At 41.6% G+C, this 72,089-nt stretch overlaps 1 protein-coding gene and 1 pseudogene across 1 annotated transcript; one reads left to right on the forward strand and one right to left on the reverse strand.

Moving 5' to 3' along the window:
- Positions 1 to 5,294: 5,294 nt before the first annotated feature.
- Positions 5,295 to 45,028, forward strand: Rad23b (RAD23 homolog B, nucleotide excision repair protein). The gene is made up of 10 exons (XM_027942985.2): positions 5,295 to 5,736; positions 17,140 to 17,221; positions 18,860 to 18,939; positions 22,098 to 22,366; positions 27,402 to 27,457; positions 32,105 to 32,232; positions 37,437 to 37,572; positions 38,838 to 38,965; positions 39,700 to 39,870; positions 43,351 to 45,028. Exons 1-10 carry the CDS (start codon positions 5,671 to 5,673, stop codon positions 43,462 to 43,464), a joined length of 1,230 nt encoding a protein of 409 aa, XP_027798786.1. The 5' UTR covers positions 5,295 to 5,670; the 3' UTR covers positions 43,465 to 45,028.
- LOC139701570 (60 kDa heat shock protein, mitochondrial pseudogene) lies at positions 35,532 to 36,073 on the reverse strand (annotated as a pseudogene).
- Positions 45,029 to 72,089: the final 27,061 nt, after the last annotated feature.

A 72,089-nucleotide genomic window follows, 5' to 3' on the forward strand; every position in this document is an offset into this window, starting at 1 on the left:
AATACACCCAGCATTATCTAGATCAGTAGCTGCGACCTATCCTCTTGCTCATCCTCTCCCCTGAAACCATTTGATTGATTTCTAAAACATACAAGCAAAATTCTTAGGAATCAATGACTCCTTCCATCGTTTTATCTACTGTAGAAGGTGTAAGATCAGGCGAGGCGGGCAGCAACCAAAGGAGGCAGATATAAAAAGGCTACCTAAAGAGGCATTATTTGAGATATCACTCCTGGGCAGAACTCGATCAGACTGACAGAGTGGACAGGAGAAGGGTCTGAGGAGAAACCGCATGGGAGCTCGACCGGACTGGACTTTTATGGGGCTTACAGCAGGAAGGGAAGGGCTTGGGACAGGAAAAATGTTTTTGGAGTCCCTTGTCCCACTTGAGTTGGTCAGGGGAAGCTTGGCTGAACTTCAGATTGGCCAGGGTGTCCTGATGATTGACAGGCGTTAGTCAGGAGATCCTACTGATTAAAAGGCCGTTTCTATTGGTGCCTGATCGCCTCCCCCTCCCGCCTGCTTTGTTCTAAGTCACCGCCACCAACCTGACAGAAGGGAGACTGGAGATTTTGTTGACAAGCCTTTGTACTGTGGCACAGGGGGTAAGGCCTTATCTAGCATGTGAACTATGGAACTATGGGCTGAGGCATTCCAGGAGGGCCCATATAGCCTATCCAACTGGTTTTACTGGGTCAAAATGACTATGTCTGGCATGCAGTTTTTCTAGAAATAGTTAAAAAAAAAAAAACACAGCAATTTTATCTTAACACTGTGCTTTAGAAAATATTATGGGTGAACCTTTTAACTAACTGACACTTAAAATCTACTGTTGCCACAGCTAATGGCAGAATATATTCTTGTATATATCTAGTAAGTTTCTAAAAACACTCAAAATAATGCTTACTTCTAAGGAGAGGGAAGTAAGATTTTTCAATCAATCTTTTTCTATGTTGCTGTTTTTCTTTGATTTTTTTTTTACCATGAGAAGAATAATTTTTTTAACATACATTAATATATGAAATCTCCCTTCCCTTTTCTTTTGTAGATAGACAGTAGTATTTGGAGAGGAAGAATTTGCTATTATAACTTTGTACAGCATATACTAGTTTTTAAAATATTTTCACATTTTCTTAGCCATTTTTCAACCAATAGATATTGAAGCATCTACATTGTTCCAGACTCTGAAGATAACATGATGAATAAGACTGACACAACACCTGGCCATATGGAGCCTTTAACTGATCTGGGAGTCAGCTGACATATGCTACTGAGAACCTATTGTGCTCCAGGCACTGTTGTAGGTGCTAGAACAACAGCCAAGAATGACAGTGAGTTCACCTCCCCAAGAAGCAAGTGCCTTGCCAAGACAAAAGGTTTAATGTAGGTTGAGCACCCTATCAATGCTCCAAAAGCTTTGGATTTTGGAGAGTTTGAATTTCAGATTTTTGGATAAGGGATCCTCAACCAGTAAAATATATACAAATATTCTAAAATCTGAAACAGTTGAAATTTGAAACATTTTTCATCCTAAACTTATTAGATGAGGGACACTTACTTGTATGTGTTTTTTACTTGTATCTGTTGGAGAGGTCCTCTCTGAGAAAGTAAAATTTGACTTGGAGCCTGTAGCAGTCCATTTTCTGCTGCTTTAAAAGAATATTACATATTGGGTAATTTATAAATGATAGAAGTTTATTTGGCTCATGGTTCTGCAGTCTGGGAAGTCCAAGTACAGGCACTAGCATCTGGTGAGGGAGGCACTTTATGCTGCATCATAACATGGTGGAAAGGCAAGTGAACACACACCAGACAAAGGGAACCAAGCTCACTTTTATCAGACAGCCATTCCTGAGATAATTAACTCACTCCTGTGCTAATAACTTACTCCATTCATCAGGGAAGAACCTAATCACCTCTTAAAGTTTTCATCTCTTAATACTGTGAACATGACAGTAAAATTTCACATGACTCTGGGTGCAGGAGGTTGAAGCAAGAGGATGGCAAGCTTGATGCCAACCTCAGCAACTTAGCAAGACCATACCTCAAAATTAAATTTAAAAAAGGGCTGGGAAGCCAGGCACAGTGGCACCCACCTGTAATCACAGAAGTTCAAGAGGCTGAGGCAGGAGGATTGCAAATTCTCTGTCTCATAAAATAGAAAATAGGGCTGTGGGATGTGGCTCAGTGGCTGAGTGCCCCTGAGTTCAATCCCCGGTACCAAAAAAAAAAAAAAGGAAAAAAAAAACAAGGGCTGGGGATGTAGCTCAGTAGTAGAACACTCCTGAGTTCAATCCCCTGTGCTGTGGGGGGGGGGGGGGGAATTCAACCTGAGTTTGAAAGGAGACATTCAAATCATAAAGAACCATCTGACAATGAAAAAGAGTCATTCAACTATTTAGAAAGAAAGAGTTTAAGCTGAAGGAACCTCAAATGCAAAGCCCCTGAGGACAGAACCACCTCAGCCAAGCCCTAGGAATATAGCTCAGTGGTAAAGTGTTTTAGCATGCTCTGGCATGGTAAAACCTCAGCAGTACAAAAACAGAATGCAATTTAGCCTGTCTGAGGAATAAAAGAAAAAAAAAAAAAGGTAAATGAAAGAAAGATAGTACAGAAGGATGACTGCATGAGAGGGAGAGAGAAGGAAAGAGGTGAATCTGGAGAATTTGACAGTAGTCCAATCGTATGGGCTCTCCAAGGCCAAGAGTTTGAACTTTAACATGTAATTAAGTGTTGTCATGGTAATTTTAAAGGACATTTGGATAGTAAATGTCCATATGCTTAAAGGCCAATATGCTAAAGGCTTAGTTATCAGCCATTAGCACTACCTTTAGGAGGTGGAGCCTAAATGAAAAAAGGTCATTGGGGGCAGCCTAAATGAAAAAAGGTCATTGGGGGCTTACCCTTGAAGGGGATATGGGGGCTCCACCCATTTCTGTCCCTTTCTTTGCTTCCTGGCTGTCAGTGGGTGAGCAATTGCACCTCTACACTCTCTTGTGATGATGTACTGTGCTCCACAGGTCCAAAGCAATGTGTCCAAGGTACTATGAACTGAAATTGTGAGGTAAGATAAATCTTTTCTCCTTGTAAGTTGATTATCTTGGGTATTTTGTCACAGTGACAGAAATCTGACTAACAGATATAATATGATTTATCATTTAAAAAGACCATGTTGGCTGTTGGGGAGGCAGCTAGGAGAAGAAGAGCAAAAGTGGAGAGACCAGTTGGGGGCAGGTGAAGGATGATGGAATCACCTATAATTATAGAAGTAGAAATGGTGAAAAAAGACTGAGTTGGGATATAGATTGGAGAATAAAATTGACAGGACTCCCTAATGGATTGGATGGAAGTAGGAGAGGGAAAGATAGGGAAGAAAGGGACTTAGGAATGAGGACTAGGTTTTGGTCTGAATACCCAGGTAAATGGTGATACCCTGAACCAATATAGGGAAAACTGAGAATGGTGGGGGCAGGGGTGATGTGAACAGTTTGCAGGGGCAAGAAAGGTCCATAAGAAAGTCAACTGTTCTGTTCAGCCATGCTATTTTTTTCTGAAAATATTGCTTAAGTGGTAGACTGACTCTATAGCTAAGAGTCCAGATTTAGTCCAGGCTGGAGGTACTTCAAAACAAGGACCAAGATGAGATCACCTGGTGACTAAGACACAGAGGAAGACAGAGGATAGATAATTAGATATTGAATCACAGTATAGGTAAATAGGTGCTGTGAGAGGAGAAATACCATGTAGGAGGAGAGGAAGATTGCTCAGGAAAGTTTCATGAAAGACTTATATCTTATGTAGTAACGTATGTAGTAACTTATGTAATTCATGAAAAACTACAGTGACATTATATCTATGAAGCTGCTGGCTCAGAGTGGTGATTTGCTATTGGTCATATAGCTAATGGTGGTCTGACTGTAACTGTGTTTGATACTTGAGTAATTTAAGTCAAATGTCATGGAGGGAGGGACTATTAAAGAGGCAGTCAGGCAGGTACCCAGGAACACCAGTTCTAAAGTCACCTGCCTGAGTTCACCATCTGGATCTGCCACTCACCAGTTTGGTAACTCTAAACATATTACTCAACATCTCAGTATTTTAGTCATCTCTTCAGTAAATGGGCATAGCACTAACAGTTAAGCACTTAAGGACTGTCATGTTCCTTGTACTAAGATTTTACATGCATTAGTCCACACACCCCAGCCCCAACAATCAATGAGCTGATTATCTCCAAATTACTGCTAATGAAATGGGAGCACATTCCTCCATTCCACTAAATATTTACTGTGTGTCTGCAATGTTTCTGGATGGGACTATCAGCAAACTAAACAAAACTTGCTTTTGTGCAGTTTCAGCTTGGGTTTCAAAGGGGAAGGAATGATAAATTTAATAAATATGTACATTATATGGTAATCAGAAGATGATAAATGCTATAGAATAAATGGACAGGATAATGGAGCTAGAGAAGTTGTGATTTTTAGTAACGTAACCTCAGTAGACTTCACTGAGGCAATGAAATTTGAGCAAAGCTTTAGCAGGTGGGGAGACAGAATGGCAAGTGCAAATAAGGCACTTGGGGGCATATTTGCCTACTGTCCACCAACAATTCCATGTAGGGGTAGAGCAAGGGATGCGGTGATGCACTCAATTTTAAGAACTTTTTGACTTTTCCTCTGGATGAGATGGGGCACAAGAAACCTGTTCTGTCCAAATGAATAACATAACTTGACCTCCGTTTTAAATCCATCCTTCTGTTTAAGTTCAAGGTACCAAGGTTAGAGAGTGAATACAAAATCTGCAGCCAGGCAGTCTGGAGTTGGAAGTCTACTCTGGGATTTAAAAGTGAGTCGACACCACAAAAGCTCGCACAGCTGCCAGCGCCTCACAGTGCTGACCCACCACTGTGGTTACCGCGATCCTTTCATTTATACTCCGCCCCGACTACCGCCCTCTGGGTCCTTGGCTTCAGGCTCAGCATCCACTCTCAGCTGTGCCTCCACGTAGCGCTTCCCCGGCGACGGATTGCGCAATTCGTGCAGCGGGGCGGAGTCTGAACGTAGGCGGGGCGGCGACCTGAGGCGGGTAGCCTGCGCGCCCGGTAGCAGACGCGACAAGGAAACCCCGAGGGCCACCGACGCCCGCGGTGTACGCCTGCGCACACCCGATCCCGGCCTCCAACATTCCAGAGCCACCAGCGGCCCCACCCCCAGTTCCGGGGCGGAGTTTCTGGTTGCGCCTGCGCACAAGCTCGCCGCACCCTACGCCTGCGCACTGGGACAGCCCGGCCCCATCCCCCAGGTTTTTCTGGTGGGGGAGGGGGCACGTCTCGGCGAGTCACGATGATGGCGGCCACCATCCTGTGGTGAGGTAGCGGGTTCTCAGCTGCTCTCGCGGGTCCCCTCGCTCCTCCTGTGGACTCAGCGGCCGGCGCGTGAAGAAGCACGCGGCCCGAGCTCGCAGGGAAGGCCGCAGTCGCGGGAGCAGCGGCGCGGCCCCAGGCACGGGCTGGGGGAGAGGCCGCTCCGCAGGGCGAATGTGACAAGCCCCCACCCCCACCGCCTTCCTCCTGAGAGCGCGAGGAGCGCGGGCGACCCCGGGGCGGCCAGGCCACAGACCCCGCCCAGAGGCCCCCACCCGGCGTAGGCCCGGCAGCGGAGCTGCGGCGGCACCATGCAGGTCACCCTGAAGACCCTCCAGCAGCAGACCTTCAAGATCGACATAGACCCGGAGGAGACGGTACGTGCGGCGGGGCCGCGGGCCCAGTGGGGGCGGCCGCGTGCGGGAGCTCCAGGCGCCCGCCAGGCCTGGGCGGGGGGCGGCGCGCGGGCCCGCAGCCGGGACCTCGGGAGAGCGCAGCTGGGCCCCGGCGGGGTGCGGCGGGCCGACCCTCCCGATGCTCCGCGGGCTTTGTGGCCCGAGAAAGGGGAGACGGGGGCCGGACGCCTGGAGGCAGATGGCGTGGAGCACACGCCCGCGGGCACGGGAGGCCTGGGCTCGAGCGCGTGGTGTGAGGCGGGAGGGGGAGGGGAGGGGAGGGGAGGACGGGGCCGCCTGGGCTGAGGAGCTTGGCCTGCTGGTGTGGTGCACAGGTGGGGGAGGGCGATGTAGGCGTCGTCACCACCCCTGCAGGGACCTGGTTAGGCACCAAGGTCTAGGCGTTGGTAACCTGAGATGATGAGCCTTGAAAAAGTATCAGGTTCTGTCTGCAGCCTGCTAGAGGTGAGTGGTGAGAGGTGGGGAAGAGGAATTCTTTGCCCCTTCTCCTTAGAATTGTTAGACCTTTGATTTGTGTTATCGCAGGTTATTTTACCACCGCTGTGCGGCCACTCAAATCCACACCCACATAAATTGTGCTCTGAGGCCTGTTAGTGAAGATTTTTTTTTTTTTTTTTTTTTTTGCCTGAGAGCCCTTCAAATCCAGGCTCAAGACTCAGCTTCAGATTTAACGGGTTCTGTCTCAGAAGTTCTATGACCGATCCCCGAATAGTAGCTTTCAAGGGGAGAAAAATATAAAAACTGCAAATGGCTTCAGCTGTTGAAGTTTTAAATACTAAAGAAGTTCACGTGATAAATTCTGATGCTCTCTTCTGTATTTCTGACTGCAAAAAGTGACACGGTTAAAGTTAATTAAACTTTTTACCAAGAATCTTAATGTCATGAATGTAAATTCGCTTGTATGTTCTGGGATTGGGCTGCTGTACACCATCAAGATGGTTACAGTACGAGATTTAAACTAGCAATTTACAGCTTCCCCCCTCCATGTAATTTTTTTTTTTTTTTTTTTGAGATGAGGCCTTGGTGTTAAATAGAACTCCGTTCCTTTTGTGGCCCTGTAACTCATTTGCTAGAGAAAATTACTTAGTGTTATCGTCTAAACAGGAATACCTGTAGAGATGTATGGATTAAGTGGTATTTTGTTCTCAGTAAATGAAATCAATCGATTATTTAATCAACATCTTTGAGTGAAGGTGCAGTGTTACATTTCTTATAAAGTTTTCTATGTCTTTACTTTCTTAAACGGAGAGTTCCTAACCTTTTTACAGTTGTGGAACAAAATGACTTGGTATCAAGATATTTCATTGTTGTGAAACATGTAGCGTGTATAGTAAATTCTTAAAGTTTCTGAAGATTTATATATGAGAGACTTCAGTGTCCTCAGAAGTAATTGTCAACATCGAATGGACTGATATTACGAATAGAACAGAATTATTTTTGAACATTCCCTTACTACTTGTGTATTAGTAAATTGGAGGATGAAAGTTAAAATACAATTGACTATTGAATAATTTTTATAAACAAAACTACATAAAATAAAATACCTCTTTGCCTTTGATTCTTTGTGGTGATAAATGTTAGTGCCCTTTTGCCACTATAACTATCAGCATCATATTCAGAATTAATGTCAGAATTACCAAAACCTAAGATTTGATTTTGTTTTTAAATGTGTGGTGTATTGAAGTTCTGCAGTGACTCCATACTCCACTGAAATCAGAGTCTGTAACATTTGTATAAATTCTCAACTACATTTATCTTCCAGTAATTTACAGGGAATGTATTAGTATATTATCCAACTATATTTTCAGTAAGCTCATTGTTACAGTGGCTTCCTCAACTTTTTGTTATTATTTACATAAATTGTTGCTATTAATTTAAATGTAAAAGCTAATAGTTCAAAAAAAGTTTTTCAAAACAACTGTTCTAATTCCATCTTTTTTTGGTTTGTAGTGGGAATCAATTCAGGGACCTCAGACATACTGGGCAAGTACTCTGCCAGTGTGCCATACCCCCTGCTCTTATTTTTACTTCATAGGGCGTTGTAATTAATGTTTATTTTTGATACAGTGCTTTGGAATTCCTATAAAAAGGAAACACTGAAAATCATTTTCAGTGTCATGTTTCTAGTTTGTGAAACTATGCAACCAGAGGTTTTAGAAATAGATCTAAAATTTAAGAAACGATAGAATTCTTAGTGAGATCTGTAGGTATACCTACAATTAATAGATTTGGGCTTCTCAGATCTGTATTTTGGTAGCTTAAAATTTGGTTCAATTTTTACCTGGAACGAACCAGGGAAATTAAATAACTTAAGGTTGCTAGTATAGAAACTTCCTGGGTTCTAGATGAGCATGAAGAGGAAGAGAAGATTGAGAGATGGTGGGTATTAAAGATTCATTTGTTGAATAACTAAATGTTTAGTGAGCTATGCTGGCTGGACTGGAGGAGTTACAGGGACTTATAGGAAGGTCATGATTTTGGTCTAATGGGAGCTTTATTGACCTAACTGCTCTGGCTAAAAAGGGTAGTAGAAAATGGAAAAGGCAAGATAATTTGTTTTTAAGGTGTTTTTATTCGCTCTATTTTTGAAAGTTTTAAGTCTTTCCCTTATTATTTTGTACCAGTGCATGACCATTATGATGCACTGCCTTTATTGGTAACCTTTGCAAAGCTCTTTTTGTTTTTACTGTAGTAGTACATCTCCTCTTTAAGAACATACAAGCAATAAGAAACAGAGTGAAATGTGTTACAAGTGAGATGGGGAGACTTTTTTTTCATTATGTGATATTCTATTTTTAATAGATTGACTTACTATAAAATATAGAAGATATTTAAATAACCTACGTACTAAAGCATTGTGAGATGGCTGATATACTGCTATTCTTAAAAGATAAAAATTCAACAGTTTGATGTGATGGACATTTAGGAGAAAATGGAATGCATATAGTTTTTAAGCTCAGATCCAAAGTCACTTAGTTTTTTGTTGGTGGTGCTTACAGCCATTAATGAAGAACAGGCAGATTCAAGAATAAAAATTTTGAAATCATTGCAACAGGAATATGTGGTATATAGAATTATCCTATATGTGCTAACCCCTGACACTGGTTATGTGCTTTAAATAATGGGAGTGGGAAGCCAGTAAACTTTAAATGCAGGACCTGAAATGAAGTTACATTACTATATAAGTGACATTAAAACTGTACATTGGATGATTTTGATAAGAGAATTATGAAGTTTTTACTTCTATAAACAGCATATTTAGTGTGTTGTACAGGAATCTACAGTTACCTCATTTGTGGTTTATTTTTGTGATGATGGTGATTGTTATAAAGTATTTCTTTAGTATTAGTTCTGTGTGTAGTATTTGTTAGCCATTATTTACCAACAGATTGTTTCTGTTGTGATTTATTGTATTTTCAATATAGTCATGCTAGATACAGTGCCTTAAACATTGAGTAGTAGTACATAAAGTACCATATTGTAGAGGTGAAATGAACAGTTCTTGGCACATTGGTAGAACAGATATGTGAAGAAACTGGAGTCTTGTGTGGTTTCTACCAGAGCTGTTTTTTCAGAGCCTGGCACATTGTAGGCATATAATGAAATCTTTTTAATGAATTAAATACATTCTTTTGGTGAAATGTCAAATCAGTGCTCCCTCAGTGTAGTGTGTTTGCATGTTGATTCATTTATTTAACAAATATTTATTAAGTACTTACTAGATGCCAGGCTGGACTCTCATGTTGTGTATGTATATTCTAGAGGGATAAGATACTGAAAAACAAATATAAAGAAGTAGGCAATGATAAGTGCTGTGTAGAAAACTGAATAGTGTGAGGTGATGGTGTAGTGCTTGACTTTTAAATAGACTAGTCACAGGTCTTTCTGGGTAAGGTAACATTTAGTCTGAGATCTGAATAATGAGCCATTCAGAGATGAGGGGAGTGTTTTCTGTAGGGGACTGCTAGGGCACAGACCTTTAAAGAGTTTAAGAGTGTATTTTGGAAATCAAAAAAGACCTGTATTGCTGAGGTAAAGGGGAGATTAGAGTTAGGCAAAGGGCCAAAGGATGTGTTGTAGGCTAGGGTTTTTTGAGGTAAAATGGGAAGCCTTCATCAGCAGTGGGGAATTTCGTTTATAATTTTAGAAAGTTACCTTGATGCTGTAGGGAGAGTGGATGTAGGGTGGGCAAGAAGGAAAACAGTGAGACCTGTTAGGAGGCTTGCACAATATTTTTAAGCAATCGCAGTTTGGATTTGGGTGGGAGTGGAGGATGGAATTGAGGTATGTTTTGGAAGGGGAGAGTTGAATTTTTTGATGGATTGGAATGATACAAATTGAGAAATCAAAGATTACACCTAAATTTTGGTTATACAGATTGTGTGAGTACTTGTGTTCTTTCCTGAAATGTAGAAGGCTGAGAGAGTAGCAGGATTGGAAGGTAGGGTAGGAACTCAAATTGAACGTGCTTGTTAAATATTAAATGTTTGTGTGGAGATATTTGTTATGAGGGTGGATTAGAGAAAAGTTTGGTCTGGAGATAGAGACATGAAAATAGCCAGCATATGTGGTAAACTTGAAGCCATGGGACTGGATGAGATCTCCAGCAGTCGTTCTCAGTGCCTATTCCTTGAGAAAATTGATCTCTAATACCTAAGTTTTGTATGTAATTAACTTTTGTGCTTTTTATAATTGTGGGACTTTGGTGAGAATGTTGCTAGGAGGATGGATTTAGTTAGGGTTGAATCCTGAGCTGGTCTGATATGTGGAGATGAACAGAGATCAGTTAAGGAGTAACATTTGAGATAGTAAGAATTTAAAAAAAAGTTTGTAGGAGGAAAAAGGGTCAAATGTATCTAATGCTTGAGCAGTTAATAGTAAGATGAGAACAGAAATGAGAGCTCTGATTTTGGCAACTTGGAGGTCATTTGTGACCTGCTTTCTTTTAGTAGAGATATTGCCAGAAGCTAGATGGAAGTGAATTGAGCAAGGAGCAGTATGTGAGGAAGTGGAAATAGTAGCCTTGGACTTAGAGTGTTACTTATCTTTGACATTATATCCCCTGCCTCGCTGCCCTCCACCACCACCCCACCCCGTACTGGGGATTAAACTTGGGGGCACTTGACCATTGAGCCACATTGCCAGCCCTATTTTATTTAGAGACAGGGTCTCACTGAGTTGATTAGCACCTTGTTGCTGAGGCTGGCTTTGAACTCCCGAGCAGCTGGGATTACAGGCCTGCTGCACAGGGCCCAGTTCTTTTTCTTGATGTCCCTGCTTTTATTTGTGACTTAAAGTAAATATAAGATTGAACACAGTAATTCTAAGCTTGATAACATATAGTAGATATTGTTTTAAAAGAAAAAAACCCATACAACATTGTGAAAAGTATATAGTAGTGTATTTTTTTTTTAAAGGAAATTAAAATCAACAGTAAATGGTTTTGGTTGTTTCATTTTCTACAAAAGATAGTCTTGCCTAGATCTCTGTCCTTCTGTTCTTTAATCTCATTATCTAGTGATCTTCCTTTTATTCTGCTTCAACTATTCAGTCTCAGGACATGTAACTATCCCTCACTATTTCTAGTAAATATTATCTCTTCCTCCATTACCAGTAAACTTAGTGTTTCACACTACATTCCCTCTGATTCCAAATCTAATGAGATTTATAATCCATTTTATCCCATTACCTTTTCATTGGCCCTTACACCTCATGTTAACACTTCAATTTTTGTCCAGCTAAGATAGAGGCAGTGAATATACTCATTCCTTGGAGGAGTTGGCGTAGCATGCCTGTAACCATGCTGCCTGTGTTTAAGTCTTCCCTGAACCAATTGATTTGTGACCTTGGTCAAGTTACCCAATCAGTGCCCATTTCCTCATCTGTAAAATGAGGACAGTAGCTCTAATAATAAATAAGGTTTTGAAGGTTCTGTGAGTTTGGGATAATATGTATATAATGCTTAGGACAGTTATAGTGCTTGGCAACATGGTCCACTCTTACACCATTGTTCTGATTTGGGAAACCCCAATGTAATTCAGCTGCATTTTGTGTTTACATCAGTGCAGCCAAAGAAAAATGTATAGCTACATGGACTTGTCTCACTTGAATTCATGAACATAAAAATTAATTGGACCTATAGTGTGCTCCCGACAGTCCACATTTCATTAATCCTTTCGTTCTTCACTGCCATATGGACATTTTTTATTTTCTCTTTCTTATTTTCAACTATTAATAGTCCTAGTTTTTATTTTATCAAGAATTCCAAACAATTGGGATAGAACCTCTACAAGGTCCTATCATAGTGTATATACCTGCTGGTATCTTAATTGTGGATGATACTTACCTAAGGCCAATCCCTCTACTTTTCTTTAATATCTGTATCATATCTTCTTTTCTCTTTTGCATCTTTTGTTTTTCCACTTCTAGAGTGCATAAACATCTTTTCCCATCTTAATAAAGCCCTTGTCGCCACATCTCTTTAGCTACTGCTCTATTTTCTTGCCCCTCACAAAACTGTTTAAATTTTTTCCACATCTTTCTCTCTTTCAAATGCACCATAATGCTCCTAGAGGGGTTGCCACCACTTCGTATTTATATTTTGTTCTTGAGCACGATACTTTAAAAATCTCTTTCCTCATTTGTGAAATGGGATAATAATGATTGATCTGTTTTCCTTAAAGTTGATGTGAAAATCAGTTGAAATAAGGAGTCTAAAAAGTTATATAGTGAATTGTGAAATTAGAAATAAATTGTGATATTTTTATGCAAATTCTGCTTTTATCAGTTTTTCTTTATTTTGATCACTCTTTTCACTGTCATTTTTTTTAAAGGTTTGTGTGAATGAGATATTTTCATTTTCTCAACTTGACACATCAGTAGTTTAGAACAGTGAACAAAGTCCTGCTGTTTTGACTTGAAAATAGAGAAATTTTTTTGGATAAGTGACATGTAAAATTTCCATTTCTATTTTGAAAGAAATGTGCTAAATTTAAGTCTGCTATAGCAGAGTGGATCCTGCCAAAGGTCGCTATACCATCTATTCCCTATAAGATCAGATAAATTTCTTTGTGTGATATGATAAGTTGGCATGGGTAGGTTATTTAGGAACCTAAATGCCAGTTTACATGGTTTCTGCTGGGAAAATATATTCTGGACTTTAAAAAAAAAAAAGTGAGTTTTACAGCCAAATGAACTTTATAATCTCTTTAGAAATTATGTAAACCTATTCCAGCAGAGGAAGTAGATCAGGTACAAATGATTGATGCACAAGTCGTAGATACAATCCTCAGCCTCTTTCCCCCTCACACTTCTGGTTGAATTAGGTAGGCAGCTTTTTTATTTATTTTTTCTTCTTCCTTTCTTCCTTTTTTTTGCACTAGATTCATTCTTTGCTTGTATAGAAATTTTATTATCATTACCATTATTATTAGAACTGGGGATGGAAGCCATGGGCAGTGGACTGCAAATTCACCTCCCACTCCCCAGTTTATTATTTTGAAAGAGTGTCTCACTGAGTATTTGAGGCTGACCTTGAACTTGTGATCTTTGTGCTTCAGTCTCCCTAGTGGCTAAGATTTCAGGTGTGCATCACCAAGACCAGCTTATTTCTCTAGAAACATTAAAATCTGTGGGTATCTTGGAGTTCTGCTTTTTCAGTTTTCAATTGTTGTGTCTGTTTTGATCTTGTTGAAATTGTGCGGTCAGTAACATATTTTAGATGTGATTAAGTGGACATGTGTAGGTCCTGAATTCCATTTTACATGGTTTCTGTTGGGAAAATAGATTCTGGATTTCAAATAGCTTTTTGGATGATAACTCCAGTTTGAGGATTATCTTTGTTACTCTCTTCTTCTCATATAATACTATAATATCAGTTATTGTTTTAATGAAAAGAAAATGTCCTTTCATGTTTTACATTTTATTATTATTATTATTCCTTGGATCCAGAAGGAACATTTTCTCATTTCTATTGAAGTCAGCAGTCATCTTTATATAATCAATTCTGTGTTTTAAAATTATCCCAAACCTACTTTTGAGAAGAAATTTAGGAGCTTCTTCTTGGTGCCTGTGCCAGTTTTTCAAATGGAAACCAAAAAGGAAAGTTTTGTCTATAGTGTAAATGTCTGAAATCCTTTTGTAAGCATATTTTGCTTTGGGAATCTTTTTCTCTTTTGCTGATAGGTAATCACCAAAATTTGATTGGTGTTATTTTTGATTAATTAGATTATGTGGTAGTAGAACTACCCCTCCCTGTATAATCTCTCAAAATTTCAGCATAATGTATATCGTGATGGGGGATATGTTTTCTCTAAAAATGGTTAAATTATCTAGGCTTGTTGTAGTAAATGAAGTAAAAAGTATAAGACCTTGACCTGTTAGTAACAACCATTGTGTACTTTGTTTTCTTTCAGTCCTTTAAAAATTATTTCTACAGGTAATACATAAGCACTACACTTAAAAAAAAAAATTGTTTTTGCTTATCCATTGACTTCCCTTTAAAGATAACTGTAGATATTTCATTCATTAATATTGCATAGTATTTGTGAATGTTTGTGCAATGATACCATTTCACCTCAGTTGATGTTTAACAAATGTTTTCAGTTTTTTGTGTATAATGGCATATAACTTTGTCTTGACAAACTTAGTCAAAGGCAGACAGACTGCTTTAAAAATGCCTGAATCAGTGCTCCAAGTACAACAGTATTTGATGTGCTGACTAACTAGTGAGGATTCACATTTAATAGTCTGCCTCCAGAGCTTGTGTCCTTAAACCTTTTCTCTTCATGTGTGTTAGTGTCGTCATTAGAAAATAAGAATAGTATCACCTGCATGTGTACTACAGGTAATACATAAGCAGCATAGTTGGTTTGTTTATGCCAACATTACCACAAGTGCATGGGTAATGTGTTGCACTACAGTGTTATGAAGGCTGTGATGTCACTGTGATATGAATTAGTTTTAGCTCCATTTTCTGAGGTTCACTGTTGGCAAAAATGTTGTGCCACAAATGACTGTACTTTCAGTGGTTGTTAGCCTGAACTAGTGTAGTGCCAACGAGATGCATTCGTAGTGTTCAGATTAGGAAACTAATTAAATGGTAGGTTTAGCTTGTGTTTGTACTTTCAAGTAGCTATTATGATTGCCTCTCTTTGGAGAGAAAGTAAAATCCGTACCAACTATGTTTAACATTATATTGGCTGTATTTTATTTTCAGAGGCACAGTGTCATAAGAGAAAGGAATGTGAATGGAAATGAACTTTCAGGGAGAAGTTGATTCTAAAGCTGGGATGAGAAGAGTGGGAAACGGTTTAGCAGACTATTCACTGGAGGGGGAGTCAGAACAAGTGGAAAGAAGGGATAGCACTTTTGTTAATGGGAAGAGAGGAGATTAGATAGATGTGGATGTGACAAGATGCGTCAGTCCTTTGGCGGGAAGTTGAGGATGAGTTCTTCTCTGATACGGTCTGTTTTGAATAAAGTAGAAAGTAGACTTTGCAGAGCAGGGGAGGGGGTGTTGGGCATCAGATTTGGAGGAGAGGGCTGGTCAGGATAACAGATAATGAGTATCTTTCCTTTTCTCGAGTATTTTCAAGACTGGATGTAAATGTGTTTAGAGTCAGATATATAAAAGGTTCAGATTAGCTAAATGAGGTGGAAGAGTTTGACATTGTAGAGTGATTGGGATACTGCTAGAGATTACATTGTGTTGGTTCATGTAGAGAATTTTGCCTAACAGAAGCACTGGAAAGATAAAGGAGTCTGATATTAGGAAGAAGGTGATAGGAGGAATGGCAGTGTTGTCCAAGAGAGTGGTAGTGAAGATTGAATGAAGGTAGAGACTAGGGACCAAAGTATCTGCGAGGCTCTGGAGCAAGTGTAATGAAGAGTTGTTGAGAGCCAGCAGAAATAGATGATTGTTAACTTGTAATTTCAAAGATACAATAATTTTATGGATGACAGAATTCAGCCTGTGTCCTGTGAGATGACTTAAATGGATTGGAAGTAAATATCATTGTTATTGAGATGAAGAAATGACACCAAAATTTTGGACAGCTCATTGAACCCATTCCAAAGTCTAGTTCAGGTACTTTCTTTGATCTGATTTGTTCAATAATGATCATGTTTTTATACTCCATCCATTCCTGTTGGATGACTGTACTGTGACATGGAGTGGATGGTATTTTCATTGGTTCCAGAATTTTAAGGATTATGTGGATTTTCCATGTTAATGTATTTGAAGCTAAATAAAAAGTCCAATCTATTTTTTTAATTGAACAAAGCAGCTGTCTTTATCCCTTTAACATAGACTCAGAACAGTTTACTTAGACAATTTTCAAAACTAGTCTGGAAAATTGGAGGAAATGGAATCTCCCCCTTGATCCTTGTGCTTTTAAAATAATGTAGTTCCAGCCTGGTGCACTGTCACACCGCTATAATCCCAGCGACTCAGTAAGCTAAGGCAGGAGGATCACCAAGTTTGAGGCCAACCTCAGCAACTTAGTGAGACCCTGTCTCAAAATAAAAAACTTTTACAAAGGATTGGGGACAGAGCTGAGTGACCAAAGTGCTCCTTGATTTAATACCCATTATCAAAAAATAATGTTCCATTAAGGCACATGGAAAAGCCAAGTTCCCTTGATGTTTTTACTCTTGTACCATCCTTTCTTGTCAGTTACTGTAAGACATTGGTACTTGTCAGCCTAGACAGATTTTCTGAGTCCTCAATAAAGAGGACATAAAAGTCATTTGTAACTAGTTCTCCTTCACAGAAGAGACTGATGGTCAGAGAAGCCAAGGTACTTGTTTAAAATCATTCTAAGTATCACAGTAGTTCTCAGCCTTAGTTGAACTTTGAACCATCTGTAAAATTAAAAAAAAAATACTGTATTGTGAACTCCTCAGTTGTTTTAATTGGTCTTTGTAAAACCCAGGGGTGATTATAATGAAATATTACAACACTCTTAAAAATGAGTCATTTACCTTTTAACATTCATATTTAACCTTTAATACTGAAGTATTATTATGGATGAGACCAGTTTAGAATACTTTACTTTCCTACTTTGTGGGAAATAAGCCCATAAACTTTTTATGCAAAACCAAATCTTTGATTTTCAGATCTTTGTTTTAATTTGTCAAGTCAACTAGTGAAGTTCTTAAAATCTGTATGTAATGGGAAGATTATGTCTTTTATATCTATAAGTACGAGTTAATGATAAGTTTTGGGGTATAATATTAGAAAGACATGATCATAGTTTTTGGAAGTATTTGTAATTAAAATTTTAATTTTGCATTATTTATTCAGAGTGTGGATTGTCACTTTTTGTTTAGGCTTTTTAAAAAATATCTTTATTGTTCCTATAGGTGAAAGCACTGAAAGAGAAGATTGAATCTGAAAAGGGGAAAGATGCCTTTCCAGTGGCAGGCCAAAAATTAATTTATGCAGGTATGAATTAAGTATTGAAATTAATATACTGTCTTGTTTATAGTGACATTCTTTTAGTTTTAGAAATGTTATCTTACAAATTATACTATATTCAAATTGATTCTGTCAGAAACATAATTGTATAGATAAAAGTGATGAAAGCAGTCATTTGAATATGGCATTAATATTCAATCTTCTCTTTATTCACATTTTCCCTACATATTTTCCATTGAAAGGTGTAATTTTTATGTATTTTCATCTTTTTAGAGCATCATGTAATTGGCTTTTGTGTTTTTAATCAAACAGCATTTTGTTTTTTTAATCTGTGTTAAATGGTTATACTGATTGTGTTTGTTTATGTGCTCGAAATCATTCCTGTAAAATTGAATTTATATTAAGACTTCTTATAAATCAATAAGGAAAGGATGATCCAGTTTTAAAAATGAAAAACTAAAGATGTGAATAGGAAATTGCAAATTTAATTAGCCTCATTGGTAACCAGGACAAGGTATGTTAAAAGTAGACTCAAAACCCAAATTTAGTTGAGAAAAATTCTCTTTGTTCTTCAAAGGAAGTACTGAACACTGTTCTTATAGTTATCAGTACAGTGGTCTTTGATTGCCTGCAGATTCTTTTGTCTTTCTTGGATAAAATTTTGTAGTATTTCTTTAAGATGGTTTAGAAGAAATGCCAGCCTTGTGATCCAACCCCAGTATTTTTATAGGTCAGAATGCAGAAACCTAAAGAGATGTCTTAGGCATAGAACTGCAATTTTTGGTGCCTGTCAGCCTATTGTCTAATTCCTATAAAAAATAGAGACACTATTCCTTTATGGTTTGATAATTGCAGCTTTTAATGCAGTAATTTTTAAAAATGAGAAACTAAATTAAGGAAATGGAAACCTCAAGGAGTCCTGACTCTTAGTATAACTGCATTTGTTTACTTTGTGCATTACCAAGTTCTGTACCATCTTCTCTTTTCTTGTATACCATGTCATTTTCTGAAGTGTCTTTTAGTATCTTACATTTCTTTCTTTTTTTTTTTTTTTTAAGAGAGAGAATTTTTTTAATATTTGTTTTTCGGTGGACACAACATCGTTATTTTATTTTTATGTGGTGCTGAGGATCGAACCCAGCGCCCCGCGCATGCCAGGCGAGCATGTTACCGCTTGAGCCATATCCCCAGCCCAAGTATCTTACATTTCTAACATTGGAATATTTCTGATTTGTTAAGTATCTGGTTTTTAGGAGAAGGAAGTTTTGTTGTACTTTCCTTCCATCAGGAGAGAGAATGTGGGTTATTTTCTAAGGAATATGAAAGCAATCACGATATTTAATTGTCTTTGTCTTTATGATCTCCCATTTCTCAGAATCTGTTTTATATTTCCTTGCCCAGCAAGTCTTTTATATAATTAATAAGAGTTTTAAAAATTGTTTGGCATTCTGTGTGTAGTAGATGTGTTTGACATCAGTCAAATGCTTATGCCTTTTTAATTGTATTTCCATTCATTTTTATCTTGACTGATTGGGTAATGATTTTCTTTGGGACAAGAATTGATAGAATTAACATTGGTGATTAATAGAAAGTTGTTTTGACTTCATTTATGTGTCAAAGATTACTGTGCCTTAAAAAACATTTTTTTTCCTATGAATATTTTAGGCAAAATCCTCAACGATGATACTGCTCTCAAAGAATACAAAATCGATGAAAAAAACTTTGTGGTGGTTATGGTGACAAAAGTAAGTTTCATCCTCATTCTGTGTGTCTTTATGCATGTTAGTTTTTTTAAAAATAATGACAAGTCCACACAGTGAACAGAATTTATATACATTCCATAGGATTACATACGTAACTGTCATTTTTTAAATTTACTTGGGTCAACCATAAAGTTAATGGTTTTATACATTTGTAGTTTTAACATAATTTTTATATAAATTAAAACAGTTGAAATATGAAATGTATTAATTGTTTTTGCTGGAGTAGTTAAATAACCATGTGATTTAATTTATGCTTAGAAACCTAGTAAATGTTATTCTGGGAATTTTAATTAAGGGTACTTTAAAGGGGCTTGGTAAGTTATATGCTAAATGTTACAAACTCCTCAAGGCAGAAAAGGTGTGTAATATAAACTCATTAGTTGGTTGTCTTAATCTGAGAAAGAAGAGCTTCTCATTACTATAATGAAGTACGTAAGGTAGATAATTTTATTAGAAAAAGAGGTTCATCAGATCAGAATTTAGACATAAGGATTCCATTTTAATGATCTCCTCAATTTCCAAAGACCCTTCCTCTAAACACCATAGTAAGATTGATTATTCATGTTCTTAATACCTTAAAATAAAACTTTAGGATTAAACTACTTAAGTTGGGAGGAAGTGAGGCAACCCAAACAATAGCAAGTAGTGTTATAGCATTGAGTGTGAGTTTGAATTAATTAAAACAAGTTCATCAAAGATCAAAAATGGAATAAATATAAAGGTTATTTTCAAAGTCGCTACGTAATTGATAGTAGAAAATGAAATAACTATTAATAATTATATATGTACTGAGAAACAAAAAGCAGCTAAATGGTTTAGATAGACTTGAAAATTTTTTAATCCAAGAAGAGCCATTTAGCTATACTTAAAGTACTTATTAAAAGTTCAGCTTTAAATACAGAGAAGGAATCAAGTGAGAAAACCTGTATCATCTAGTTTTAATATACATAATGCAAAATTTATCAGTGTAACTATTTCCAAGTGTACAGTTTAGTAGCATAAGGGATGTAGCACATTGCTGTACAAATATCACCACCATTCATCTTCAGATATTTTATTTTCCAAACTGAAACTCTGTAATCATTAAATACTCTCATTCTTCTTCTCTTCAGCCCCCAGCAGCTAACATTCTACTTTTCTGTCTCTGAATTTGTCCTCTTTAAGAGGAATCCTACAATATTTGTCCTTTTGTAACTTGGAGCATAATGTCTTCAAGATTCATCTGTTTTGTGTAGCATATGCCATAATTTCCTTCCTTTGTAAAGTTATTTTTTTCTCATCTAGTTTTATACATATTACATAAGGGGGAATATGATAGGCATACATTTGGATATTTTGTTATTGTTAACATAGTCCTTTGGTATTGCATTAACCTTGACTATTCAGACTGTAAGAATTAAGCAGAAAAGATCTCAGAATAAGTGCATGTTTTCCAGGAATAGCTACTTGGTACCCTATTTAATACACAGAATCCTGATGATAATCATCGTTGTTTTATTTTGAAGTTTATAACAGAGACCAACTATTAGGCATTATGGAAGCAAGACCTTGTTACAGGGAAAGAGGAGAAACCAATTAAGATCAAAAGCAAGAAGAAAAATTTCAAAAAGCCAAGGGGCTTGGTACTGTCAGGAATAAGGGTCAAGTATTACTTTGTGGAAATAGGGACATTGGTCTACTACAGTAATCATCCAATCACAGATAATTTAAATAAAGCATTTAATCTAGATCAGTTAATATGTTTTAGTGCTAAAAATAGAAATTCTTACCCTTGTGAAGCTCCAGTTTATCCAGAATAACTCATTGCCTAAGGATTTCTGCTAACATTGGTATTTAAAGAATATTGATAAGGTCAAGCACAGTGGCGTATGCCTGTAATCCCAGCAGTTTGGGAGGCTACACAAGTTTGAAGCCAGCCTCAGCAATGGTCAGTGAGACCATGTCTCTAATAAAAACATTCAAAAATTGGCTGGGGATGTGGTTCGGTGGTTAAGTGCCCCTGAGTTCAATCCCTGGTCCTAACCCACCACCCCTCAAAAAAAAAAAAAAAAAAAAGAATATTGATAATCTTGAGTATTGGCCATTAAGAACGTCATAGAGGGCTGGGGCTGTAGCTCAGTGGTAGAGCACCCGCCTCACACATGTGAGGCACTGGGTTGGATCCTCAGCACCGCATAAAAATAAAGAAAGATATTGTGTCCATCTACAACTAAAAAAAAAAAAAAAAAAAAAGAACGTCATAGAGCTAGCTCTAGGAGTCCTGGAATAGGAGTAAAGGGGTACTGGTATTTTTTTAAAACCTTCTCCCCTGACCTTGCACTAGGGACTTTTTTCTAACATCCTATCTATTACCTCAAATTAAATACAAGGCAGCTCATAGCTTTTACAGTTTGTTGATTTTTACAGCAAATCATGTTGCATTTTAATCACATCTTCCACCAAAACAGTTAACTTTTTTTTTGCTCTTAGGAAAGTTATGAGCTAAACAGATAGTGGATATTGATGGACCCCAGGAGAATAGAGCCCATACAGTATGATTTTCATACATACATAATTGCATTTTTGCTCTGTGGGAAGCTTATGGCTGTGCTTCTAATTCAGAAAGCACTGAGCATGTGCTTATAAATTCATTTGGTCTTAATTTTTTTGTTTATATATCTCAAAATATTATTAACCTTTTTGTACTTGTACCTGTTGATTTACATTCTGTATTAGTTTTCCCCCTCCTAAAATGCCACAGAATATTTAGAATGTTCATTAATAATCATACTTCTATTTATAGTTGCATTTCAAGGAAATTATATTGAATATGCTTTTAAATGGCAGTAAATAAAGTCACAAAGTACATAAAGGTTTTTTCAAGAAAATTATGTGAATTTTGAAATATTGATTTTTTTTTTTCTTATTGATGTTGAGGCTGAAATTGTTGACAAGCTGAGATTGATAAGATCTTCAGTGATTTTAGGGACTTTTAATGAGTAACAGAGTGTTGGTATTGATAATTATATTCTTTTACAAAATCATGTTCAAGTTGTAATTTTGTATTGGTGTTGTTAGCATCATGAGAATATAGTTCATATGATGTATTTTCATGTAATGATGTATTTTTTCATAATTATTTTCCTTTTTAATATATTTAGCCCAAAGCAGTGACAACACCAGCACCAGCACCAACTCAGCAATCAAGTTCTGCCACTACTACCACAGTTAGTTCCTCCACAGCAACAGCTGTGACTCAGGCCCCAACACCCACCCCTGCTTTGGCCCCCACTTCCACACCTGCGTCCATCACTCCAGCAACAACGACAGCATCTTCTGAACCTGCACCTACTAGTGCAACTCAGCAAGAGAAAGCTGCAGAAAAGCCAGTGGAGACACCAGCAGCTACCAGCCCAACATCAACTGACAGGTAAGAACTGGATTAAGAACTTTTGCATGTATTAATTTTGATAAAAAATGATTTCTTATCTAGTGTCCCCCTCCCCAAACTTTGAAATTTGACTAAATCATGTGTTTGGAAATGTATTCATAGTTTACTATAGGAATATGGGCACACATTACCAGTGTATTAATGACAACTAATGCATTTTAAGCAATTATAGCAATACACTGTCATAAAAGTTACAATAGAATATAGACTCTCTCAAAATGTCTCATTGTATTGTAGACCTTGGCAATCTGTGTGTGACTTAGTTAATTCTTCCTTTCCCCTCCTCTTTCCTTTCCTCTCCTCACCTTTTGTGCATCAAGAGCTTTCACTTAATACTTAAAAGAAGCACTTCACAATTTATCAGCATCACTACTTTTGCATTTTGGGGCCATTTTAAAAATAAATGAAGGTTATCATAATACAAACACTTTGATACCTCAACAGTTGCTCTGATGACTGAGACTGCTAAGTGTGTTAAAGGATGTGGTAAAGGAAAGCTGCTCAGCTCCTGCAGCTAGGAAGGGGGAGTTGCATAGGTCAGAGACAAGAAGTGACTTTTCCAAAAGCTTAGTCCCCCAGTGACCTGCTTCCTCCAACTATGCCTCATTGCCTATCATTTTCACCACCTCCAGGAGTTAATTCAGCTATCAGTATTGATCCTCTTGTGAGGTTTGGAGCCCTCATGATCCAGTCACTTTCTAAAAGCCCCATCACTAAACATTACTCTATTGGGGGCCAAGACGTTAACACACGAGTCTTTCATATATAAAGTATAATATAGACTTAACAGGTAGGTCTTATATGTGGTATAGCTGATTCATGTTCTAGACAGAACTTTTGCACAGATTTCACCATGCCACTCACAGTGGTACACAATTTAAAATTTACAAATAATTTATCTCTGGAAATTTCAGTTAATATTTTCAGGTTATGGTTCACTGTGGGTAACTCAAAACCACTTCATTTTGGTGTTCTGTCTTTAAGTGTATTTTCTGCATCTAACCCAGTCAGACATGTTTGGAGGAGTCTGGGTCACTTTGACCCTTGCTGTAAATATATTGTGGGCTTAGGAAATATAATATTTTTCCTGTTTGCCTAGAATTTTTGTCTATTAACATTGTGTGGCACCATTGCCTAATTTGAGCCATCTTTTTTGTCGGGGGGTGGGGTGGGAACCAGGGATTGAACTGGTCCATTAAGCCACATCCCCAGCCCTATTTTGTATTTTATTTAGAGACAGTGTCTCTAAGCTGAGTTGCTTAGTTCCTTGATTTTGCTGAGTGTCGCGACCCCTTGCCCGCAAGGAAGACGCAACTCAGGAATCTTCTCTCAGCAGTTTATTCAGGTCCCTTGATATTTCTTATTCTTTCTTCTTCTCTCCTTCCCGGATGCCCTCCCAGCCTTAATAAAGCATCCCAAGCCCCAATGCAAAGCTGCCGCGTGGAGCTTTCTCACAGGGTGGTGAAAAATCATGTGCCAACTCTCTCAGATAAGGAGTTGTTTTGTCACATACCACAGCGGAGCCAGCGCCATCTCGTAATGGCGACCATAGTCTGCAGAAACGGCAGAAGCGGCTCACCACAGCTGAGGGTAGCTTTGAACTCACAATCATCCTGTCTCAGCCTCCTGAGCTACTGGAATTATAGGCTTGCACCAATTTGAGCCATCTTTCCCTTGCAGAACTAGAAAAGTATTCAACTCTCTTATGATGGGAGATACCCAGAGTCAAGTTAAGCTGTTACATGAAAGGGGTGTTGATCAGTCTATATGAAAGTAAGGTATAAACTTAACACACCCCAAACCACTTAAACATTGTGAACTTTAATATGTGGAATCATTATAGTATGTCTTATTTTCTCATTGCTTTAAGCTCCTTTAAAATCTCACAGTGAGAAATTCATAACTGGCTAGTATATTTTAATGTGCTGATGTCATCATTTTATTTCTTTATATTTCTATTTTTCCTGGGGGTATAGTATACCTAGTCTGAAGAGTTGTGATTACCGGGGCTGGGGATGTGGCTCAAGCGGTAGCGTGCTCGCCTGGCATGCTTGCGGTCCGGGTTCGATCCTCAGCACCACATACAAAGATGTTGTGTCTGCCGAAAACTAAAAAATAAATATTAAAAAATTCTCAAAAAAAAAAAGAGTTGTGATTACCTTATCAGATCTACAGAGAGTTGCATAAATGAGTTGATGGTCAGTGGTCCAGGAAAGCAGACACTAATTGGATTTTTGTATGCTAGCTACTTAATCTTATGTCTCAAAATTACCCATCTCAGAGGAGGATAATGCAGGATGAGAAGAATGAAGGACACTCCGAAAACAAGCTGCTTTAATGTGCCTTAGTTCCTTCATCTGTGCTGTAAGACCTCTAGAATTCTGTAAAGCACGGAATTTTGTGAATAATTATCAGGAGATAAATGTGGAATGAGTATGTGTGTTGTTAGGAAGTTTGTCCTTCACTGCTAACTTGATGTTTAGTTTTTAGGAACATGTTTCTTTAGGTCACTTTTGCTCTTTGAAAGCCATCTGTTGTAGTGTATATTTTACTAGATGATATCTGCTTTAGAGTAATGGCACTTGTGTACAAAGACTGTGTTGTGGGTAGTAGAGGACAAATTCAAATTAACTTAAATATCAATCAATAAGGGAAGAACTTGACCTATGTTTTATTCATACTAGAGAACAGTGCTTCTCAAAGTGTAGTTAGTAATCAGTAGGCAGCAATCAGCATCACTGGGAATTTGTTTGAAATTAATTCTTAATCCCCAGATTCTGAATTAGAATTATCTAGGGGTGGATCCCAGAATTCTGTATTTGCACAAACTCTTCCTGGTGAATTCTTAATGCTTACTAAAACTTGAGAAACCTTGATAGGTAAAGTACAGTATGTAAGCATATTAAATGAATGTGATTTTGAGGCTTTTTATTGAATAAAATAGTTGTAAAACAGTATAGGCAATAGCCATAAACCAAACAACAGCTGTAAAACTACATTGTATATTTTTGTGCATTGGCCTGTTACTATTTAGGAAAAAGTAGCAAAGTTCTGGCATACTTAACTGATGAGTGGTTTCCCCTGTGGTCTCGGAGGGAAAAAGTGGTGAGGCTAAGTCAAGATTGAAGAGTGGTGGTTTTTTAAAGTATACCTCAGTCTTTAATCCTTCAAAGAGAATTTTTAAAACAATTTGTGAAATTAGTGCAAATTATTCTATAGGAAATTAGTTCTAGCAAATACTAAAATCTGTTGTGTAATAGTGATTAAAACTGGAATGACTCACATTGGAAACTTGTGGAATAGGCTGGAAGTAGAACCAACCAGGAATTTAAGATACAGATGTAATTAGAGACCATTTTGGTGAAAATGCTATTGGATTAAATGCCTCACCATCAGGGTAAAAAAGATGGATCAATCCCTCATATTGTATACTCAGAAATAAATTTTAGATCAATTAAGATTTAATTCAAAAAATGGAGCTGAGGACTAGTGAAGAACAAGAGGAAAACTTTAAGAATAAAAATTGGAAAACCCAGTACACATTCTTTAAGAGCTTGATTTGGTCCGTTAAATTGAATATTATGCATGTGTGGAGAAAAAAATTGAGATAGATCTGATTGTACTGACGTGGAATGATTATTAGGTGAGAAAACCACAAACACACGCAAGACAAGTCATTCTTTAAAATAGAAACTGACATTAGTCATTGTCTCTGTGGTAGCAACCTTGGGCAGGAAAATTAGTTTTTAAATATTCTTTTTGGAATGTTACCTTCTGAACATGTTTTTTGTTATGGTACCAAGGATTGAACCCAGGGGTGCTTAACTACTGAGCCACATCCCAGACCCTTTTATTTTTTGAGACAGGGTCTTGCTAAGTTGCTTAGGGCCTTGCTGAATTGCTGAGTCCGGCTTTGAAGTTGTGCTCCACTTGACTCAACAAGTTTATTTTTACTGTTTAGTTAATGAAGAAATTTCAGTTGTACCAAAAGATTGTTGTGATCATAATCATATTGGGTGGTACTTTCCTGAGTACTTCACTGGTAGTAATCATACCTACAATACTTCAGAGTATTTGATACTATTATAGTTGACCTCATGGTGTTGATGGAGAAACTGAGGCCTTAGAAAGTTTAAATAATTTATGAATCAAACTTGGATTCCCTAATTCTTGCTATACTACAAAGGCCTTCTCAGAACTTTGAGGCATGATGTATTTTTGTTTTTAAAATTGAAATGGAGATGTAAGAGTATATGTGTGTGTATATTCATTCTAATTAGTACCTTTGCCCCATTTGTAAACGTCAACTCATTTTTTTATTTTTGCATTTTTTGTTTCTTGTTTTTTGTGGTGCTGGGGATTACAGCCCAGGGCCTTGTGCATGCAAGGCAAGCATTCTACCAACTGAGCTATATTCCCAGCCCTTCAGTTTATTTTTCTTCATCCATTTTTTTTTTCATGGTATTTTATAACTTGTTTATTTTTTATACTACACTCACTGGTTTCCTTTAGGTTAGAACTTGAATCTATCCCACATCTGCATTTTTTTTTTCATATGCTATATTCTTTGAAGTATATGTTGTTTTAGTTTTGTCATTTGGAGTTGTCCATAAAACTTCAGTATGGAGTTTCCTCATGTTTTCTGCATGGACATTCTACAGTGTACTGCTTTTGGTATTTCTCTGTTGCAACTTGATTCATGCATTATTTTGTTTGTCTATTATTATCTTTTCATATTTCTTAAATAGAATAAGCTGTCTTTAACTTTTGTAACTTTGGGCATTTTAAATGATGAGTTCTCAAAATAGAAGGAGGATTGAGATTGAAAATTTCCCCAGATTTAAAATGTTAACAGTGAAGTTTTTGGGGTTAACCTGGGCAAGACTGTTTAAGCATTATTGCCAAACTTCATATTAAAGACAAAGAATCTCTTTACAAATGGGATAGTTACTAAACTAATATAAATTAAATTTTACATACTTAGTGAAATGTGTTTTTTCTAAAAACTTTACAGTACATCAGGAGATGCTTCTCGGTCAAACCTTTTTGAAGATGCAACAAGTGCACTTGGTAAGTATTTACCTTGTATACAACCTTAGAGGTAGGGAAGAATTTTAATTTTCATGTTTTTTTTATAGTCTAGCTGTAAAATAATTGATCTAAATAATTATTCAGCAGGGTTATCACCAAAGACTATAATATTTTTTAATGTTGTCTTTCAGAATTCACTCTTACAGTTAATGTTAAGCATATTCCTTTCCTTATAGCAAGTAATTTGTATTTCCTAATGTGAGTTTGTTACAAAGTGTCTTTGAAAGGGTATAAAATCGTCCATCTGCCCCCATACTTCACGTTATTCACATTTGGTTACTTCACGTTATTCACATTTGGTTTTCATGCCTACCCATTGACCCTAGAGGTTCTCATTTATATCTTGTCCCTTGTATTGACTTACAGCAAGTAAAATGCCTTTTTATCCTAACTTTTCCTTTTTTTTTTTTTTCTTTTTGCGGTGCTGGGGATGGAACTCAGGGTCTTGTGCCTGCCAGGCAAGCACTCTGCCAACTGAGCTATATCTCCAGCCCTCCTAACTTTTAATTGTACCTATTGAATACAGTCTTTTCCTCTGCCTTCACTCGTGTTTTTTCAAAAACCAGCTCCCCTCCTTTGTACTATCTCTGGTATAGTTCCTGCTGATTACTGTTTTATTGTCTAGGAACAGGTGGGATCAGTATGGGCTCCTGCAGTATTAGGATTCTAACAACAGTGCCTATGGGGATCTGGGGTTGGTCCTCTGACCTCCCTGGGCTTGAACTTCCCTGATACCCTAATTTTTGTGGATATTGATATATAGTAGCAAAACTTTTCGTTGATTCTTTTTATTTTACCTACCCCTAAAATATTTAAGTTTTTCTATGGTTCTGTTTTTAGGCCATAGTTCAGAGTTTACACTTTGGAAATAGACGGTACCATGCACTTGTCATAAGGATTCCCCAAGTTTTAACTCCATTATATAGACCCCTCTGAACTCCCAAACTCATTTGTTTAAATTACTAGTTAGAAAACTTTCATCCTTCATAAATATCTTATATTTCAAATTGACTCAACTTTTTATTCCACTCGTCAATTCTTTGCCTTTGTTTTCTAACTTGTTTACACCATTATCTACCCTTTCCCTCACAGTTGGCATTATCCTCTATCTGCCTTGGCCCAGTGAGTCTGATTGATTCTTTTCAAGTCTCCAGAATATTTGTTGCCACTGCCACTTAGTTGCCTTAGTTTAGTTTCTTACCCTGACTCTTAACATTATTTTCTTTGTTTTGATCTTTCTCCCTGCAAGAGTAGACTTTGTAGAAGGCAACTTTGATGGGATTATTGTTAGTTCAAATAAGTCTAGAACTCATTCTTAATGAAATATGTAAGGATGTTAATTGCCACTTCAACCTTATTACTAGCTTTGTCTTTTGTTTGTTCTCCCCAGTTTTTCTATAAGTATCAGACTGCTTATAGTCTTGAAGAATGACATGGTCCCCTGTACAACTGTATGTGCTTGTACTTTTAAGATCTAAAAAGTATCAGACTGCTGACTGACATGTTTTTTGATTTTTTAATAACTTGATTAATTAAGAAATAAGATTTTTGGAAAGTGTGGTATAATGACTGGGTGTAGGGTATTCTGGACTCACAGTCTGTGTGTATCTTTGTGCCATTATTTACCAGCCATTGATACCTTGATCACCTTCGTAATAATCTCTAAGCCTTAATTTCCTTGTATTTAAAAGGCGATGAGAATAAACCTTTCTCATTGGGTTGTTTTCAGAACTAAATGAAATATATGATGTTAAAAAATATAATCTTCCATACCATATGTCTTAATTTCGTTAATATTGATATCTATTTTTCTATGTGGAAGCTAGGTGATGGAGAGTATTTTGCCAACTTGAGTGGATTTGTGCTAGAATTACATCAATAGATGATTAGGAAAATGAAAGAATATTAAAAAGTAGCCAGGAGCAATGGCACATGCCCATAATCTCATGGCTCAAGGCTGAGGCAAGAGGATTGTGATTTCAAGGCTAGCTTCAGCAATTTAGTGAGGTCCTAAGCAATTTAGCAAGACCCTCTCAAAATAAAACTAAAAGGGGCTGGGGATGTGGCTCAGTGGTTAAGCACCTTTGGGTTCAATCCTTGGTGCACACACAAAAACAAATTAGTATTTATGGAATGGAAAAAGAAAGGTTTTGTGTGTGTGTGTGTGTGTGTGTGTGTTTAACTGGCGTGAAATACCTGAGGCTCTCTGCTTTATAAAGAAAAGGGGTGTGTTTAGCTTACAGTTTTGGAGGTTCAAGTATGAGTGTGTGGTACTGACATCTGCCCATCTGTGTTCTGGTAAAGGTTCCATGGAGGATGGCATCACAGTGGTATAAGTATAAGAGGGAAGGCTCTTGTGGTGAGACAAGAAAACAGAGAGCGAGGAGGGGCTCTTTTATAATTCACTTTTAGATAAATAAGTGAGGGTCTCCATCTCATTTTGCCACACTGAGCACTATTAACACTTGCATCCTTGGAGGGACAAACTTCATATTTAGGGGGGTTTTTTGGTTTTATTTATTTATTTGCTATTAAAGTACGTTTAGATTTTGAAAAGTCTATAGAAAAAAATATGCAAAATGACACTGTTCCCTGCTCAGTTGAACCTGTATTTGGATAGGGATAGAAAAAAATAAATTATAAATCATGTTAAATGATTTTAATACAGAGGGTTTCTACAAAGGAAAATAGTTCTACTTAAGATAGCTAGGCAATACCTCTCTGACAACTGTCACTTTTAATTTTAGAACTGGAATGTGTGAAGGATCTGGCTCCATAGAAGGCTACACACATGAAGGTTCTCGGCAGGGAAAGATGACCTGTTGAGTAACTCAGGATGGTTGTGGGTAGAGGAGGATTACTGATGGTGGGGAGCCTGAGCTGAGTTTTTTCTTTTTCAAAGGCTCATTTTTGCTGCTGGCTAAAGAGTGGGTTGTTGGTCTGGGGGCAGAGTATAAACCAGACCAGTGGTTGCTGTGGGCTGATCTTGAGTGATGGCAGTGGAGAAAGGAACTAGATGGGTTTGGATTAATGATTTAAAGATGGAAGGGCCAGGATTGTAGCTGAGTGGTAGAGCACTCGCCTAGCAAGTGTGAGACCCTCCGTTCGATCTTCGGCACCACATTAAAATAAATAAATATTGTGTCCAACTGCAACTAAAACATAAATATTTAAAAAAAAATAAAAAAGATGGGAGCTACCAGATATACTGGTCGATTAGATGTGGAAAGGCAGGTAAAGAAGTTGAAATGATCAAGCTTTCTGGTTCAAGCACTTAGGTGGATAGCTAGCCAGTGGAGAGGAACACATTTAAGGGGAAATCTTTATTGGAATTAGTTGAGGAATGTGAGGAATTGGACCCAGCATGTGTGGACAGCTATAGCTATAGAAGGAAGAGAGCAGACAAATGTACCAGTTGCTGAAAGAGATGAGGATGGAGTCACGCAAAGTTGTTGTTTAAAGAAGACAAATACGAAATACATAATTGATCGTAGTTGCTGATTGGAATGATTACTCGGGGAGTGAATGGTGGAAGGTGGAGAAAAGAGAGGGTAACGAGATCTAATCTTCGAGGTGGCAATAAAGGCAGTAGTTTCCAGACCATGGGTGAAAGGAGAAGATAATTTTAAGTGAGGTGAGATTAGTGGGGGGAAACAACTTTCATTTGATAATTTTGGTAAGTGTTGTCAGCCCTGTTCATGAAAAGCAAGATAGGAACTTGACCACTGAGCCACATCCCCAAGGGAAGATTAGAGAAAGACTTCTGGCTGTGACTTACTGGAATAATAACAGTCTTGTGTTGTATAGGAGGTTCTAACTTTCTTGTTTACTAACCACCTTTCTCCCACTTTTTTTGGTAATAAAAGATATCAAAAGAAAACTGCCAACTTGCTGTGTTATAACCAATTGCTTGAATTGCTCCTTTACCTATTATCAAAATTGAGCTCATGTATTCCTTATTATAGGTTGCCCTAACCTCCTGTTAATTCTCTGTTAATTTGTACCTGATAATTCTTTTGAACTTAGGAAATGTACTATTTTTCTATTGGCTTGTAGTAGGTTAACATAAACTTAGTGGTATAGGACAGCACAGACTTATTTATTATCTTACAGTATTATAAGTTAGAAGTTTGATACAGGGTTGTGTTCTTGCTGAAGATTGGGCAAAAACCCTTTCTTTGTCCTTTCCATCTTTTGAGGGCTTCCTACTTTTTTGCAATTTATGGTCCTTTCTCCATTCTCACAGGCAAAAATATAGCTTTTCTCTCCTGCTTTTGCTCCCTTAACCTCTCTGCCTCCCTCTTCTACTTAACCCAGGAAGCCCAGTGGGGGTACCTTATCTTAAAGTCAGATGATAGCAACCTCAGTTTTACGTACAGGTTCACTGCCCTTTGCCAAGTAATCTAACATGGTTTTTAAATCTCTAGTCCAGGTATTAGGACACGGACATTTCTGGGGGATTTTTATTCTGGATCATTATTCTGTCTATTGCATATATGTTGTTATTTGTTTTTGTAATCCTAGCGGTAGTATCTGATACACTGTATACATGTATACACTTAAGAAATGTATAGAGAATGTACATTAAATGTTTTGTTCTATACCCCCCCCCCCCCCTGTTTTTAGTGACAGGTCAATCATACGAGAATATGGTAACTGAGATCATGTCAATGGGCTATGAACGAGAGCAAGTAATTGCAGCCCTGAGAGCCAGTTTCAACAACCCTGACAGAGCAGTGGAGTATCTTTTAATGGTGAGAAACACTTTTGTTTTGTTTTAAGATCAAGATCTCAAAGATTTTAAAACAATTCACTAGAGAAAAATAATGAACATTCTGGTACAGTTTTAGTTAGGATGAAACATGGTTAAATGAATTATAAAATTGGCTATCCATTTGGAGTCATGCTTCATATTTTAAGTATGTGTTAGGGACAAGGAACAGGTTTTTGATCTAATAGGCCCACATTTTAATAGCTTTTTCATTCCTAGCATGATCTTGGATGAATTATTCAGAGGAAAAAAAAGAAGTTGCCAGCTTTGAAAAATTGGGGAATTTTTATATAAAAACTTAAAATTTCTGGTTTTTCTGGACAGACTTTGGTTTGAGGGGGGTGTTTATTTTTGTTTTTCATTTTGAGACAAGGTCTCACTAAATTGCTGAGGCTGCCCTCCAACTTGGGATCCTTCTGCCTCAGCCTCCAGAGTTGGGATTATAGGTGTGTGCTTACATGTATAATATTCTTAACAGTTAAGGAACTTTTTATAGGTCCTTCCTTTATTTTTTAAGTGGTAATAAAAGTTTTTGATAAATAGGTTATTGTGGATATTTGAAGCCCTTGGCATTTTATTGGGATGAATATCTGCCAGTTTTATAGATGTGGGGTTTTTTTTGTTGTTGTTGTTTTGTTTGTTTGTTTGTTTTTGGTACCAGGGATTGAACTCAGAGGAACTTGACCACTGAGCCACATCCCCAGCCCTGTTTTTGTACTTTATTTAGATACAGGGTCTCACTGAGTTGCTTAGCACCTTGCCATTGCTGAGGCTGGCTTTGAACTCACAGTCTTCGTGTCTCAGGCTTGTGTGCAACTGCGCCCTGATATAAATGTGTTTTACATTCTAAAATAATGCAGAATTTTGGAATGATGCTAGGTTATCTTTTTTTAATCTTAAATTTTTGTTCTATCATTTTCTTTGGTGTTCTGAGGTTTTGATCTGATTGTGAATTGCCACAAACCTCATCCACTATCATAACTCTGGGGAATACATATCACAGTGTAACCCATTCCTTTGTTACTACATTGTACTTCTGTTGCAAATTCCTAAGACAGGTTTTTACTAAGTTGCCTGTGCTGACCTCAAACTTTAGATCCTCCTGCTTCAACCTCCATAGTAGCTGGGATTATAGTTCTTCACCACTGTGCCTGGCTTGCATCTCATTTTATTTTATTTTTTTGGCACCAGAGGTTGAGCCTAGGGGCACTTTACCACTGAGCTACATTCCTGACCCTTTTTTATATTTTTATTTTGAGACAAGGTCTCACTAAGTTGTCATGGCTGGCTTTGAATTTTCTATCCTCCTGTCTTAGCCTCCTGAGCTCCTATGTAGAATTAAATATAAATATATGAACAGATGAGGGGCTGGGGATGTGGCTCAAGCGGTAGCGTGCTCGCCTGGCCTGCGTGCTGCCTGGGTTCGATCCTCAACACCACATACAAAGATGTTGTGTGCGCTAAAAAAAAATAAAAAATAAATATTAAAATTCTCTCTCTCTCTTTAAAAAAAATAATATATATATATATATATATATATATATATATGAACAGATGAAATGAATTCATGAAGCAGGTTAAAGTGTTTGAATATATTTATGGTTGATTTCGTAGACTGAAAAAAGTCTACCTTTAATTGTTACTAGTTAACATATAAGTGAAAGTGAATGAGTGGAAAGAAGAAATGAATTATTAGTCACTTACCTAATAAGAGGCTGTATCGTGTGTGAAAATTGCAGGTAGATCAATAGCAGTGTTGATTTACTTTTTAGTTTAACAAACCTGTTGATTTAACAAAACTGTTGAGAATTGGGTGGATACTCTAGATCCTATATCTGTATATAGTTTGCTAACACTTAATAACTTCATCTGAGGACTTGAATTGGCAACCAATTCCCCAAATACTCATTTCTAGTGGCCACTATGTTTCTAATGCAGTGAGCCATCACCCTGCCATTTATTACCCTTTATTCTTTGTGATTTTATGGGTTTGGCTTCTGGTTTATTAGGAAATAGAAGCATGTACCATTCTTATTCAGTTGTAATACTTTTTTTTTAAGTCCCTAGGGTGATCTCAAACTTTTGATCCTCATTCCTTAGCCTCCCAGGTAACTGAGGTCACACATGCACTACCAGACCCAACTCAAAATCCAAGAATTTGATAAAGTCCTTTTAGCCATCACCCTGCCATTCATTACCCTTTATTCTTTATAAAATCTATAAGTATATGTATTCATAATAGGTTGTTCAGAAAGTGTTCTTGCAGTTTTAAGCTATAACAACTCAAGAAGGTAAATGCCTCAGACATATAAAAAGCATAAACTAAAAGTCAAATTATTTAAATTTCTTTAATATCTATTTTGTGAGTTTTGAAAACAATTTTATATGTGGTACTTTCTGACACATTCTCAGAATTGGATCAGTAAAGAATATCTAACTTTGAGCAGTTTTTATTACACAAAGGTTGTCATATAACTTAATATCTCTACTTTGTACCCAATTATTCTCCACAGAAAGATTGCTTCTGAACTTCTTTGTCTGGTGATGGCAAGCACTAAAAATCCTGATTTTTTTTTTTTTTTTTTTTTTTTTTTTTAGCAGAATAGTAGTAGAAATGTCCCAGTGATTTAAATTGAAAGCAGTGCATTGGTACTCTGCTCTTGCACCCAGTATCAGGAATATACAATTGTCTTTTTATTCAAGAACACAAAATAAAGTATCTGAAGACTTAGACAGTGAATCCAGTAAACTGTTGTATATTGTCAACTGTAACCAATAACTGATAGTTAATAGTGATTTTCTTCAACATCAACTAACCTTTTCTTCAGTTGTTTTCTTCAACTGACTTCTCTGAAGTTATTGGTGAGATACCCTGCTTTGAGTTTCCTGTCACAGTTCATTAATAATGATAAAGCACTATTTTGAGAATCAGAACATACTACCTCTCATACCACTTTTCCATCACACTCATTCCGGAGTCTGTCTCCTTAGGAATTTCTATGACTACAGCTTCTGCTTTAAGTTAACGGAAGGATCCCACCTCAGCAACGTTCATTGAAGCAGTTCTTAACAACTTGTGTTTGATCAGATTGCTTTTCCCTCCATACTCACAAAATCTTCGATCTTGAAAGATTTTTACACTATGAAAGATCATTCAACACCTGCATTCTTAGCATGGTCATTGTAGGAATCTTGAGTGTTTGTGTTTGGTGTTATGTTTTAATTCTATACCAACTTTTCATCTTCATTAGCTGGAGTTAATGAGACCAAGACAGGAATATACTAAAGAAGAGCACAACCCCCGCCCAAAAGAATGCCTTAAGAGCAACTTTTATAGCACTGAGGGCATCTGTAACTGTCTTGTCATTCACTTCATCATCACTTGGCCTGTCGACCTTACGCATAGCTGTTCCATCTGAAAGTTTTGCCAGTCATTCATTTAGTTGTTCACTAGTTGTAGCATATAATTACTCAATGATTTCCTGAATACGCTTTACAATTTGAGCTTAGTCACCTTTTTCTTTCAAAAGCATTGCATCATCTTTGGTGATGGTGACCTCTTCAACTTTTCTTAACTCATGAGACCGAACATCTTCAATATTTAGGATCAAACCTTCTTACCCAAACAGTGTGCCACAAATAGCAATAGCTATATCTTCAAATAGGTTCTTTCTATTGTCACTAAAACTTGCAGCTTTTACTGCCACAACCTAAAGGCCAACTAAAACAGGTGTACTTGGAGTTTCTCCATAAATATTTTTAGCAGTTATGACCAAGAGTTTATCATGCAAGGATAAACTGCTTATGCTCAGGAGTTGTAGCATCAACAGCTAACATCACACCTCTCCTGAGTTCCACTGGATTAGCTCCTTTGCTAATCTCCTCAAAGCTTTCCTTGGATATAGAGCATACCACCACATAGCAGTGGCAGTGCCATCCTTGACCTACGCGTTTGTGTTATTGGCAATATCCTGAACAAGTTTACCTCCAATATATTTTTTAACAGTAGATTTTTTTTTTGTTCTTTTTAGATATACATGATAGTAGAGTGTATTTGGACATATTATACATACATGGTGTATATCTTATTCTAATTAGGATCCCATTCTTGTAGGTGTACATGATGTGGAGTTTCACTGGGCATGTATTAATATATGAAAATAGGAAGATTGTCTGATTTATTCTATTGTCTTTCCTATTTCCATCCTCCTTCCCTTTCTTTCATTCCCCTTTGTCTAATCCAGTGAACTTCTATCTCCCCCCCACCACCCCCAATTGTGTTAGCATTGCATATCAGAAAGAACATTTGGCTGTTGGGTTTTGGGGATTGGCTTATTTTACTTAGCATGATAGTCTCCAGTTCCATTCATTTACCTCTAATATTTTTGTATTTATCTTTTAAATCTATTGACTTAGCAACCATCTTTCATTACTTTCAGACTTTCCCAACTCTATGGAATAATTATTTTTATTCCTTTTCACCCCATTGTAACTGCTACTTCACCTTGAAAGGCTCAGGCATCTGCACCAAATTTTTACATCTTTGGCATAAGCCCCAGTGACATGAGGAGCCAGTGTCCTGGACACTGGTCTCACCTGAAGAACTATGAGTAATCGGCATTTCTGTGGGATATTAGCAGGGAGTGCACACTGTGAAACAGGCCATTGGCAGCAAGTGAGGGAGAGTCAACTTTTTTTCCCCAGGAGTTATTTCAGAACCGTCATCTTTGGATAGTCTTAAGGCTTTCGTTACAAATTGTCCTTTGTATCATGGAGCAATGGGCGCTGAAATTTTCTGAGAATTTCAGAATCAACTAGAGCAATGAATGTGTAGCTCAAAACCTTGGTTTAGTTTTAATAAGATACATATCAATATTTTAAAACTTAAAAATTATGTGTGACTGGTGGGTATCTTAATTGTCGTTGCAAATAGAGAAATTTCCATCATTGTGGGAAATTCTGTTGGTCAGTGCTGCCTTATATTATACTACACCCAGGCCATGTCTAATATAATTCAAATCCATGCAGTTTAATAATCCTTTACTTTTAATTGAAGTAGACATCTGTTTTATGCTTTTAGGAAATTAGGCAGGGATCTTAAACCAACTATCAGCCTTTTATTGGTATAATAATATTTAGCTAATTTGGTATGGTGGATTGTCTTAAAGCTTGGAAATTGTGTTGTAGGGAATTCCTGGAGATAGAGAAAGTCAAGCTGTGGTTGAACCTGCTCAAGCAGCTGGTACTGGGGCTCCTCAGTCTTCAGCAGTGGCTGCAGCTGCAGCAACTACAACAGCAACCACTACAACAGCAAGTTCTGGAGGTAAAGTGGAATCTCTTGGATAAGGGAGAAATGGTTGTAGATGGCTAAGGTGGGATTCATTCCCAAAGCATTTGAATAATTGAAAATAAGTTAAAGAGGGGTCCAAAAGAAATTCTTCCAAGTGTGTAAAAGATAATTTTTCATGTATTACATGTCAGTGCTGTAGTTTTGTAAAAGGGCATATAATCGGTTTAGTTTGCTCTAAGGAAAAGATACTTCCCCAGTTTGCATTTAGTGTTACATTCTGAAGTCATTCAAAATGCTCACCTTGTTACAGGATCTTAGTAGTTATCATACAACTTAGGAAATGAAACCCTAAGAGGTTTAAAGTCTCCAATTATCTAAAGAGAACAAAGCCTGAATTCGGGCCTCCTTACTGGTCAGTATCCACCCTTCCATTGCCATGGATCTAACTTCAGAGCAAAGCCTGGAGCCTGTGGTAGGCCCACGATTTACTTGTTGTTCTCCTTCATTCTTCCTTGTATTTTTCCTTGTTCTCCTTGTGGAGCTAAGCTCTGGTTGACAACAAAAATCCCTTAATTGCTTTGTACACAGTCTTATATTGAAATTCCTAATGTGCAGACCTGACATTCCTAACTTTTAAATACTAAATACCTTTCTTTCTCTGGCTTAACATTTCCCAGGAATTCACCATAGTGATTTTTATGGATTTTTGACTATATAGTCATTTCATGTAACACCAGTGGGTTCCATAAGATTGTATTGCCTAGTGACACCATGGCTGCTTTACTTTGCTTCAGTAGAGTTTGTGATGTTCATATAGTGACAAAATTGCCTAAACACACATTTCTTAGAATATTTACCTGTCCTTAAGTGAGGTCTATATGATAAGGAACTAGGTTTTTGTTTTTGTTAGTTTTAGTATATATTTTTCATAGGAACTTTTGAACAATTGGAACAAATTTAATACTTTTTATGAGAGAATATAGGTAGGACAGGGATTCCTAGGTTTTTTCTTTTGTTTTTTTGCAGGTGGGTGGGTAGTGCTGTGCAGGGAACTTTTAGGAAGTTTGGTTCTTGGTGATCTACACTCTTCTGCTTTGGCCAATAGTAATTTCTGTGATATAAGATTCATACATTGATAAAATTTAAAGATTGCATCTTTCATTTTATTATATCTGAGATTTCATTTTTTACTTGATAATATTTGCAGTATAAATATGATTTAACCAGCTCTCTTTGTGTGTGTGTTGTGTGTGTGTGTATTTACTACTTTCATTTTTAAATGTTTGTGTTTATTTCAGGGCATCCCCTTGAATTTTTACGAAATCAGCCTCAGTTTCAACAGATGAGACAAATTATTCAACAGAACCCTTCCCTGCTTCCTGCATTGCTACAGCAGATAGGTCGAGAGAATCCTCAGTTACTGCAGGTGATTATTTAATCGGTGTTAATTTGAAAAGTGGGTTTAGAATGTATTCCATTTTGAAAAAGTCCGTGAACGTACTGTCCCCTCCTCACTAGTTCTTGAGAATGATTAAATCCACATTACACTTAGTAGAACATTATGCTGTATATAGGTGTATTGAAAAGTTGAGATATAGAAGTTGTATCAATTTCAGTTTGTCAGATAAGTTTGGAAAACATTTACCTCTTGCAGATTCCCAGTGTATATTAACATTAGAGAATCAGAGTTATTTAATTAAACAAAAACTGCTTACATTTTTATTTTTTGTCACTAGGATTTGAATGCTAGAAAAGCACTCTACCACTGAGCTGTACTGGGCCCCTTTATTAAATTTTACTTTGAGATGGGGTCCTCATTAAACTGCTGAGGCTGGCCTGGATCTTGAGATCCTCTACATCAGCCTCCCAAGTAGCTGGAATTTTAGGCATACATGGCTGCATCCAGCCTCTACAGCTTTGAACATTGATTTTATGGGAGGGACATTTATGAAAGACGATTTGAATTCTCCTCAGTGTTTACCTAGTGTAAAAGTACTGAATTCCATTAGTAATAATGATAGGTGAGGAATTATTTTTAAAATATTGCCATTGTGAAGTTATAGCCTTTTCTTTCTTATTTGTGTTGCTTATTTGAATTGCTGTTTTTCCTAAAAATATTTAATATCAGTGTGTTGTTTTCCTCTGTCCTTCAAATCACAGCAAATTAGCCAACACCAGGAGCATTTTATTCAGATGTTAAATGAACCAGTTCAAGAATCTGGGGGTCAAGGAGGAGGAGGTGGAAGTGGCAGTGGAGGAATTGCAGAAGCTGGAAGTGGGCATATGAATTACATTCAAGTAACACCTCAGGAAAAAGAAGCTATAGAAAGGGTAAGTTCCACTAAAAATAAGAGTGAAGTTTCTTAGTTACAATAACCACATTTCAGATGCTCATTAGTCACATGGGACTAGTAGTTACTACCAGAGAGAACGGATGTAGAGCATTTCCATTCACTGTAGAGAATTCTTTTACATAGAGTCTAGCCTTGGAGACCCTGCTCTCCCACCTTATCCTTTGTAAAGCCATAGGACAAATAAAGTGCTTCTCTTGCATGAAACGTGTACATATATTAATAAACTAAAATTTTCATTGACATTTTATAATTCAAGGAAAAAAATCTTAAAGTGTATATGCCCAATTCTAAATTATTTCTATTTCAAATTTTGCTTCACTTTTGTCATATAAAATAAATATGCATATGAATTTAATAAGAATGATGTGTAGTATACACCATATTCCAGCTATTCCTGATTTTCTTTGCATCCTTTTCCTTTTTTTTTTTTGCACTGGTTACCAGTACAGGTCATGGCACTGCAGTAATTATTTGTTTGATTTCTCTCATTTTCGATATTTGTAAACAGGTAATCATCATACTTGTCCTGTTTTTCCAACTGTTTTGAGATATAAATCAGATAACGTGTATAATAACTTAATATACTTTAAAAAGTCATCTAGACAATAATAGTTTGTCCTTATGTATTTTACACAAGAGTGTTCAGAGTTTACAATTAGGTGTTTTCTACATGTCCCCATCCCAACCCTGTCCAATCCCCCAGTTATTATAGCATTCCATAACCGAGCTGCACTACCAACCCTTTTAATTTTGTTTATTTTGAGACAGGGTCTTGATGATTGAGAACTTGGGGCCCTCCTGCCTCAGTCTGCCAATTATAGGTGTACACCTTTGCACCCTGCTAAGATTTTAATTTATGTCTTGAGCTACCTCCCCCCCCCCCGCCCTCGTAATATAATTTGAGTAAAAAAGACTTGCCCAAATTATTTTATAGCAACTGTTTTTATTTTGAGGTGAGGGTTAATGATTTCTGATTATGGTGTGTGTGTGTGGGGGGGGGTTATGTTTTGTTTTTTCTAATTTTGCTTGTGCTTTTGAGAGAAAGTTGTTTATCCTGTCTTTTCTGTTAAGAATTTATAGCTTTTACATGACAGTCTATGATCAGTTTTGATCTGCTTTTTAAATATGATGAGTTGTGGGCATTGAGCGTCATTCTTTTGTATATGGATATCTAGTTACTTGTGCCCCATTTGTGGAAAAGACTTCTCTTTCCCAGCTTAATTGTTTTGATTCTCTTGTTGAAAATCTATTGACCACATGTGAGGGTTTATTCCTGGGCTCTCAGTTCTGTTCCATTGAACTGTGTATTTATTCTGATGCCATTACCTCCTTTTCTTGATTACTGTGGCTTTTTTAATAAGTTTTTAAATTGGCAAGTGTTGAGTGCCCCAGTTTTTTGTTGTTGTTGTTGTTTCCAAGTATTATCTTGGTTATTCTTGGATCCCTTGCCTTTCTGTTTCAATTTTAGGATCAACTTGTTCAATTTCTGCCACCAATAAACAAAAATGAGATTGGCTAAATTGAATAGGACTTGTGTTTATGTTTATCCTGGAAATGAGTTTGGGAAGTATTGCCTTGTTTTAAGTCTGATCAACTCATGAATGTGGGATCTTTCCATTTGATAGGTTTTCTATAATTTTTCATTAGTGTTCCATAGTTTATCAGGGTGTTTTGTACTACTTTTGTTAAGTTTATTTATTTTTGGAGTAATGGGGATGCTTTGATTCACTCTCAGCACTTACAAAAATATATATATATCTTGGTAAGTTGTCCAAGCTGGCTTCAAACTTGCAATCCTCCTGCTTTGACCTCCTGAGTTGCTGGGATTATAGGAGCGTGTCACTATGCCCAGCATAAGTAATTTTAATTCTATACATTGGTCTTGTATTCTAAAATGTTCCTGAATTCATTTTTATTAGTTCTAATAATTTGTGTACATGTTCCTTGGAATTTTCTATATACAAGTCTGTGAATAGAGACACTTTTTCTTTTCCAAAATGAATACCTTCCCTTTTTTTTTCTTGTCTAATTGCCCCACCTAAAACCTCCAATATATTGCTGAGCAGAAGTTTAAAAACAAAACCAATATTCATCTTTTTCCATTCCTTTATTTTCAACATTTTTGGGTTTTGAATCTAAAGTGTGTGTCTCTTACAGAAAGAAGCATGTGGTCGGAATGTACTCTATTGACTGACCTACCTTTTATTTCCGCTGTCCCAGCTATAATCTGAACAAGATTTAGATAACATCTCATTCTTTTAGTTTGTTCTCCTCTATTTGTGGATAAATACTTACTTACACTGAATTGGGATTTTGCCCAGTTCTTACAAGTCACTTTTAAAAATAGTCTTAATATAGGGTGATTGAAACAGTTGAGGAGTTCAGGAGAGTGTTCATAAATAGCATTTGGCTGACAAATAATAATACTTAATGAGTTAGGTAATTGCCTTGAGTGTTTAAAAGTCTTTTAGAAGCAGTGCATATTGAGTCACAGGTATTTTTTTTTTTTTTAATTGACTAGGAAAAGGAAATTAAGTAGCTGGTAATACCATTAAAAATGCTATACATGGGGACTGGGGATGTGGCTCAAGCGGTAGCCCGCTCGCCTGGCGTGTGTGCGGCCCGGGTTCGATCCTCAGCACCACATACAAACAAAGATGTTGTGTCCGCCAAAAACTAAAAAATAAATACTAAAAATTCTCTCTCTCTCTCTCTCTCTCTCTTTAAAAAAAAAAAAATGCCATACATGTTAAGCAGTGAAAATAGTCTACCATGCTGGGCATGGTGGCATTGTAGTGATCCCACCACCTTGGGAGGCTGAGGCATGAGGATCATGAGTTCAAAGCCAGCCTCAGCAACTTGGTGAGACCCTGTCTCAAAATAAAAATTCAAAAAAGGGCTGGGGATGTGGCTCAGTGGTTGAGTGCCACCTCCCAACCCCACCGTCCCCAAATAGGTCACCATATGTGTTGATTTCGAAATAATCATCTGGTTTTCTAGTGTGAAGTACTGAATAAGGGAAGGAGATTGAGAATAATATTTAATCCAAATGAAAGACATAAGTTACTTTAATAAATAAAACATTTACAAGTAATTCATTGAGACAGTTAAAGCCTCTCCAGCCTCTTCCATCCTTATCTTCACCTTTAAAGTACTATAAGCTATTGGATCTACAAATTGCTGTGGGATCGATTATTTTTAAACCCTTATAGTTACTTTCTGGTTTTTGGTGTTAATGGCAAAGAGTAATTGCATAGTACCTTCTAGCCCTTGGATTGGACAGTGAATCCAAATTCAGGTGGGACTGAATTCATGTAAAATTCTCAGAGCTTTTGTGTGAGTATTGTTTTCAGGTAATGATCTGTTAGTAGTGCTATGCTGGAATTCAGAGTATGTGAAGAAAATTAAAAGGGCCATAATTAATGGGTTACATTTATGTTTCCTTCTTTTCTTCCAGTTAAAGGCTTTAGGATTTCCTGAAGGACTTGTGATACAAGCATATTTTGCTTGTGAGAAGAATGAGAATTTGGCTGCCAATTTTCTTCTACAGCAGAACTTTGATGAAGATTGAAAGGGACTTTTTTGTATCTCATACTTCACACCAGTGCATTACACTAACTTTGTTCACTGGATTGTCTGGGATGACTTGGGCTCATATCCACAGTACTTGGTATATGGTAGTAGATTGTTGGGGTGGGGAGGGTGGGATCTAGATTATTGGGCAGGGATAAATACAGTGCATGTCTGCTTCTGTTAGCAGATGCCGCAAATCCACACAGTGTGTAAAATATTATACAACCAAAAATCAGCTTTTGCAGGTCATTATTTCTTCTATAAAACATAGGTACCTTTTCCTAGGTTTCACTCTTTTTAGTGTACTAGATCCAGAAATTTAGTGTAATGCCCTGCTTTATATTTCTTTGACCTAATATTGGTTTCTGAAAGGATCTTTGCTACCTAGAATTTACAGTCTCTGTTTCATGGCAACACTGGATAATGCTTTTTAAAATTTAAAATAATTTTGGAGCAACTGTAAACAGAAATGCCAAATTATTGATGGTTATTGTTGCTGCTTCACATAAAGTATAAAATTAATGTGTAAGGAAGCCCATTATTTCATCTTAAATACTTGGGGTGGGGGAGGGAAGAGGGGAACTTTTTCTTAAATTGAAAATAATTACTGCTATTTTAAAATTTCTTGATCATTGAATGTGAGACCCTTCAAACACGATTTGAGAAGCTGTACAAGTATAGGCAGAGTTATTTTCCTGTTTACATTTTTTTGTTTGTTTGTTTTGGGGAGAAATTAGTAGGTGTCTAATTACTGTTTACTTCATTGTTATATTGCAGTAAAAAATTTAAAACCACCATTGCATGTTTGCTTTTGATGTATCCCTTTGTGAAATTAGCACTTTTGGGGCCAATGGAGAAATGCAGCATTCACTCTTCCCCCTTTCCTCAGCAAAAATGTGCTTATCAGCAAGTCATAAGTCAAACCTGCTGTCTTTTTAAAACCCACAAAATGCTGAATCAGTTCAAAAATAATGCAAATGTTTCAAAACTGGGTTTCTGATATTTGTAAATGTTTTTCCTTATTAGATAAGAATATATTACCATTAAGGTCATTAGTATTATATTGTTTTCAAAAAGAGGAGATGGACAGAACTATAATCCAGCATCTTTTACTACATTAAAAGACTGAGGAAGTCTCTTGGAAGGGTTGGGAAACGTGTCTGGAAAAGTACTTTGGAAAATATACAATCAAGATAACTCATGGCATATTAAAAGAAAAACCTTGATAGCAATGTTGGCTTTTATTTGGAATTTTTTTCATCTCAATTTTTTCTTTGGAATCTCTTTCATTGACATTGATATTTGATCAGAAAGAGGGGCAGATGTCTACTTGTTCAGTTTATCAAATCTATTTTCCTGACTATAAACAAGACTATTTAAAGAAATAATATTTTTCCTACCATCTGAAAGTAAGAAGATGAATTTGCACAGACTTCTCCCTGCGTAATCTCATGCAATGTCCTTAGCACAGTTTGGTGATGACTCTCTTAAGCTCTTACGTCATGCACTCGTAACCTGTCTTATGAAAATAAACGAAACCATGATTTTTCCTTCACAATGTACCATGTTTAACTATCCTGTGTTTATTCCATAAACATGATAGGCTTTTGGACTTTGTATTATCTGTATGTTTTATAATGGATCATGCATAATGTCTCAGGAGAATAAAATAGAAGATTCATAAATATGTTTATCTTTCAAAGACGAACAATAAGTTGGAAGAGGGGTGGCATTTCTGGTTGGAGAATGGAATACTGTCGCTTTTTTAGGACACTCTGCTACCTTGTTGCTCAAAGCATAGTAAAAACTGGCAACGGGGAAAAACAGCAGCCGCTTCTTTCCTCTGGAAAGTGACAGCAGAAGTTGAAGGCACGGTGCTTTTATCCTTGGACAACCACAGATAGTAGGATTAATTACCGGAAGACAGCTCAGGCCAAGATTTGGCCATTCCTTACATTACTTGTTTATCTGCTTCTTAAAGAATCAGCTGAAACACCATAAATGAAATAGGCTTTTTGTGCCTTTTGCTCTTATTGTTTAATTTACAAATAGTTTTGATAAATCTCTAAATGTAAGTGGCTATTTGATTTTGGAATTTTGCATTTGAGGTATGTTGTCAACTAGAATACGTTTATTGTTTAGCTGCTTTATGGAAAATGTGAGGAAGTCTTGAGTTTATATTTGTAAAATTCTTTTGCCATCCTCTGATCAAATATTTCATTGTTTAAAAATAATGAAGTTTTTCATCATGATTTTTTTTCCTGTACCAGATGGCTAGGATTCTAGAGAATTAATTATAAAGTATTTTCAATACATACAACATTGCATTTCTCATTTTTTAAATGATTCTCATAGAATCTTAGATTGAAAGTTGACAATACCTCTGTCACTGATACTTGTATTTTATTCAGTAATTGGTGAATATAACATATAGGTGGCCATGCATGATGTTATTGGGTCTCCTGATTATTTTCTCAACCAACGCATCAACAAAGAGATGGGATGCTTGGTCGGAATGTAAGCCAAGATGCATGAAGGCTGCTAGAGACTGATAGAATCCCCTTCTTTTCCATACTGAGAGTAGCAAACCTAAGTCTTCTGTCCATTTTGTTGTTCTAAGCCAGAGAGACTGGCCAACTATAGCCACATGCGCCAGCTCTGATTTTCCACCTGTCGTACAGTCTGAGCTAGGAATGGTCATTTTTTTAAAAAATGGTGTTGAAAAGATAATTTTTATTACATGAAAATTTATGATTCAGTCTCAAGTGTCTATAATAGTATTATTGAACCAATTATGCTCATTTGTTTACCTTTTGTCTATAGCTACTTTCATGCTACGAAGGTTTGCTATTGAATACTTGAAACAGAGACTCTGTCCTGCAAAACCCAAATATAATTCCTAGCTGTCCCATTACAGAAAGTTTGCCAGCCCCGTCCTGAACATTGAATGATGTTTTTTATTCCTTTCTTGGCTTTCTTAGACTCCTGACTTCAAGTCTTTGCTTTAGTTTTATTTCCATGTGACCATCACAACTTCCCAGAGACACTGCATCAGCCCCAGCGTCTCCATTTAGAAGGAGGATCCCCTGCCTGTTGTGCTAGCTTCCTGGTGTCTGAGTGACGACTTTGAGATTACTCTTCACCATTGCTATCTACTTCTAGTTCTTACAGTAAGATAGTGACATTCAGTACTGAGCATACTGTCAGAAGCACCTGGCACAGTGAAGAAGTTGTATGTATGCTTGTGGGAATCCATGGCCCCAGAATCCACCACAGTGGGAGAAGAATGGATGGAGCCCTGGAGGGAGGAGTACAACATTGGGTCTGTTTGGATGGCAGGTCATTGTGAGGACTGTGGGTATAGTTGCAGGATAGGAAGGGCAATGACCAGAAGTCAGGGAACAAAAGCTTGGATTTGATGGGAAGAAGCACTGTCATTAATGTAAGGATAGTAATAAAGAATGAAACAATGTAAAGTAGTTAGACTTGGAAACAGTTGTCTTGTTAATAGGGTTTTTGCCACAGAGGGGACTGGGAGGATGAAAAAGTGCCCCTAGAGTGGTCTTTTCCACTGTGCAGAGGACTAACACTAACGGGCCATTTTAATAGTTATGGATCCTCTTTAACAGGTATAACAGTGCCTTCCAGGTGCACAAATTAGAGTTCATCCCAGACCTCTGCCACAATCTCAAACTGAGTTTTTATTCTCATTGATTTTGCTATAGGTTTCTTCATCTTCCTCTTCCACAGCTGCCCAGCTTGGACTTGCTGTGGGTAGAGATGTAGGGGAGTAGTGTTCTTCCCAACTTCACCTTACACAGCTTCACCTGCATCCCTCAACGTGTTGTACAGGAACAGTCGCCCCTTGGTATCCATGGGGGATACCCACATCTGCAGGTGACATTGTGTGTAGCCTGTGCGTATTCCCCCTGTATACTTAAAACCATCTCTAGGTTATTTAACGATACCTTATAATGTAAATGCTGTATAAACAGTCATTACACTATTTAGGGAATGGCAATCTGAACATAGGTGCAATTTCTTTACAGAAAGTTTGTTTTGCTGCAGGTGGTTGGATCCATGGATGTGGAACCATAGATACAGAGGGCCATCTACTTGCCATGGTGGAAAGATTGAGAAGCTCTATCCTACACTTTTTTATTAGCTCTCTGGTTGGGATTTTGGATCAGATGGGTTTCTTGAGAAAAAAACAATTTAAAAGGATAATTTCTAGGTAGAGGTTTGAGATGTATTGTGGAATTGGCTCACAGTTATGGAGGCCTAGAAGTCCCACAGCATGCTATATGTGAGCTGGAGAACCACAAAGCTATTGCGATTCAGTGCAAGGCCAGAGGTCTGGAAAGGCTGGGATGGGGGACACTGGAAAGCCAGGGAATCAGGAGTGCCAGTATCCAAGGGCTAAAGACATCTAGCTCAAGAAGGCAAACTGGCCCGATTGAATTGCCACCCTAAGATTCAAGGAATGGTCAATAAAGATACTGGGTTGGGTTGTTGACAGCTTCCACTCCATAATAAAGGTCCAGAAATGTCTCAAACTGCTTTTAAGATGAAGTGTTTGCTTGTACAATTGCAAAAGCTGTGTATTTGCACATAGCAAATTAGAAGAATAATATATTGCCTTAAAATTAATTTAAAAATTGCTGAGGATATTTGGGACAATGCCTTAGAAAAGTTTAGGAGTTGAGGTATTAATTGGTTGGTTTCATAAGGACAAGTGATTTTTAAACTTAAATTGTAGTCTACAATATTTCATTTGAAGAAATGGAATGACTTCTTTTTGTTTAATTAGATTTACTTCTGTTTGGCATTTTGACTGATTTATAGTTTCTACCACTTTTTTATTTTTTTGTTTTGAGACGGTCTTTCCAAGTGGCTTAGGGCCTTATAGGTTGCCCAGGCTCACCTTGAATTTGGGGATCCTCCTGGCTCAGCCTCCCTTGTTGCTGGGCCATCTTTACAGGAACTGCACAGAGAGCTCCATTCACCCCACTACCACCTCGGAGACCCGTTTAAAATTTTTCAGTTGCTCGGCTAATGTCCTCTGCAGCGAAAGGATCTGCTCCGGTGAACTCACCACATGTAGTCAGTCACACTTGTTCCCCTTTGATCCACTTTCCTCCATCTTCATGACCTTACCATTTTTTAATGCCCCTCCAGCCATCTTCAGTAGTGGTCCTCAGCCTTGGATTCAGGGTGGCAGTGTGGGAAAATGCAGCAGCACTGCTGTGCTCCTCACCACGTCCTGGGAGCTGGCACAAGCAGACTGTCCCTCTGTCCCGTCACTGCTGTTCACTTGGACCACTTGAAGGTGGTGTCTGCCAGGCTTTCCTGGAACGTTAGTGTCCTTTTGTATTTAATAATTACTAGTTAATTGATAGTAATTTGATGAGATATTTTGAGCCTTTGTGCATTTCCCCCCCCCTGGTATCAGTGATTGAACCCAGGGGTGCTTAATCACTGAGTCACATCCCCAGCCTTTTTTGAGACAAGGTCTTTTTAAGTTGCTTAGGGCCTCACTGACTTGCTTAGGTTGGCCTTGAACTTGTGCACCTCCTGCTTCAGCCTCCTGAGTTGCTGGGATTATAGGCATGAGCCACCAAGCCCGGCTCATACCTTTTTTCTTGTCAAAGATTTTCTGCAATGGTTGTTGCCAGTGATGGTTTTCAAATTCCACTTAAGGTAATAATATTCCGTATCTTTGCATTCTTTTTCCTCAATATATTTGTAATGAGTGGACTTGGATTTCTGCTTTATTCAGTGGTGTATAATATTTCACTAGTTATTTTATAGCTCATATTGGCTCAGATTTTGCCATTGTGTGTTTTCTTAACATGCCATTGCCTCTCTTAATTCCTGGGACAGTAAGATACCCCATGCTTTTCTACAACTCTGCCCTGGAATCAGCCATTACTCCAAGGAGCTCCATTTCTCTTCCCTGGGCATTATATTTAGAAACCAAAACATGGTGGCACACACCTGTAATCTCAACTACCTGGGAGGCTGAGACAGGAGGACCACAAGGTCAAGGCCAGCCAGCACAACTTAGCAGGACCTTGTCTCAAAACATAAAAAGGCCTGGGGTGTAGTTCAGAGCACCCCTGGGTTCCATCCCCAGTACAGGAAGGAAGAAACCTATACTTTGTGCTGGGTGAACTCATTGCTGCTGGAGTCCACGGCTTCAAGCCCCTCAGCAGGCGAAGAAAGTAACCACACGTTACACCAGCACCGAAAACTCCCTTCACTCCGTACCCAAACTGATCCGCACACAAGGCTTTCTGGTTTCTCCCTTCCCATATTTCTAACAGAAAATTGTTCCCATCATCTCTGATGTCATTTCCAGCTCCCCCGTCATCAGTTCCCATGGCAGCTGGTGTCTTTCTAGCTTGGGTGCCAAGCTGCTTGGCCACTGTCCTTTCCTGAGCACTGACTGCTAAATGCTACTTTCCGCTGGCCTTACAGGTGGAGGTGAAAATGGTGCTGTGGCTCAGTGTCCAGTCCTGACTCCTTCTCACTGGACCAGAAGGCCTTATCTGTCTTGCTGCAGCTGCATGCCTCCTGGAGGCTAGGTGGAGTGAGCCTCCTGGAGGCTAGGTGGAGTGAGCCTCCTGGAGGCTAGGTGGTGTAGAGGCTCGAGGTGCAGAGGGTGACCGCTGTCTGGCCTCCCTCTTGGCCTCTGCTGCTTACGTGGTTCATACCTCCAGCAATAATGGGCCATCTTCACGGGCCGCACTTGATTGGGACGTTCCCACTTCTATCTTGCTAATTCTGCAACTTGTAAGTTCATGGCCCCTCTTCAGGGAAGCCCTGCCGGGACCCCCCTCCTCCTAATTTAGGACAAGGACCCCACCCCTCTGGATGTCTTCTGTAGACTCAGGGCTGTGGCCTTCCTCTGTTCACAGATCCCGGGGAGGGGCTGGACCGGGAGGCGCTGAGGCCCTGTGGAAGGATGGACCACCATGAGCAAGCGGTGGTGACAGCTTGTCATTTTTCCTGCAGCTCTCCACCTTTCTGCCCCCTGCAGTCTAAAAGCCAAGAAGTTGAGAGAACGCACAGGGGCCCAAAAGCTGCTCTGGCTTTCTGCCTCAGCCCTGGGGCCTTTGTGGCAGATCCTGAAAGTCACATGATAGAGGGAGGGCTGGGGACACAGCTGGACACAGCTGAGAAGCCAGATGACCTTGCCTCTGAGACCCAGGCAGAGAACAGATGCACCACTGCTCTGCAGGGCTGCTGAAGTGGGTCCATCGGGCTGCACTCTGAAGGCGAGACCACCTTCATGGGGTATCAGCTGAGTGACATGGCCTCCCGCCTTCCTCCGTCTCTTCAATCCTCTGAGCTTTAGGGCAGTAAGGGTTCTGCTGAGGGTGAAGTCAAAGCCAGCCTGGGGGGAAGCATCTTCTCCGCTGTTGGCCCCTGAGGAGGTTCTCCCTCTCTGCTGTCTTCAATAGTGGGAGTGACTTCTATGACCTCAGGGTGCCTTGATCCCACCCCTGCACTGTCACCATCCAGAATTCCCAGGGGGCTACAGGGAGCTCAATATTTAAAACCCACATCCTCCAGGGACCGACGACTCCTGGTGCTGTGGCTTTCTCTTGGCCAGAGACTTGGGAACTCAGGGAAGGGTCTGTGCATGGTCACCCAGGGCTGGAGCGCGGTGCCCCTCCTACCTCCACGTGAATGTGCCCGAGGCTGGCACTCAGACCTGCAAGCTCAGGCCTAATATTCCAGGCTCTCTGGCCACTGGACAGTTCCTGCTTAGTCTCCCCTCAGCCTCTGTCTGATCCATCCTCAGGCCCTAGTTTCCTCCTTTCCTTCTTCAGGGGCCCTCTGTGCCACTCAAGCTCCTCTTCACTGGGTTAGTTCTTCAGCTCTTTTAGAAAAGTGATTGTGCGTCTCCCTGACTACTTCCCATCCTTTGGCCAAGTCTCCTCCATGCTGAGAAAATGAAATCTGATTAGAATGAGTATGTTCAGTCCATTCCCCATCTTGATAAACAATACTGTAGGGAGGATCTGAGCACTGTGAACCTTAGGAAGCTCTCACCTCCCTTGTTCTGTGCATGATACCTATAGTAATGCAGCCCAAATTTGAGCTCACTGGTTGGACAGCCACGTTGCACTTAGATGAAGTGGTTGTGCTAATATACCAGAATTTTCCAGGTGTCCATGCATTTGGGGTTCATGTCTGGTCCTTGTTACAGAAGCAGACACAGCCTACCATGTACTGACACACATCTCCCAGTTACTAAAATGCTACTGTTTTTGTAAAGTCTTATTCTGGTCCAAGGAAAGGGAGCTGACATTCGTAAGTCCAGGGCCTCACCCTGTGCTAAGTGCTTTACTTAGACAAGGTGTTATTGCCTTTTGTACAGATGGGTTCAACTGAGGTCAACTGGGCAAAGCTACTACACAGGTCCCATGGGTGACGCTGTCTTCCTTTGCCCTGCCCCTTCACATTCCCTGAACCCAGTCTCCATCCCTTCCGTGATGTCTCTGTGCTTCGTGATGCTTTGACAGCCATTAGCAGTCTGGCGAGTGTCTGGTTGCTGCAGACCGGCAGTTCCTTGGGTGTGGCACAAGCACCACTTCAGAGGGTCTCTGAGGTCCACACCACTTTCACGGTGACACCAGGATTCCACTTACCATGTTCACGCCCACCTGTGGCGTGAACCACACAGTGGCATTTCCAGAGGTCCCTATGGTGGGATATCCAGCAGGTGGAGTGAAGTGGCTGTGAGAATCCAGTCCTCTGTGAAACTAGGTTGCGGAGAGATCAGCCAAGATCAGATACAACGCCATTCTTCTAATTTTTAAAAAAGAGATTTTTAAAATTTATTTTTTATTCTAATTTGTTACCTATGACAGCAGAATGCATTACAATTCTTATGACACATATAGAGCACAATTTTTCATATCTCTGGTTGTACACAAAGTACAGTCACACCATTCGTGTCTTCATACCTGTACTTAGGGTAATGATGTCCATCTCATTCCACCGTCTTTCCCCGCCCCCCACCCCCTCCCTCCTTCCCCCCTCCCACCTTTCCCCCTCCCACCTGACTGCCCTATCAAGAGTTGTCTATTCCTCCCATGCTCCCCCTCCCAACCCCACTATGAATCAGCCTCCTTATATCAGAAAAAATATTCCACATTTGTTTTTTGGGGATTGGCTAACCTCCGTTAGCATTATCTTCTTCAATGCCATCCATTTACCTGCAAATGCCATTTTATTCTCTTTTATTGCTGAGTAATAGTCCATTATGTACATATACCACATTTTCTTTATTCATTCATCTAGTAAAGGGCATCCAGTTTGGTTATAAGTTTAGCTATTGTGAATTGTGCTGCTGTGGGTTGGATTCAAACTAAAGAGCTTATTAGCAAAGAAACAATCTGTGAGGTGAACAAAGAGCCTATATCTTGGGAGCAAATCTTTACCCCTCACACATCAGATAGAGCACTAATCTAGGGTATATAAAGAACTCAAAAACCTAAACACCAAAAAAAACAAATAACCCAATCAATAAATGGGCCAAGGAACAGACACTTCTCAGAAAATGATATTCAATCAATCAACAAATACATGAAAAAATGTTCAACATCTCTAGCAATTAGAGAAGTGCAAATCAAAACTACTCTAAGATTTCATCTCACTCCTGACAGAATGGCAGCTATTATGAAGACAAACAACAATAAATGTTGCCGAGGATGCGGGAAAAAGGCACACTCACACTTTGCAGGTGGGACTACAAACTGATGAAGCCAAACTGGAAAGCAGTATGGAGATTCCTTGGAAAACTGGGAATGGAACCACCATTTGACCCAGCTATCCCTCTCCTGGGTCTATACTCAAAGGACTTAAAACTAGCATACTACAGGGACACAGCCACATCAATGTTTACAGCAGCACAATTCACAATTGCTAAACTGTGGACAAATAGTTATTTTTCATAGTTTTTTTTTTTTTTAAATTCCACCATGTGGTAACTTAGGGTGCAGCTCAGTTGGCAAAGCTCTTGCCTAGCACGCACAGGGCCCCCAGTCTGAATCCTCAGCACCACCAAAATGAATCCCACCATGTAATATGTTTATTTTAAATGAATTAATGATTAACAATTATTTATTTCACACTCTTCATTTCCATCATGTAAATATTGACAGGTAAAATCCACAGGAGCAAAGACTCTTCCTAATAATTCCCGAGAGGTAAAGAGGTGCTTAAGCCAAAAGTCCCTAGTGGGGAGCCATGGGTTTCCCACCCGGACTTGAGTGACACAGGAGCCACTGTTTGGAAAGGTGGCTAGGGCGCTGGAGACCCGGATGGAAGATGGGCTTCCCGGAGCTGCAGCCCCTCTGCCCCTCTGAGCTCCCTGGATTGGCTTCAAGGTGCCCCGCAGACCTGCTCCCGTCTACGCCTTCTACCTGGTCCAGGGCTTTGTTACCCGGCCTGTCCACGCCTCTGCCCACTCACAGGGACTGGACACTCTGCCTAGACAGCCTCCAGGCTCCTCTCCTCCACTGACCCCCCACTTGCTGCGGCGCTGGAGGCTCTGTGGAGGCCACAGAGGCCCCGCCCCTTGCTCCACCCTGATCTCCAGGTGCCTGTCTGACCGCCACCTTCTGTGCACAGTTGTTCCTATGTCCCGGCTCCAGAGGTGGCTGCAGCTGACCGGGCCAGGGCGAGGCACTGTGCATTGACGTTGTGGGAGGTCGCAGGGTTGGGGAGGAGAGAGGCACGTCTGACATTATAGAGGGAAAATACAAGGAAAACCCGAGTAAGTAACAGGGACATGCAGGACCCGACAAGAACATGCTGGAAAGGCGAAGGGGAGCCGCCGTCCGCGTGCCCTGTCGCGCCCCCTCCTGGTGAGGGAGCGCCCAGGTGGCTTCAGGGGAGGAGCACAAATGAGAAAGAAGGTCCAGGCAGGAGAGGAAGAGCTGGGTTCTCTGGGACACTGGGAGAGCAGATGCCACCCGTGGAGAATCGGGCTAGCAGGAGGAAGGGAAGATGCCTGGGTTAGAAAGTCCAGCCCATAGTGGCCTCTCTGTCCAGGCTCCACAGGGGAAAGGAGAGAGGGAATCGACCTACAGGGCTGCAGGTAGTGCACTCGATCCTCAGGAAGAACTGCTGCGCAGATGAGGAGACCGAGGTTCAGAGAGGCTGAGCCACGGGCCCCTGTGCTCAGAACTAGAACCCCGCTGGTGGAGATGGGGATTCACACTGACTGCAGGCCTCCCTGCCCCCCCACCCCCCTTCATGTCAGAGGTCCAGAAGACAACAGGATTCCCTTCAGGTCTCAGGGATGGTCTTGGCCCTTGACCCTCCTAAGGCCACCCTGCAGGGAGGACACAGGAAGAGCGGATAGGATTTGGAGTCAGATGGGTGTTCCTCTCTCGGGTTTATGTTAGTGCAGGTGGAGTGGGGCAGGGATGGAGAAGCCTGTCCGGTTAGAAGGTCGCCCTGTTCACCTTCAAAACCCATTTGAACACAGGCAGCTCCTGCAGCCAGAGGGCTGGGCCTCACGCCTGAGGTCACTGAAGGATCCACTGTCTGGCCTGCAATCCCACCTGAAGCTCCCCACTCCCCATTATCCATCGCTGACCTAGTGCAGCTGCAGTGACGGCCCTCACTCGCTCATGTGATTCTTCAGTGAGTGGTCCCTGCACCCCTGGGCCCCGGAGGCATCTGGGGGTCGTGACCCAGGAAAGTTTCCCGAGAGCCCTTTTTCTCTGTGGCCCAGGTTGCTTTTACACCTTCCGGAATCCCTTTCTTTATGGGTTAACCGAGCTCAGAATCTCAAGCCACACGATGCAATTTTAAGCAATGGTGGATTCACACCACCCCAGGAAAGCTGGGTTAGGTCTCACAGATGTCCCGCTGTGAGCTGAGAACACACACACACACAGAGATGACCATCATCTGTCTGTTTCAGGGGTCAGGAAAACAGGTCTAGGCCTCCAGACCTTGGTCCCTCTGGTCACCATCTGGGACTGGAACCCAGGAAAGTTCTCAGGGACAGTAGGGACTGTTGGCATCTGTCTGTGGAACAGTTGGCTACAGGATTTGAAAGGAAACTCGGGAGTTGGGATGTGTGAGGGGCTCTTCCCGAGCCTGGCAGGGGCCATGAAGGTGGAGGGACTTCTCAGGGGCCTGGGTCTGAGAGAGAGCAGAGTGGGAGGCTTGGGTGTTAGAGAAGAGGAGTCCCCAGGCAGGAGGAAGGCCCTCCCTCCAAGAGCCAGCTGTTGATTGGCTGCTGCTTCTCAGCTGTGATGGCACAAACCCAGCCCCATAGGTTCCTGTCCTCCCCCGTCGTGGATGCAGATAAAGCCGCCTGCTTTCAGGCTGGCACAGGTTGCCAGGTGTCCACCACCACTGCTCCATCCAGGAGGACTGTCCTGAGCCACCTCCTCCAATGACACACCTCCACCGTGTCTGCTGCTGTGTACCTGCTCTGGTGTTGGAGCTAAGCTGTTGATTTGTTTGTTGTTGTTCAGGGGACAGTGTTGAGCACGAAGTGCTAGGCCCAGGCCATGGCTTAAGGGACCCAGGCCCTACCCTAAGGAGTCCTGTGACAGATGGAGCTTTACAATGTCCTCAAGAATACTCCACCAGGTGCAGAATCAGCACAAAGTCCAGGCCCACAGGGGAACTGGCAAGAAATGAGGAAACTTTGGGGAACAGATGTGTGAGCTGGGGGGAGGGTTTGGTAAGAGCTCCCACAGAGAAGTGGGAGGAAAGGCACTTCAGGCTGAGGTAACAGCTCTTGGAAGGGACAGATGCAAGAAAGCACCAAATTAGAGAAAGACGGATCACTGGGGTGGCTTGGGCATTGTCCTCGGGGCGGAAGATTACCTTAGGCAGGGCCCTGAGTTACAGCTGGAGCTGATGGTTGGCCACCTTATGCAAGGACAGGGCAAAGGCTTGCTTCACTGATTCTACAAATATTTTACTAAGCACCTACTTTATGCCTGGCACAGACATTAAACAGGAAGGCTCTAGGCCACCAGCCTCCCAAGCTACAATTTAATATTTGATATATGGACTTCTGCACATAAATTTTAGGGAGGAAAGGCAACTTATTGGCTAAAAAGAAACTAAAACCCAAACAAGCAAAAGTCTATAGCCTATTGCTTCATTGGGAATTATTGTCACCCCGCTTAGGGGTAGGCAGTGTGGTTTATTTTGCTTTTAGCAGGGGGCAGATGTGTTTAGGTCTATTTTCAAAATATAAAGATAATGATGAGGTTTCCCAATCCTTCGCATGGCCACGGTACAGGAAGCAGGAAGTCCATTAAAGCGAGGGCTGTTCTCTGGGTCCTGAGCTGTTCTCTGGGTCCTGAGCCAGCACTGCTCTCTCTGCCCTGCTGGGTGCTCCTGAGAAACGCCAACCATGTGACTCCTCGTCCAGTTCCAGGCACCAAGTGACCTCTTTGAGACTGAAGCAGGAAGCCACTGCAATCAAATTACCATCCTGTTTCTTTTTCCTTCCCGGGAAAGACAGTAGACAGAGGACAGTGTGGTCTTTGAAGGAACTCGGACCTCAGTTCAAATCCTGCTTTGCCCATTTAGAGCTGCATGATCTTAGAGCTCTCACTGAGTTTTCTAAGTCTGAGTATCCTTATCTGCATGATGATAACTATCCAGTTATTGACATGTTAAGAAGTCAAAGAGCCACACTGGGCAAAGCAAACACGTGGAACAAAATAGTGCGTCCTAAAACAGTCATAAGTACACAAGCGCTTGATATGGGATAGAAGTGATAGCAAATCTCAGTGGGTAGCCAGTCATGGTGGTGCATGCCTCAATTCCAGTGACTCGGGAGGCTGAGGTAGGAAGATCTCAAGTTCAAGGCCAGCCTTAGCAACTTAGTGAGACTCTCTCTCAAAATAAAGATAAAAAAAATAAAAAAGGACTGGGGATGTAGCTAGGCTGGCACAGGTTGCCAGGTGTCCACCACCACTGCTCCATTCAGGAGGTCTGTCCTGAGGTAGAGTGCCTCTGGGTTCAATCCCCAGTACTGCAAAAGGAAAACCAAACTCAGTGGACAAGGTATAGAACGTTTAGAAAATGGTGTTGGGGAAACCACTTCCTATGCATGAAAATAGTGTGTTCTTAGTTATCTTTCATTAACTAAAGACCTAAATGTAAAAGATGAAACTATGAAATCTCATAAATAGAATAGGAATATTGTTTTATGCTCACAGTATGTAAGGATTTCTTAAAGGAAATCTCCAAGGGAGAAGGGGGATAGAGGTAGGCCCTGGGGAGCATGCATTCTGGGAGGGGCCTCTGTATACCACCTCCAAAAGGAGGCAGGGGGCTAGGCCATGCTTCAGACTCTGGGCTATTGAAATAACCCAGGGCATCCATCCTGAAGTGGTCAAGCTCCCACAACAGGGCCTTTGCCTCGGCCTAACAGACTTGCCCTCCTCTGAAGTTCAGCCACTCTGTTAAATCTTGGGCTTGTCCTAGGTTCATTCTCCCCCTCACCCACAGAAGAAGTCTTATTTTTCTTTTTCTTTGGTTTTAGGGGTTGAACCCAGAGGCACTTTTCTATTGAGCCATGTCCCCAGTCCTTTTTATTTTTTATTCTGAGATAGGGTCTCACTAAATTACTTAGGACCTCCCTAAGTTTCTGAGGCTGGTCTCAAATTTGTGATCCTCCTGCCTCAGCCTCCTGAGTCACTGGAATTTAGGCATGAACCACCATGCTCAGTTTCTTTTAATGCAACTAAAGAGGCTCTTTGAGTTCCCTTTCTGACTTGCTGTTACTACCAGCCCTCAGTTGCCCAGTATCTTCAGTAGGAGCATAAGTGTTGCTCAACAAGGACCATCCAGAGTCGTTGCCTCTACAGCCACTAGCCCCAGCCCCAGGTCCAAATTCCTGACGTCACTAGCAGCTGACCCTCCACCCAAGCTGCACCATGCAATCCACCGCTGTCGAGTCAGAGGTCTGGGAAGCAGCTGCCAGGTCCCAGCTAAGCACCTGCTTCCTGGGGCCACTCTCACCCCAACTCTGGAAGCCAACACTGAAATGGAGTTTGGGGGTAAGATAGACCTGACCTTGGCCAGCCCACAGTATGACGAGGACCAAGCACGACCTGGCACAGCGGTCCCACATCTGGCTAAAGTGGCCTTTTTATGCTCCTCTCCCACACACTTGGGCACCAGGTGTGGCTACCCCAGGAGGGACATGACCATGGGCCAAGCTGCTCCCAGCAGCTCAGCAACATGCTCTGCCCTGGAGAGGCCGCTGGGCGGGGTCTTCTATCCAGCTTAATGACTGAACTAGTATGTGAAGGAGTTGGAATTCCATCTCTGAGAACTTAAAAAAAAAAATTATAAAATATTTTTGGGATGACTTAAGATTTCAGAAAAAAATTGCACTGTAGTGTTCCTGTACCCCCTCCTCGAATTTCCCAAGCATTAGTGCTTGGCAGAACCGTGGTCCATTGAGCACAACTGAGAAGACAGCATTAAGTCTGGCCACTATGAGTTTTGGGTTTAGGGCTTACGAGTCATTAAACCACAGACTTTGGATTTCTAGTAATGTCTTCTCCTGGCCCCAAATCAAATCAAGATGCCACTTTGCATGTGGCCCTCCAGAGCGTTTAACTCCCAGTTGTCAACTTTTGACCTGTCTGCCTCGCCTCTCATTGTTCCCAGAAAGGCTTGGTGGCCACAAACCATTCAGGTGCCGCTGGCTGCCCCAGGTGTGTGTGGGCAGCCTCAGAATGTGGCCTGCTGACTAGGTCACTATAGAGCCCCTGAGCGTCTCTGTGCTGGTGTGTGGAAAAATTCCCACCAGCGACGGCTCAGCAGTGTGCTTGTGTTTATGTGACCCATTGGGCACCCCTGGACCTCGGCTGGGCGGATGGGGGTGGGGCAGTATCAGGGCCCACAGAACGGCCACAGCTTCCCAGGAGCTGACAGCTAGCAGCCCCTTCTCCTCCCACCTGCGGTCACTCTCACCCACGACCACGCAGCAGCTTTGGCTTGGAGAGAAGGGGAGGCCAATAGGGATCCCTGTTCCACCCCACACCTCATACACGGCCCTGGGGCTGTTCTGGATTGGGGCCTCGTGGGCAACTGCCCAGTGGAAGCTGTGTAGTGCACCCCTGAACACCAGAGACTGAGGAGAGGCCGAGCCTTTGGCCAGGATGTGGGGAAGCTCCATCCCCGGCTCCACAGCTTCTTATGAGGCCTCTGAATCATTTCATGTCCACTTTCTCACAAAACCACCGTCTTGCCTGGTGGCTGGAGGGTAAGCTGAAGCCGAGTGGCTTGGGTTAAATCCCAGCTCTGCCGTTTACCAGCTGTGTGACCTCTGACAGGTCACTTCACCTGTCTGTACCTCCGTTTCCTCACCTGTAACCTGTACTTTGTAGGGTCTTTGTGAAGATGAAGGAACTGGTAGAGGTGAGGTTCTTAGAACAGGGCCAGGCATGGACGAGCTCTCAATAATTAATAGCTGTTATTACTGAATTCACATAGACGTTTAGAGGGAAGCCATGGAGATCATTTTTGTAAAGGTTGTAAGAAAAAAGTCACATGAAAAAAATGTCCGTGCTATTTTTTGAAACTCCTTTATTGTATCAGGAGACGCAAGTAGCCCACAGGAAATCACTCCTCGTCTGGGTCTGGTGCCCATGGCCAAGTACAACGGGAAAGCAGATCAGCTCATGAAGTCTACGGTCCTTTTCGGAGTCCTTGTCACATGCTGCCTATAATTTTAGGTGTGTGTACTTTCCAAATGTTCTCATCTACTCATCACAGTCTAACTTAGGGTGGCTATTTTTATCTGCATGTGACGACTGTTGAAACTGAGGCTCAAGTGTGCTTCCATCCCCCACAGTCTTCATGTATGGAGAGTGTCCTGTGCTCAGAGACGAGGAGGTGCTGGGACAAAAACAGGACAGGCCCTGCCCTCCGTGAACCTGCGTTCCAGGGGAGAGACAGTGGGCTGTGAACACATGTGCCCTCGTTGCCTGCTTGCCCTCGGATCGTCCCCTCCCCTCCGCTTGCTCCACTCTGTGACAGAGGTGGCTCCTGGCCTCCTCTGTTGTTTCCCCAGCTTCCAGATGGGGTGGCAGTTGGGTGCTGTTCCTGGGTTTGCTCTTCTGATGCCCCATGACTAAATCCCGATTTTAAATTCTTCCTGTTGAATTACCTGGGGTGGGCTTTATTCCCCGCCCCCCTCTGGACCCTACTGATGTGATGATACCACAAATAAGTCAGGTGATCTCAGACAATGACCAGTGCATTGAAGATCACAAATTGGGGAAGGGGACTTCTTGAGCTAGGATGATCAGGGAAGGGGGCTCTTCTCTGAAAACCAAACTTTGAACTTGATTCTGGAGGAGGAGTCAGCTCTGTGACCGTCTGTAGAAAGGGTGCTGTACCTGGAGAGCAGAGAGGCACTGAGCGGGGGGTGCACCTGCTGCATTCCAGAGGCAGAAGAAGAGGTGGGGAGGCAAAATTTGTGACTAAGCCACTGTAAAGCCAGAGTTATTGAATACCAGGAGAACCCAGTGCAGAGAAGGTTCTGGGTAACCCTGCCAAGGAAGGATGGGTAGGGGCTGTTACTTCTGTGTAACAGGGGTGGGGGGAAACGGCCGGGGCTTATTGGATCTGATAAGTGAGCATGACAGTTGGGGCAGAGGCTCCACAGTTAGCAGAAGGGCAGAGGTGAGGACAGAGCCAGGAGAAGCAGAGGGTGAGCATCCAGGGGCAGCCGTGAGCCAGCAGGAGGAGACGGGCCTGGGAGGCAGGGCCTGCCTGGGAAGAGCCACGTGGGTGCAGGAGCCTGGGTCTGTGTGCAGTTCACTTGCGCTATAAGTGCCTCCGTTTCTCCCTCCACTAACCAGGAAGGACAACACCCCTTGGCTCGCTGGTGTACTGTATCCTTCTGGTGATGGCACAGCAAATCTGAGCTGGCTGCTGATGCTCCTGGAGATGCCGGTGCCTATAGGAGTCTCTCTCCAGGACATCACTGCCGATGCCAAGGTGGGCGTCCATGTGGAGGGCACGCTCATGAATCTGGAGCTGTAATACAGGTTTTGAACTTTCACTGAATATGCTTCTCCTTAGAGTTTAGGTGTAGTATTTCTTAGAATTGCCACAAAGTAAGTGGCTAAGGCAACAGAAATTTTACCATCACAGTTCTGGAAGTGAGAAGTCTGAAGTCAAGGTATTGGCAGGGTTGGTTTCTTCTCCTTCTCCTCCTCCTCCTCCTCCTCCTCCTCCTCCTCCTCCTCCTCCTCCTCCTCCTCCTCCTCCTCCTCCTCCTCCTTCTCCTCCTCTTTCTCCTTTTCCTTCTGTTTTGGTACTGAGGATTGGACCTAGGGGCATTTTACCACTGAGCCTCATTTACTTCCCCAGCCCTTTTTTATTTTTCATTTTGAGACAGGGTCTTACTAAGTTGCTTAGGAACTCATTAAAATGCTGAGACTGACCTCAAACTTGTCATCCTCCTGCCTCAGCCTCTCGAGTAGCTGGGATTACAGGTGTGCACAGGTGTGTACCACCATGCCCACTTCGGGTTGATTTTTTTTCTAAAGGCTGTGAGCAAGGGTGTCCCAGACCTCTTCCCCATTTCCTGGTGATTTGCCAGTGATCTATGGAGTTCCTTGGCTTGTAGAAGTATCACCCTGATCTCTGCCTTCATCTTCACCCGGGTCTCCCCTGTGTGCATCTCAGGGTCCAAACCTCCCCTTTTTATAGGGTAACACACCTGATTAGGCTTGCCCTAGTGAAGTCGTCCTGATAATCTGCTAAGACTCTCTTTCCAAATAAGATTGCTTTCACAGATACTGGGGGACAGGACCTCAACATCTTTGGGTGGGGGGAAACAATTAAAGCCACAGTGTGGGTGGCTTTAATTGTTTTCCATCCCTGAAACCAGGGATGGAAAGGAGAGTCATGTGTACAAAACTGCCTTCCCAATCATGTCTTTGGACCAAGCGTGTTTTCTCATTCTCTCTTCCTTTTTCATCCCTCTGCAGGTGAGTAAATCCCAGGAGGTCCACCATACAGATGCCCCCCTCCCCCCCAGTACGATGGGGGTGGACGCTGATTACCCACAATGCCATCCCCACCCAAGTTTCCCAGGAGAGCCCGAGATTTCCTCCTCTGCCCCACCTTCCACTCTCTGCGCGTGGTCAGCAGGTGGATCGTTTGCCTCACACAAGTTTGGAACCCAACTCTTAGGGCTGCAAGACCCTCAGAAGTCAGGTACTCAACCTCTCCTTTCAGAGACGGGGAAAGTGATGCTTGAATAAAAAGAAAGTGACCTCTCTCCTTGGGTTGGCTCTGGGAAAGTCAGCCTCACTGGTGGGGTGGCCGAGACCTTGGATGGAAATAAACATGTAAGGGAAACTCAGGTGCTTCCTACAGGCGACTGCAGAATAACTCGCCTATTTGGGGAAGTGTGCTTTCCCTACTGTAGCTCATGAGAACTAAGCAAGGGCTAAGCAAGGGTTCTGCATTCATTGCATGAAACTTTGGTCAGACTAGTGCCATTTCTCAAGGGCACAACCCCTGGGACCCACACCCTTCAGATAGGTCCCACCCTCCACAGTTTCCACCACCTCCCATCCAGAGATGAATCCATGAGTGGATTGATCCATAGATGAGGTTGGAGACCTCCTGCTCTAATCACTTCCCCAAAGCAATCTCTGAACACTGCTGCACTGGAGACCAAGTCCTCAATGCTGAGCCTTTGGGGGAACATCCAGAGCCAAACTAGGACAGTTTTCATCAAACACGGTGAATAAATTGGCAGTTTCTTTCCTTGCTACAAATACCAGCAGAATGGGCCACTTGGGCAGAGTCAAAACAGAGTCCAAATTCAGCAGAGGGAGAGCAGATGAGTCTGCCTTTCTGGCTGCAGAGACAGAAGCCCAGCAGGGACCCACTTGGGCAAAAGGGAAAATTTTTTGGTTCCTATGGTCAAACAAGGAAAAGCCGTCTCCTGCTGCAGAGAGGCCCACCAGGTGACTTCAGAGCTCTGGAGCTCACTCTCTTGCGCTTGGTTCCAGCAGCTCTGCCTGGATTTCTCCGTAAAGCCTGACCCTGACTACTGATCTTGTCCCATCTTCCAGCTGAGAGTGGGCGCTCTTGCTGTGGCTTCAGTTTGAAACTCCAGTTAGAACCCCGGTTGGCTTAGCTTGGGCCTGGAGCACAGGGATCCTACCTGGGTGACTCCCATGAGAGCCCTTGGTTGAAGTAGGTGGAGTGACTATTCCTCCAAAGAAAGGGACACAGGCTGGCATTGATTTTTCTGGGTAGATTTGACAGTAGAAGTTCTTTGCCAAGAGTAGTGAGTTTCTGTGGCTCCAAGGGACTTCAAAATTGCTTTGTAGAGTCATAAAAATTCTGTTCATGTTATGTAATTGGATCTTTGAATAGCAACGATAATTGCCAGTCCTTACTTAGCACTCATGATGTACCAGGTATGTCCTAAAATCTTTATTCTATTCACTCAGTTAGCCCCCACCTCCTTTAACATGTATTTTTTCCTACCTCATGATGGTTGATTTTGTGTTGACTTTACCCGGCCATGTGCCCACAGATTTTAGTCAAGCATTATTCTGGATGTTTCTGTGAAGGCGTTTTTTTGGATGAAATTAACACTTACAAGGTGGACTTTGAGTAAGTAGATTACCTTCCATAGTGTGGGAGGGCCTCATCCAATCAGTTGAAAGCCTGGCAGGAACCAACACTGACCTCCCCCAGGCAGGCAAGGAGGAATTCTGCAGCCAGCTACAGTGTTTGGACTCAGACTCCTGAGTCTCCCCATCTTCCCTGGCCTCCAGCCTGCTACGCCCTCTCAACCATGTGAGCCAATTCCTTCCTCCTCAACTCTATTGGTTTTGTTTCCCTTGGAAACACTGATAAGTACACCCCCATTTTACACATGATGAAACTCAGAAACACTCAAGATCATGGAGCTATTAAATGTCAGATCATCGTTTGACTCCAGGCAGTGTGGCTTGAGACTGTCCAAAGTTCTTGTTATGGACTGAATGCTGGTGTCCCCCACCATTGGTATATTGAAGTCCTAATTTCCAATGTGATGATATTGGAGGCAGGGCATTTAGGATGAAATTAGGCTCTCCTGGGGTCATGAGGGTGGCAATCATGTGATGGGATTAGTGTGCTTACAGGAAGGGGAGGAGAAGGCTGGGGATGTGGCTCAGTGGATGCCCAGTGGTCTGACACATTGATCCTGGTGCCTCCAGAACTGTGAGAAATGAGCTTCAGTGGTTTAATGAAGTCCTGGTATTTTGTTATTGCAGGTTGAGCTGAGGCCATATCAACCTCCTTCTGAGACTACACTGCTTTGCACAGTGGTACCGAGGCCAGCGCCTGGAACAGAAAAACAGCCTGTTGTTGAGTAAATAAGCAATGAGCTGAGCAGAAATATCAGCTTCTAAATCAAAGATTTAGGAAGTGCCTCAAACTATTGCAGGTTCCTGGACATGGCTGGGTGCTCAACAGTTGCTCACAGAAGATGAGTGGAGTGGTCTCAGAGAGACTTTCAGGGACTCGGCCCTAGCACAGCTGCATGGGGGCACCCTAACACCACGGGACAGAGGTGCTTCCTTATGTCTCTGGGTGGAACTGGGCTCTCGGCTAGCACCTGGAAAACTGTGTGAGGTGGTGCTCTAGGTGAAGGTCTCAGGATTTCTGGGACAGTATATTGCATCGGCCTTAGCAGAGCACAGGTCTCATGGGGAGAGGTGGCACATGGCAGGTGCCATGCAGTGATTGTGACTGAGGTCATATGTTGCATTGGGAGGAACTCCTCTGGAGACTGCTAGAAGTCCAGAGGTGGACGGAGGTGAGGGCAGGTAAAGCCTGGCCGTGGGCTCTGAGTCAGATGTTCCTGAGGAACAGGCCAGTGGCCAGCAGCAAGAACCAGGAGTCGTCCTAGGAAGGTAGGACATTGCCAGAAGGGTTCAATCTCGCCTAAGAAGCCTCAGGTCACTGAGAGGAGAGCCAGTCCTCAGGAGCAGGAAATGGACCCTGCAGGACTATTAAAAGTTCACAGTTCTGAATCAGGATCTGGTCTGAGGAGCTAAAAAGTATATCAAAGAATACAAAGCAGAGGCCCAGCCCAACGTGGCCTGTGGGGAGAGCAAGTGCCATGACCTGGAATCTGCAATGGTCCCCAACTCCAGCACCCCAGGGACAAGGTCTATTCAGGAGCAGCAGAGTTTTGTCTACCTCCCACCCAGGAGCTGATGCATAATTTAAAGATCTCACTGCACAAGGAAAACACGAGTTCCTTTGCTCAAAAACTCACAAAGTTCAAGACAGTGGAGTGTTAAATCCAGTGTAAGGGCCAGTTCAACAGTCCCTGCCCCATCAACTGGGGGGACTCAGATCGCTTTCCTTCCTGTTTTGGGGGATCAAGGTGGCACTCTGGGAATAGAGCAAGTGCTTCGTAGTCACACAGATCTGGGGTTCCTGTAGAGGAGGCTCTGTGCTTTCTGTCTCCGTGGACAGAGCCACTCACTCCAGGTCTGTTTTCTCATCAGAATAATGTCAACAAAGTCCCTACCCATAAGGCACATTAAGTTGCCTCCCCTTCATCCAAAATCAATTCCTGCTTTTTACCTAAGGGTCTGCCCTTCCCCTTTTCCTGGTGTGTGGGGACTGGGGGAGGGAAGGGTGCATAACCAATCACCAATCCCTGCATCCCTGGCCACCGTGTGCAGCCATTCCGTCCACTCGGTGAACCTCAGGTCTCTGGCACTAGCCTCAGATTTGCCACCACGAGAATCAGGTGAGCACAGAGTCTGAGCTGCCGTGGCCAGGAGAGCCTGCTCGGAGCTAGAACGTGACGTTCAGTGACGTTCTCATTTAGCTAGTGAAGAGGGGACCCCGGTGACGTCATTCACAGCCGGTATCTAGCGCTGCCTGAAGCTAATCTAATGCTCTTCCCGGGCTTTTCCTGGCTCACAGAGGTTCATTCTGTCTAAAGCAGTTGGATGAAACAGTCCTAAATGATTCACTCCTCCCAGAGCTGCTGCGAGGGCTGGAAATCCCGTATGGAGCGCTTAGCCCCTGTGCACATCGGCCCCACAAACCTCTGCCATTACGGTTTAACTTAATAAAAAGTAACCGTTACCATTACTAGTGCCGTTGCTGTTGTTGGCTGCATCTGGGTGTCACCTGGCTTGGAGTCGCAGCCCAGGCAGACTTCCAGCTGCGGAGATCTGGGGGACACCCAGCCGGGGCCGCCTAAGGCTGGTTTGTTTGGAAGCTGCCTCGGGGTGTCTGCTCCCGGTGGCTTCCCCGCGTGCACATAATGCCATAATTGCAGTCTTGCCAGCTGTCGGCCGTGGAGACAACCCGGAAAATGAGGTTGGCTCAGTAAATATTGAACCAAATTATGCAAATGAGTTCACACAAGAGACTCAGCTGCACAGACAGGGTCTGATTGGTGGGCCCTGGCCCAGCTTGCAGGAGACCTCCCCTCTGCTTTGGTTGATCTGTCTGCCAAGGACCTGCCAGAGAGGCTGGGTCAGCCGCGGGACTAGAACAAGAAGGGGGTGGGGGGACACCCTTGCCTGCTACTGACATGCATGGGGGTGGGTGGTGAGAGATTGAAAAGTTTGGGGGGAAGGAGGAGTAGTGGGAAGGGAGGCAATTGAATTCAGTTTCTCCTCCATCCTCACCTCTTTCTAAAAGAGGTTGCCTTGACAAGTCTTCAGGGTACAAACCTGTCTCAGGTGATGACCTCACTTTGCCTACTGCCCAGATGGTGGCCCTCTAGGGGCATGGGGAAGATGAGATTGACTTATTTGCTTATTTATTGATTTATGTCCTGGGTGGGAGGCATTTCCGTGGATCTTCCCCATTGACAAGTCAGGGTCCTGGACACCCCTGTAGTGAATGAGTCCACAGCAGAGAAACTCAGGATTCCAGAAACAGGGGCCAGGGAGCAGGGAAGGGGCATGTGAAGCTCTGAAGCTCTTTTGCAGTCGTAGAAGGGCGTCCCTGTGGCCACAGCAGGGAGGAAAATGAATCTGGGTGCACGTGGTGAAGGAGTGGCGCATCTGCAGAAGTCGATTTACACGAGGGTATTTGGGGAAGAGCTGGGGCAGGTGGCGGGGGTGGGTGGCTGAGCAGACACCCAGAGGCAGTTTCCAGACACCCAGGTGACAGCCTGGGTCTCAAACACGGATCCCAATCCTTCCCTGATGCTGTACTCAGAGGGGACAGGGCTAGAGGTGGGCCCTGAAGATAACCAAACAGGGAGGTGGCAGTGCTCCCTTGAGACCCAGATGCCAGGCGAAACCCAAGGTGGGCAAAGGAGGCTTGTCTCAGCTCCTTTGTAATTGAGGGTGGGCTTTGGTATGATGAGGACAGCAGGACCAAGGGCGGCTATGGCAACCCAGCACTTGATGCTCTGTGTGTCCTGCAGAATGGGCCTTGAGATGGGCACGAGTGCTCTCACGCATTAGGGCCCAAGCAGGGCCCATGGCCACGGGGGCCTCCCACACCACCAAGGAGCCAGAATGTGGAAGGAGTGTTTTCGAGTCTCCACCATGCAGCTCTGGGAGGTCTGTCCAGAATAAACAGTGAGTCGGGGGAGGGGTGGGGGCAGAAACCCTCCCCCCACAGCAAGTCAGGGCACTGGATTAGCTTCCCCCTCCTGCTGCAGCAAACCACAGACTTAGTGGCTTGAACCAACCCCAATATACCGACAGCTCTGGAGGTCGGAAGTCCCACGTGGGTTCTCTGGGCTAAAATCAAGGTGTCAGTGGGGCTGGGTTCCTTCCTGAAGGCTCCAGGGAAGGACTGACCTGTTTCCTTGTGTCTTCTAATCTCCAGAGGCCACCTGCATCCCTTGTCTGGTGGCTTTGCCACTCAGCATCACATCTCCTTCCATGCTGACATGTCTCCCTCTTTTAAGGACCTTAGTGATGGATTACATTTGGGCCTGCCTGCCTAATCCAGGATAATCTTGTTTTAAGGTCAACTGGGCAGCCACCTTAAGTCTGTTTCTCCTGGTAGCCTAACAGATTCAGAGGTGACAGGGATTGAGATGTGGACGTCTTTGGGGATCCATTATTCTGCCTATCATAGGTGTAGACTAAAAAAAAAAATGAATTAACACTGTTCAATGTAACCCCAAGGCTACAAGAAACTAGGTGAAACTAGGTTATGCTTGGAAATATTTTTAGTTCTCATGAAAATAAAAAAAAAAGAAAAGAAAGAAAGTTGGCATATCAAACAAAGCCAGGGCTGGTGACGTTATATACATGAATTTAGAAATTGCAGGCACCAGTTTGTCATTTTCTACCTACCACCACATCTTGTTCAACACAAGCTTTAGAGAATTACTCTTCTCACGGTTCTAGTAAGAAAAATAAATTTGTTTTGCTATGTTGCAGAGAGTCTAAGTGGCAACTTTGTATTGTTTCCTTGTTTTTTTTTTTATTTTTGTCTCATCGCTTTATTTCCCAATTGTCCTGATTTTACAATTCAACCTTCCTAAGTGTTTCCCACTTTCAAATGCATAGGAGATTATCTTCATCTGAAGTCACCCTGGCCGTGGGAGGGTAGACTGGTAAATCAAGGGAAAACAGAATTAGCCATAAGGAAAATTTCCAAGAGAAACAGATGAGTTGATCCAACAACTAACACTCTGTTCTTGCTATCAGTCAGTTGTGTGGTAGCTGGAGACATCAAGGAGATTCTGGGTCTCTCCATCTGCCTAAGCCTCAGACTTGGAGGTCTGGTTTGATTCCCACCATGGCCTGCGCGCTCCCCCACTTCAAGCCACAGGCCAACCTTGTTATCCATTTCACCCTCTCTAAGGCTCTGGGTCCTCGTTATCTCTCTAGGCTTATCTCTCCCCACACCTGCTCCTGGGAAAAGTCATCATCTGGAGAAAGCCCAGGTGCGCTCACACCTGCAGTCCTTCACTCTTGCCAGTCTTGGTTGCCTCTGCTGCTTTGAGTGCTCACCCTTCAGGCCTCAGCTCAGGTGATAACTGTTCTGTGCAAAGCAGTGCCCCAAACCCAAGGATCAGCGAGGCTGCGCCTCGGTCTGCTGGGAGCAAGGGAGGAGAACTGAAGCTGATACGCAAGTTTTTAAAAGATAAGGCAAAACATCATTAGAGGTCATGGTCCCTAGCCCCCACGAGTGTGCTGGGTGCATCGTCCCAATTTCTCCTTCACATTGTGGTCTCACAAGGACCTTAGGAGTCTCTTTTGCCTGTTAGCCTAACAGATGTCTATTTTTCAGATGGCTAGTGTTAGAGGGAATCGAAATGTGCCCCGACTTACAATGGTGGCTAGTACAAAGCCTGCAGATCCCCACGACCGTGACATTCGCCTTTCAGTAGTTCCACCTGCTCATAAGAGGCAGGAACAAGGGAGCTGCTGGACACTCCATAGAGGTGAATGATACGATAGAACTAGAAATCCTTGGTTCAGTCGTACTGGGGCTACTTACATGCTGTGGAGTCTGGGGCAGGTCACTTGGCCTCTCTGATTCTTAGATTCTTCAAGCCTGTCCCCTGAGTTTATCGTGAGGGTCAGATGGGATGAAGGCCATAAAGGGCCAGTGATCCTTCCTAACTGAGCATCAGGACACTCTTATCAAAGGGTATCAGGAAAGGCTTCCTGGCAGAGGTAGCAAAACAGGTGCAGGTACAGAGAGCCTCTGTCCTGCAGGCCCCAGGGGCAGATGCAGAACAGACAGGGAAGGCACAGAAGGAGGCCCAGCTGCACAAGCACTGGCCTTCTCTGGAAGTGCTCCCAGATGCTGCCAGAACACAGACGGGGAGGACAAACACAGGAGGGACAAGCCTCGGCTTGGTCCCCCAGGTGTGCTCTGGAGTCAGGAAAATAAATAAATAAATAGCGAGCCCAGGGGAGAACCATCCAGACCCACTGAGCTGATAAAACAGTCATCAGGGAAGGGCTCACTGAGGGGCAGGTGTGTGGCTGGTTGTCGTCTCTCCTGGAGCCACACGGTAAGGGAGCCCGGCAGAGCAGGCTCAGATCTGGCCGACTGCAGGGCCCAGCTCGGGCCGGGCTCCATGTCTTCATCTCTCCGAGCCTCAGTTTCCCCGTTTGTAACACAGGACTGCTGTCTGCTCTCCTACTCAATTTACTGTGGTAGGAGTAGTAAATGGAGTAAAGAAAATAAAAATGAGTTCTAACTCCCAAAGTACCCTCCCCAAGATCAACAATGGCAGTCTTCTCAGAGCATGGGGAGCAGGAGGCTGAAGATAGGAATGGAAGGAAGAGTTTTGACTTCTGTGCCCTTGTATACGTTTTGATATTTTGAACCATGGGATGGAAAAAAATGAAACTGAGAAGCTGGGCACAGTGGCACACGCCTGTTCTGATTTTACAATTCAACATTCCTAAGGATCAGAGGCCTTGGGAGAAACCGGGTGGAGAACTCTTTACACACACAGCTACCATAGAATATGGTAGAAGCAGTCATTTAAGAAAAACTGGGGTCCTTCTAGGGGACTCATTGGCGTTCTAGGGGTATTGCCAATGAAGGAAAGCAGGATGAAAGGAAATGGGTGAACTCATTTTATAAAATAAAGACCAGGGGTGTAAAGCTAGAGACAGAACTGCATAAGTGTGTTGGGGACAGAGAGAAGGAAGGGTGTCTCCTAGATTGGGAGGGCTGGAGCGTGGGTGGGGTCCAGGAGCTGATGCAGGGTGATGGGAACCAATAGTGTCAATGACCTAAACCATTTAATAATGCTCACCAGGGACAGTGGTGCACACCTGTGAGCCCAGCAACTTGAGAGTCTGAGGCAGGAGGATAAAAACCGAAAAGGAATTGGGGGTGTCAGTGGTAAAGCGACCTTGGGTTCAGCACTTAGTGATAAGGCAACAACAACAACAAAAAACCCCACCATCCTTGATGCTCCCTTCTCTCTGAAAATTTACATATATGTGCATGCATAAAAAGGTGCCAAACACACACACACACACACACACACACACACACAAACAACTAGCAGCAACTCTCATGCGGTTCTCTCAGGAGGGTGAGATTCTGTTGACACTTTTAATCCAGGTATTCATATGAATAGTTCTAATTATGGAAAATCAGCATGCATTATTTATATAGTAAAGAAAAAAAACAACTTCTATGCAAAAGATAACCAAAACAAACTACATACCGATCGGCACCACTTCAATAGCCGGTGCTACAAGAGGTTGGAGTTCTCTTAAAGTTCCACGGTAAGGATTCTAAGACCTCTTGCAAACAGAATTTTTTCCCCCGCTCTAGTTCTCCCTGCACCCCGCCCCAAATCTGATCTACAGTTTTGACCCCAGAGGCAGTCCTGGGGCATCTTGTGGCCATCTGTGGTGGAGCAGATCCATCTGTGCTGCCCTTGATGACCTTGGGAAGGGTGGCTGTGGATGGTGGTTGCCAAGCCACCTCAGTGCTGCCCCCCCTCCCCGAAAACCTGTGCCACCTCTGAATTCTTGGTAAAAGCCGAGCCTGGTACCGTAGCCAATTGCCACAGCTAAGGTCCATGCCTTGGGCTATTCCTCAGGATGGGAGGTCCCTCCCCCTTCAGGGCTGCCCAGGAGCAGAGGGGACCCA

The sequence above is a fragment of the Marmota flaviventris genome, chromosome 13, assembly GCF_047511675.1.
Source record: "Marmota flaviventris isolate mMarFla1 chromosome 13, mMarFla1.hap1, whole genome shotgun sequence".
Lineage (NCBI taxonomy): Eukaryota > Metazoa > Chordata > Mammalia > Rodentia > Sciuridae > Marmota > Marmota flaviventris.

What these genes read in the sequence shown, in the direction of transcription:
- Rad23b (XM_027942985.2), top strand. Translation starts at nt 5,671, where the DNA reads ATGCAGGTCACCCTGAAGACCCTCCAGCAGCAGACCTTCAAGATCGAC. An exon ending in ACATAGACCCGGAGGAGACG is followed by an intron (nt 5,737 to 17,139) that starts GTACGTGCGGCG and finishes TTGTTCCTATAG; the next exon opens with GTGAAAGCACTGAAAGAGAA. An exon ending in AAAAAGAAGCTATAGAAAGG is followed by an intron (nt 39,871 to 43,350) that starts GTAAGTTCCACT and finishes CTTTTCTTCCAG; the next exon opens with TTAAAGGCTTTAGGATTTCC.